This window comes from Vanessa cardui, chromosome 22, assembly GCF_905220365.1.
Source record: "Vanessa cardui chromosome 22, ilVanCard2.1, whole genome shotgun sequence".
Lineage (NCBI taxonomy): Eukaryota > Metazoa > Arthropoda > Insecta > Lepidoptera > Nymphalidae > Vanessa > Vanessa cardui.
This window is the reverse complement of record NC_061144.1, coordinates 11373928-11441571: the sequence shown is the minus strand read 5'-3', so window position 1 is coordinate 11441571 and position 67644 is coordinate 11373928. Positions and strand designations below refer to the sequence as shown.

At 33.9% G+C, this 67644-nt stretch overlaps 3 protein-coding genes across 4 annotated transcripts in view; all 3 read right to left on the bottom strand.

Moving 5' to 3' along the window:
- Positions 1–10212: 10212 nt before the first annotated feature.
- LOC124539235 (actin, muscle) lies at positions 10213–11751 on the bottom strand. Its single transcript, XM_047116536.1, has one exon. It carries the CDS (start codon positions 11672–11674, stop codon positions 10544–10546), a length of 1131 nt encoding a protein of 376 aa, XP_046972492.1. The 5' UTR covers positions 11675–11751; the 3' UTR covers positions 10213–10543.
- Positions 11752–44843: 33092 nt separating this feature from the next.
- On the bottom strand, positions 44844–48143 carry LOC124539473. The gene is made up of 4 exons (XM_047116871.1): positions 48011–48143; positions 46987–47083; positions 45789–45997; positions 44844–45026 (listed from the first exon to the last, which is right to left on the bottom strand). Exons 1-4 carry the CDS (start codon positions 48066–48068, stop codon positions 44860–44862), a joined length of 531 nt encoding a protein of 176 aa, XP_046972827.1. The 5' UTR covers positions 48069–48143; the 3' UTR covers positions 44844–44859.
- A 17508-nt stretch (positions 48144–65651) lies between these two features.
- LOC124539423 (retinal homeobox protein Rx-like) overlaps positions 65652–67644 on the bottom strand; it is a 20179-nt gene continuing 18186 nt past the window's right edge. For both annotated transcript variants that reach the window (XM_047116816.1, XM_047116818.1), the window contains exons 5-6: positions 66583–66721; positions 65652–65897 (exon numbers count right to left, since the gene is read on the bottom strand). In XM_047116816.1, coding sequence (XP_046972772.1) covers positions 65738–65897; positions 66583–66721 — 299 coding nt within the window. In that variant the 3' untranslated portion in view covers positions 65652–65737. The remainder of the gene's footprint in view (positions 65898–66582; positions 66722–67644) is intronic.

Below are 67644 nucleotides of genomic sequence, written 5' to 3'. Positions count from 1 at the left end.
ATAAGTACTACTTTAAGTTGTATCTCATTAAATGACAACTCGAAGTGCTTACGAACCCAAATGTAGGTTGGGTTTGTTTGTTTGGATATATAATTATATTCTTACAATGAATACGAGTAAAAATATTTTAGTTTACGACGAAATTTGGAAGAACTAGTACGAGGTATCATCAAGACGATCTAGTTTCGATAGGACGCGTTGGACGCGAGCCAACGCGTTTTTACATTTTACAGCGGCTCCGCTGGCTAACGCCCGTCTCACTAATAGAATTAAAGTTTTAATTTAAGAATTTGCTTGATATTCGTAACGCTGTACTGTCGATACTACGTTATCTATGCATTAACAGTATTATAGAAGATAAAAATAACAATACTACAGGCTTAGGTTTTTGCTATCCGTAAAAGTTACGATAAAGGATACATAGTACTTAATACTTGATACCTGATGTGTAAGTGGTCACCACCGCCCATAGACAATGGCGCTGTAAGATACCTTGGGAACTAAGATGCCACTTCCCTTGTGTCTGTAGTTACACTGGCTTACATCCATCAAACCGAAACAAACCAATACAATATATTTCTATTTAACTTATTGTTTATAATTCAACTCGTATTCGGTGTATAAGGAAATATCGTCAAAATCAAAATAAACTTCATTCAGGCTAGGTTCAGGTAGGCTTTTACGAGCACTTTTGAATCGTCATTTAACAATTAAGTAAATCTACCACCGGTTCGGAAAGTAGATTGTACCGAGAAGAACCGTCAAGAAAGTCAGTAGTTTTTCGATCAGCAATCCCGGATATATCATTGATGAAAACTTTCACATATGTGTCTAACAATCCATATTAGCATGATGGAATAGTCTCCGCGCCTCTTCAGGTCTTAGTTCGCAACCGTGGGACATAGTCACTGTCAGCAGATTTGATTTATTTTTTTACAAAATAATGAGCACTGCTCCACGACAAGGGGACCAGAGGGCAATAATAGTTTTTCAATTGTCAAGTTAACAAATCCAACAAACGGATAAAAGTAAACGTTTATTTAATCCGCTGACAACAGACAGACTGTCAGCGTTTCAATTACACAATGTTTTGTTTTCGAAAAAACAAATCCGAACAAAAAAAACAGCAAAACAAATTCAACTCTACTCCATTTGGAATAAGAGTCATATATTAATAATATCACTAAGCCTCAGAAGGGTAATGTCAAAGCATATTATTAGGGTCCTTAAACTAATACGCAGTCGACTTCTCAGTTTTAAATTGCAATAAAATTGTATAACTTTTATAAGAGTACATTCAAATTTAATTTGATATGCAAATCGATATTTATTTAAAGGCATTAAATGCAACAATACTGTAATTAAGTTAGGTCTGTCGAATGATAGCGTGATTACGCTTATCAGTTTCCTTAATTTTACGAAGTAGTGTTAGTAGTAGTCGCCCGTAGCTTTTCTCGTGATTTACGGTGTTGGTTATCAAAAAAAATTAAAATCAAAATAAGCATTATTCAAGTGGGCTTTTACAAGCACTTTTGAATCGTCATTTAACAATTAAGTGAAGCTACCACCGGTTCGGAAAGTAGATTCTACCGAGAAGAATCGGCAAAAAACTCAGTAGTTACTCTTTTTCAACATTTAAAAAAATACAGTCATGTTAGTTAATACAATTATTTAAATTAATATATCCTGCCTGGAAGTCAACAGGTATTAATTCCACGCCTTTTTATCATCTGCAAAATCTTGTATCGAATAATACGCCTTTTTTACCAATGTATTTTTTATAATAGATTTGAATTTACGAGAAGGCAAAGTTAATCATGTGTCAGGCAAAAAACTAGCCTAAATTATTTCTTGGAATTCAAGTTTGCTTCATACCAAATTACATCAAATTCGGTCCAGCGGTTTGGTCGTGAAAGAGAGTTATTTTCTCATTTATAATATTAATATAGATAAAATTTAGGACGTTTTAACTAGCAAGCATATTTAATTATAGAAATATTATTCAATTAAAGCAATTTTGACGTGTAATATATTATAGACACAAATTAAGCATGGTATAATTTAGTGCCGATTGCCAAAATCTTGAGCTGAGAGCAACGCTTTCTAGCCTCTACATAATTTAATAAACGAAATCTTAAAAACTATTTAACTTAAAGGCTAAATTAGTTACATAATCACATTAAAACATTTGATAAATATATCATGCGGAAAGTTAACGGGATATAAAAATTGTTGACACAATAGAATGTATTTTTATTAATACATTTATTCTCAGGCCCGGCATTTTTCGCATCGAGTGTAGATTATTGAACGTCAATAAATAAAAAAAGTAAAGTAACAGCCTGTAAATTTCCCACTGCTGGGCTAATGGCCTCCTCTCCCATTAAGGAGAGGGCTTGGAACATATTTCACCACGCTGTTCCAATGCCGGTTGGTGGAATGCACATGTGGCTGAATTTCAATGAAATTAGACACATGCAGGTTACCTCACGATGTTTTCCTTCATCGCCGAGCATATATATAGTGATGCTTGCCTGGGTTTGGACCCGCAATCATCGGTTAAGATGCACGTGTTCTAACCACTGGACCATTTCGGCTCGATCTCGGGTCAATTAATAGACAATATATATTACAAAATTGGGAGGTATGATGTCATGTCCCCTGTTCCTGTAGTTACACTGACTAACTAAATCTTCAAACCGGAACACAAACATACCGAGTATTGCCTTTCTCGATTAAAACTTTGTATTTGAACTATATTAAAATTATGTGCATGTAGAAAGTAAATGTAGACGACACAAAGAAAAAAAAACAAGAATAAAGGCAGCAAAGGTAGATTGCGCTTCTAGAAGGACCAGTTCCAACATCAGCAAAATCTGCTGATGTTTTGTAAATAAGGAATATTGTTAACCACCACACCTAAGACTAAAATTGGGACAGGACGTAGACGAAATAAAAAAAAAATCCTTTCGGTTTTACCAGAAATTGTTCTGAGAAACAGTCGCTACTTTTCAAAAGGCGACTACTTAAACGGCTTACAGCGAGAGAGAATCTTAATACGGAGCTACTCATTCTTCTGTTGTATTTATTTGGACAATCGTTTATAATTAGTCTTTTAAATACTTTTCGTATACACCTCATTCAGTAGTTATGTAATACGGGTAGCTTTAAATGATTATTTTAATCCTCAGCTATTATAACTTAGGAGATGTCGTTGAGCGAAAATGAAAGTTATTTAAGTTAGGTTTGTGTCAGCTCCGAAACCTTTCTTTTTTAAGAAATAAATATAAAATAAATAAATAGAAATCCTTTTGTTGATTTAATATATATAACATACGATTTTATAGAATAGTATATCTAACACAAGTTAGTGCTCACTAGTGACTAACAAAGTTTAAATATACTATTTATAGTGTACTATGGTATAGAACAAACTTTGTATTTTTTACGAACTAAATACTCACTGAGCTCTAAGTGAAAATATTACAAGCAACATTGATTTTTTTTTATTAAATCTTTATTTAAGATTTGATAGCTGACCGAGTAATAGGCCTGCGGAAGGGAAGCTGATGACTGCCCATAAAGATTGTCACTAGGAAATATTTCGACGACCTCTGTGGTCGAGTGGTATGTTTTCATGGGTACGACACTCCGAGGTCCCGGGTTCGATTCCCGGCCGAGTCGATGTAGATTACCATTAGTTTTCTATGTTGTCTTGGGTTGAGTGTTTGTGGTACCGTCTTTACTTCTGATTTTCCATAACACAAGTGCTTTAGCTACTTACATTGGGATCAGAGTAATGTATGTGATTTCGTCTCACACTTTTTTTTAAGCATCCATAAGTAGTAGCATTAATGTCAAGACCCCCACATTCAACAAACATTAGGAACTAAGATTGAAAACTATTACGTCTCTACTGTCTGTGGACTGAGTCACTTGCTCCACACAAAAACAACAATACTCGGTAATACTTAGTTGTTGTGTTTTTGGTACCTGTTTATTTGGCAGATACCAGTTATTAATTAAGTACACATCTCTAGGCACATTCATAAGCAGTAACAAGTCACAAGTTTTATAAATTTCTACTATGTTCATACAAAACGTGTAATAACTCAATTGAATATTTAATTAAAAAAAAAATATTTGAATCATGTAGGCTTTCACTTTTAAATCGTCATTTTACAAAACTGTATTAGGTTTTACTACTGTCGATTTGGAATTTAGATTCTATGTAGAAGAACCGGCAAGAAAGTCACTGGTTAATCTTATCCTACGTAAAAACATTTTATTAGACTTTTAAGCTATTGTTTGTATCATTTTAGGTCGCCTCTCGCAAGCTATCAACGTTGAAACTTTAAGAGTTTACTGTAGTAATCGTTATTAGTAGTGTAGTTTGTAAAGTTGTTTATGTTGCTATGTGGAGCATAATAATAATATATTATTATTACTTGGCGCCAAATTCGACAGTATTGTACATATAAAACCTATTTTAAACCGGTATCGTTTGCTTACATTAATTTAAATAATTGTATTTAATTAACATGACGTTGTATTTTTTTAAATGTTAAAAAAGAGTAACTACTGAGTTTTTTGCCGGTTCTTCTCGGTAGAATCTACTTTCCGAACCGGTGGAAGCTTCACTTAATTGTAAAATGACGGACTCAAAAGTGCTTATAAAAGCCTACTTGAATAAAGTTTATTTTGATTTTGATTTTTTTGATTTTTAAATAAAGACTTTTTACTAAGCAATTATATATACTAGAAATAATTAGAGGTCATGAGAGGTGTGTCGAGATAGACAGAGGTAGGTGATTAAGTCTCAAACGAGTATCGATCGGAATTTATAATTAAATGTTAATATTCACGGAATAGACACAAATTTGAAATACATTTGTAGCACGTGTAGCGTAAACATTCCTCGCGACGTATCCGATCATCGAATACGAACACAATATCAGCGCTCCATTGTGTAAAAATGACAATCCGCATTGAAATCGGATATCAGCGGAGGTTATTAAGGGCGAAATTAATAAAAAGCTCAAAGCGCCCTCCGGTTGAGCGCCTTCGAAAGAGCAACAACGCTGTCGGGGGATAAACGCCCTTATCGATTGCGCGACAATTAAATTCATCTATGCTTTGACTGGCATTCCTACAATGCTCTCTTTTATAAACCGCCCCCCTCGGCCCCCGCGCGCCCCCCTCCCGGCAGGTTAATAACGATGATTAATATAGTTTAGAGTCGTTAGGTCTAAATAAAGCAGCAACTTGTCTAATATCGTTGGCGCAAATAGTCGCGGTCGCAGTAGGGAGGCGCTCCGTGCGAAACGCGATCGCTCAGCATTATATCTTGTTTTTGATTTTAATAAACTGTTTCAGTTCGTACCCATTATGTTATTATGAGTTTCAAACACGAAAACTAAGTTAAAGTTAAAGTATTTAATTGAAACATGTATGTGTAGTTACGTTTATAATACTTTCGTCTATATCATAAACGTCATGTGTACATATGTATGTACCTATAGCTTATAATTATAATTACAAGAGCTAAAGCTTTATTACAGTATCTCGATGGTCTGTCGGTAATTAGACGATCAATTTAGAGGTACTGGGTTCAATACAGGGTCGGGACGATAAAATATAACTGGATTTGTCGATGAGAAATTGTCAAAAGTTTGGACTTTTAGCCAATAGCGGGCGTAAATTAAAATTTCACGCGATATGAAAGTTTTTAAATAGTGAAAGTCAAGTCGATACATTCAATGAATGAAACGCCGATACGACGCGTCGCGGTACATCCCTACGAGTTCACTTTACAGGCAATATTCAGTTTTGCAGTATCTCATTATTTCTCGCTCCGAAGACGCGAGTGAGTCGACGCCGCAAACCTTTGCGACTCGACTCTATTACTTGTGATGAAACTATAGTTTTAATTAACTACTATCTCGAAATTACGTCATAAAAATTCCTAACTATATTGTAATATTTAATTTATATTATTAGCTATCTGTTACGGTTGCTCAGTAATATTTTGTTGTCTATTATTGAACTGTGTGATTAATTAAACTCATCGAGTTAATACTTGTTCAGTACTTGTTAACTGAAAAATACGTGTCACAAATTCGTCACTAAATTATAATGTTTAATGTTTAAAATAATCATAAAACTAAAAAAAAGTTGATCAAAAATGCTAGAACATTGATGTATTTTCTTAATTTCACAAGAGCTTTTCTATAAAGCTTAAGGGTACCGACCTTATGTGTACTAACTATCACCGCGAAATACTACGAACTTTTTCTCACGATAATGTATCCATAACTTGGAAACTCCATAAGTTATAATGCACGTGTTCTGCCACTGGGCCGATACAACACATTGCTACATATGTTTCAAAAAACATGTGCTCTTAGTCAAATTGGAAAACATCACATACTCTGATCCCAATGTAAGTAGCTAAAGTACTTGTACTATGGAAATCAGAAGTAATGACGGTACCACAAACACCCAGACCCAAGACAACATAGAAAACTAATTAATATTCTACATCGACTCAGCTGAGAATTGAACCTCGGAGTGGCGTACTCATAAAAACCGATGTACACACTGCTCGACCACGGAGGTCGTCAAAGGTAGTCAATTATTTTATATTTACATATGTAAGTGTAAATATGGAAATTCTATGGGTATTCAATACACGAAACATCGGCCGCGCCGTATCCGTACGGACTCAGACTGTCAAAGGCGATCAAAGCCTTTATGTTTGTTCGATATGTCGGGGAATGTTCGTGGTCATCCTTCCTGAAACTATTCGATCCTTTCCGACTTTGATTACAGCTAGCAAGGTTCCGAGAACTATTCATAAACATTTTGTTTCATAATATTTGATTTTGTCAGTGAAAGCTTTCAGATATAATAAAAAATGCTGTTTTCTTCTTTTGAATTTGATATCAATATGTCGGAAAGGGACAAATCAAGATTCTTGTAGTCTTGATTTGTCAAATTAGTCAAAATTTTTAGGTCACAAATATACAATTAATTAACGATTTAATTTAAAATATACTCATTTATTTGTCAAAGTCTTTGGTAATCTTTACTTTTGTTGCCATCGACTATATCTTTAAAGTTATTTTTTAAAGTAACGGTAAAAATCAAAATATCGGCAAACTGATTTCTCAAGGTAACAGTCATAATCTTTGTTCAATATTCGTCGCACTTACTTATTTATTTCAAAAATCTAGAGAATACTTCAGACTTGAGAAAAACCAAAATGAAACCAATCATTTTAAACAACCGATGTCCTAGATAAAACATATATTAATACCCTGTACACTTCACTGCTGTCTAAGACCTCATCTCCTCTCTCCTTTCCTCTTTTCTCTTGTCTCTTGTAGGTCTGGTCCACACACTCGTCGTCATGCAGCAGATTTACTCAATCCTCATCTTATTTTGAAATGATCAGCTATAAGGGTTTCAACCACTGAGCCATCTCAATTGATATGAATAATGTGAAGTCAATTAGTCTGCTTTCGGCGGACAAAGCCTGCAGTAAAAGCTAGTTTCGCTATACAGAGACAGATCTAAAGGTTGTTGAAGACTTAATTACTTTTCTACTTTTGTTTCGTCCCGACCCCTATCGATTTGAATAGTGCACGCCCGCAACGAGCTTGTAATGAATGTTGTTACTGAAAGAGGAAACCGTTTTCATTCTTATTAACCGACTGCGACGATTCTTAGGAGGATACGCTAACATGTTTCGAACAAAATTTGTAAATGTTCACATTCTCTTAATAAAAATATATCTACGCATTCTCAGATTAGGGCATACTTTGTTGTCTATGTGTCTTTTATCAATAAAATATATTTTTAATTAAATTTGATGGTTGTTTATTTAAATTTAAATGAGGTTAAGTCACTACAATTACAATAGAAAGAAAACTATTGATACAATTAATTACTAAATGTTGATTTATAACTACAAAATAATTTGAATATGACTTGGCTTCTATGAGATCTCAAAACTTTTTACGGTGGAAAGATCGCATCGAGACACTTGGCATTTTTTTACATTTAATGTTTTTGGTGGGTTAATACTTACTTTATTTCATGTGGCCGCTTTGGCTCAGCTGTTAGATATCCACATACTTAAAGATTTGATTATACTTGTTAGATTGAAGTTATTCATATTTATTAATATCGCTATCCATCGCGTTTTTAGTGAAATGGACTCAAATATAATAACAAAAAAATCAAGCAAAATAGGCAGGCTAACGCTGTAAATAATAGTGTATACTACTCGTAGAATCGCAAATGTTATGACATTGATTTGGCACACATCAAATGTTAACCAATAATTTCATCGCCAATGCGCCACCAACCTTTGAAAGTACGATGGTATGTTCCTTGTCTCTGTAGTGACCCGTTCTCATTCACCCTTCTAACTGTAACACAACAATAATAAGTACGAGTATTGCTTGGCGATAGTGTATCTGATGAGTACACCACCTAACTAGACGATCAACCATCAGGTAATCCATTTGCTAATTTAGCAGCATCAAATATTCACAGTAAACTCTCAGTATTCATTTGCGCTTATTCAAGCCCGTCAGGTAGGTACCACCTACTCATCAGATATTCTACCGCCAAACAACAGTACTGAGTATTGTTGTGTTCCGGCTAGAAGGGTGAGTGAGACACTTACCCTCAGGTGGCTCATATGCTCATGCAAACCTATAGAATAAAAAATAATAATAATTTGTGCTTTTATGTTACTAAACTTTTGGTTAGGTACCCCAATTTCACATAAAATACGTGCGAAACCGGTACGGCGTCTACTACAGGTAAAGTTGCGGGAACCACGAGTGCTCATATATGAAAACGATATTCCGTGCGCGATGCTGGCCCCGGCTATAATAAAACGCTACGCTAATAACAATTACAGAGGCATTCGAAGAATATTTTTAACTCTGGACTTTTATAGTAGTGAGTAACTTGCCAGCGAGTTTCATCACTCAGCTGATTCGACTACAACAAACAAATTATAAGATACTCTCTCGTAGTACTTTGTATGATTCATAAAATGGAACATATTTGTCACTGAAATTCTAAATTTAAATGTGTAATTAGTACATGTAATTGAATCTTGCTAACTAGTTTAAATTAAGAATATCATCAAAAATCGATGTATGATCCCATCAAATACATTTCACAAGATTGAAGTGTATGTAAAGTCATAACCCGTTCTGATTATAGATGTATATAATAAAAACAACTATGGCTATGAATGAACAAGCGCTCGAGAAACTTAAGACGCTACGCATACGGCTTGTATGTCTGAAAATATGCTCTACTTCGTTGCTATATTTATAACATCACAGAAATTAAAGAGCTCAGACGTTCGACTCCAAATGTTTTATCTCTTTTAAAAAAAATGTGTCAACACTAAACAGAAAAATTGACTAAGAAAAAAAAGTCTATTAAGCTTTTATAATATGTTGCTTAAAGTGAAAACAAGGAAATAAAACCGACATAAATTGGTCTTTTTCCAATTGCCAAATAAAAAAAAAACATTCAAAAAGATTAATTAAATGTATCAAAACCTTTCCTTATCACTTATTAGGATGTAGTATGAGTATCTGTGAAGCATTGTTAGGTGTTTGTACGTCATATTGATGTCACGATACAGCTCCATCCGAGAGCCGTCCGGGAGACCGTGTATTAATAGACCGGCGCATGGTGCCTCATGAGCTCAACGTGCTATATTTACGGAAATAGTCAACCCAAGCGAATACCCCATCTAATACCGGAGCACTAGGCTCAAGTTCCTATAGCAACAGGCGCCTCCCGACTTCGATAAAATTAGAAAATGGTTTGAACGCGGGAGCTGTCTTGACTATTTATGGTAGTGCATGCGGCGGCTAATTCCGAACGTGTGGGGTTGCCTCTGCGTCTAATTATGGAAGCCGCCAGCGGACCCGAGTCTCGTCAGTGTGATTCTGAAGGAATGCCAAAATTTGACGAGCCCGCTTGGAGCGGCCGCCGTCTATGATCTTATGTTATGACTGACCCACTTTCGCACAAATGCGTTCTCTAGCTGGCAACATTTAGACAACCCGTCATGTGTTATATCGCAAGACGAATCAACAAATGCGCCGTTAATTAGTATTGTATTACAGGTGAAGGAACCAGGTATAAAGGAGCTCTAATTAAAAACCAAAGTCAACGACTGTATAAAAAGAAATGATGTAATTAAAATAAATAAATTAACCGTTTATTTATTAATTACATTTTGGCGTGAGATCCACAACGATCCCAAGTATAATAAAAATAAAAAAGAAAATTAAATTTATATAAATTTTACAATAAATTACATTACGATAGATGGCGTTACATTAGATGTTCAGTTCTGTCAGGTATCACTACGTACAACGTACAAAATGCTTGCGTTCCGAACTCCATAGAGCACGAGCACACACAGCACTCGCTCACGCCGCGGCTGCGACGCTAGCGCCGCTAGCCCGCGGCGGCGGCGCGAGGGTTAACGAGCTGCTTAGAAGCACTTGCGGTGGACGATTCCAGGGCCGGACTCGTCGTACTCCTCCTTGGAGATCCACATCTGCTGGAAGGTGGACAGGGAAGCCAGGATGGATCCTCCGATCCATACGGAGTACTTCCTTTCGGGGGGAGCGATGATCTTGATCTTGATGGTTGAGGGCGCGAGGGCGGTGATTTCCTTTTGCATCCTGTCGGCGATACCGGGGTACATGGTGGTACCACCGGACATGACAGTGTTGGCGTACAGGTCCTTACGGATGTCAACATCGCACTTCATGATGGAGTTGTAGACGGTCTCGTGGATACCGCAAGATTCCATACCCAAGAAGGAAGGCTGGAAGAGGGCTTCAGGGCAACGGAACCTTTCGTTTCCGATGGTGATGACCTGACCGTCGGGAAGTTCGTAGGACTTCTCGAGGGAGGTGGAGGCGGCAGCGGTGGCCATTTCCTGCTCGAAGTCCAGGGCGACATAGCAGAGCTTTTCCTTGATGTCACGCACGATTTCCCTCTCAGCGGTGGTGGTGAATGAGTAACCCCTCTCGGTGAGGATCTTCATGAGGTAGTCGGTCAAGTCACGACCAGCCAAGTCCAGACGGAGGATGGCGTGGGGAAGGGCGTAACCTTCGTAGATGGGGACGGTGTGGGAGACACCATCTCCAGAGTCCAAGACGATACCGGTGGTACGACCGGAAGCGTACAGGGAGAGCACAGCCTGGATGGCAACGTACATGGCCGGGGAGTTGAAGGTCTCAAACATGATCTGGGTCATCTTTTCCCTGTTGGCCTTAGGGTTGAGGGGTGCCTCAGTGAGCAGGACTGGGTGCTCCTCGGGGGCGACGCGCAGCTCGTTGTAGAAGGTGTGGTGCCAGATCTTCTCCATGTCATCCCAGTTGGTGATGATGCCGTGCTCGATGGGGTACTTCAGGGTGAGGATACCTCTCTTGCTCTGGGCCTCGTCACCGACGTAGGAGTCTTTCTGGCCCATACCGACCATCACACCCTGGTGACGGGGGCGACCCACGATGGATGGGAAGACGGCACGGGGCGCGTCATCACCGGCGAAACCGGCTTTGCACATACCGGAGCCATTGTCGACTACGAGCGCAGCAACATCGTCGTCGCACATTTTGAAGTTTGTGTTTGTGTGTTGGGACGCGCTGGAAGTTGACTCTACGGCAGCGAGACTGCGAGTGCGGTGGAGAGCGGCTCGGGACGCTTATATAGCGGCCGCCGCGGCGCGCGTCGCGCTCCATACAAGGCGCGCGCGCCTCTCGCCCTCAGCCGGCCGCGGCTCGCTCCCACTTCGCTAACATACAACTAAAACTTTCATCTTTCCACCCCTTGCATTCTCACCTTTCTCTTTGTCCTGTTTCAGGCTTCGAAGGCTTCGAATCGAGTGGGTTACAATCTAAAACGGGCGCCCCGAGCGATCGCGCCTTGAACCATTTCAGGCGATGCCGCCCGCGCACCGCGTCGGCCGTATTCTCATGTTTTTAATTAAATTTCTGATAACAATATCAGATTAATCTTTTGAAAATTATTTTACGTTTATTTACATATCAAAATAAGAAAAAAGATATTATAAATTAATAAGATATACGGTAATTAAACTAGCCTAAGTAGGTAGACTAATTAAATAGGTCTACATTAACTAGTACTAGCAATAAAAGTACAAAACACAATATCATTAACGCTAAATGATAAAAGTTTGACCTACTTTGAAAACTTAAACTTTAAATATAATATTTGATTTATAATTAAATGGATTTACGAAGTTAACGTCGACTTCGAATACTCAAAGACATGATTCTTATTCGTAGAGTAATATATTTTATGATTGTTAAACACTTTATTACAAATATAATTAATTATTTGTTTGAAAATTTCTTGTAGTCAAGTAACAGAGTTAAAGTATACGCTGTAATATTCCCTTTGCTCAAAACTGGGATTATTACATTTCATATAATATAGAACTAGTGCTGAGTGTTTACTATGCATTCATTACTTCTTAGATTGTTTATATGCAATTTGATTGAGCGAGTGTACGACCAGGATTTCTTTAGAAAAATCTAAGTTTTTGACCACTCTATCGTTATAATATTCCTCGTTTTTATTATTAAAAAAATCATGTAACAAAATAATATAGTAAAGTATAGTATCAGCCTGTAAATTACCCACTGCAGGGCTCAGGCCTCCTCTTCCATTTAGGAGCGGGTAAATTAACAAAATAATACGTAACTATTATTAATACATACTTGAGTTCTTTTAATTTTACAGTATATTAAAATCGTTAAGCTACAAATTATAAAGTTAATAATGTTTTTATAAAATCTAATCTACAAACAATATCAAGATATTACTTTGAAATGTGCTCTTAAATGATTGAATGTAATACTATATGTTACCTAGTGCAGGTTATTGCGAGTAGAACCGGAAATATATTCAGTTTATACTCTTTTCAGCAATCAACACCTATACACATAATAATCATTATGTTACATACATTATATTTTATTATCATGTATGAAAATCAAACACAACCACCAAATCTAACTCCAAACGGATTTATTGTTTTATAAGACTTTACTGTTGCGAATTATTCGTTAATATTAAACAAATTATAATATTCGAGTTTAAAAATAATGTATTAATAAATATAAAACTGCCTCTAGAATTATATTTAATTAACGAGTATTTTAAATATTTAATGAAACAATTTTCATACTATTGGCAATTAAATTTATGTTAATATAAATTATTTACGAAGCTTGTTAAGGGATTCTGGGGATACCAATTGTAGTGTTTCGGTTTAAAAGGTAAGAGTGCTAGTGAAACTAGAGACACAAGCACCATAACTTCAGTTCCTCAGTTTTGTATGTATGATCTTACAGTCAATATCTATCCTAGTTGTGACCATTTACTATCAAGTAAATCACTTATATTATAAAAAAAATATAATATGTTATAGTAGGTATTCCTGTGTGACATTATTACCCTTATACATATATTATAAAAAGTATATATTAATAGTAGGTATTCTTGTGTGATATCAAAGCCAGGCAGCTAAGCCATTTGAGTTTAACACACCACATTTATAAAACACGAGCTGTTACCAAATATACTTTGAATGGAAAAGAGGGTTTCCTTGCGGATTAACCTATAAATATCGTATACTACTATTGAACTATACTTATAATTATATTAATTAACGAATATTTTTTTATTTTATAGCGTTAGTCTTACTTATTGGAAGGAAGTACTAGACCGGATAAAACAGACCTAAGAAAGAATGAATCAAAGACTGAATGATAATTTTCATATTTGTTAGCAGTTTCCAATATAAGTAGCAAGGCTTGGATCACTATCACATTTCCAAAGTATTTCATATTAAATGTATTTTTATTAGTATTGACATTTATATTTTTCTATCTTTTATATCTTATTAAATCTATTGATAACAAGACGTTGATTCAGATTCTTAATGTTGTATTTAAAAGTAATATAAGCATAAGTTTTAATTGATAGACGTACATGGTCTAGTCGGGCAAATAACGAGTTTATTAAATGTATTTATAAATATAATTCATCTCATGATCGGATGACAGAAAACTGCACATGTCGGAAATTCTGCAACATGTACCGATGTAACGGCGTAATGAAATATTGTTTCTTTGAGGAGGCCTAATGGGATATTAACGCAGTCGTTATCGATATTAAATATATGTATGTCACATTCAGTCATTTATTCAAATTTATAAAGTATTTTATCCAACAGCCCACATAGTAAATCATTTAAATATTGTAGCAGTATTATTCAAAGTCAAAATCAAAATAAACTTTATTCAAGTAGGCTTTTACAAGCACTTTTGAATCGTCATTTTCAAGTTAAAACTCCAACCACAGGCCTACGCTACTTCTTATACCTAATGCCTGATAAATAAACGCGAGTGAAGCCGCGAGCTTACTAGTTTCATATGAAAGTTTATCGTACTTGTTATACAAAAACGGTTTCCTTATGCTTTAACAAGAATTTAAAGGTATTATTACTATATTTTGTATTTAAATTAATAAATGTAATAAAAACATAAAATAATACGTCTTAAAACAACTGAAAATACAAAATATATAAAGACAATACAAAATATTATTATAAACAGACACATTGCTTGGTTTATAAATCGTTTAAATATTGTTAAAATATTATATCAAATGTAATATAATAATGTTATTAATATAATGGTAATAAAAAAATTAGCAAATCACATTAAATTTAATGTCAAATTGATAAAATAATCAAACATTCATTGATAAATAATAATCGCATACAGATCACTACCGAGACACTTCATCTCTAGCCATCGTGCCACTAATATGGACGAATACGATTTCCATTGCTGGAAATATTTTTTTATTTAGTTGTCATTGTTATTTGAAACTAGCGATGGATGTTTAACTTTATTTGAAGTCGAAAGTGTGCAGTGCATAAGAGTGCATTCATGAGTGCATTGGCCTATTCTATTTGTAGTGACAGGTGTACCGTGATACGTTTATTTGGTAATTCTCGATGACTTTAAAGTGGAGTTCACGTTTACAGGAACAGCGGAAGATTACGAAAGAGAAGTGGGAACTATCGGTACTAAAATTCTACGAATCAGTATAATTATATAAGTAATAAAATTCAAATTACACGCAAGTAGCGTTTCATAATATTCGTGCAACATCAATCAATGAGTTAAAAGATCATTGTATCCATTCTTTATTTTATAATATATTAATGGTTAATTGTTAAACATTTACTTAAAAGATTAGTGCAATATATAAACTCTTTTTATATTTATCTTAAAATATGCACCAAATGTAGTAGCAATAAATCAAATTTTATCAATTATGTCTATTTTATTTTGTATACAGTAGTATTTCTAATGGACCATTATGATCGAAATTTTAAGAATTAATATCATAGAATACTTGACTCTACGTGAAATATCCTCCTGACCAAATCCAGCTACGCGCAAACAAATGGACACTCTCTCAATCTAATGTATTTACTTGGCGGTAAGACTTTTGTGAGCCCGTCTGTACAACGCATTCAACAGAACATCTACCACCATACAACTGTAACAACAGTAGGGTGAGTGGACCAATAGTAGTAGTAACTACGTAGTAGTAATGCGAGGATGGTTATTTTTTTTTACAGCGCTATACAGTCGTTGGGCGGTGGTAACGACTTACCATCAGGCTCATTTGCTCGTTCGCCTACCTATATTATAATAAAACAATGTCTTAATTCGGGAGGGAGCAAATCGTATACATCTGGGAAAAATTCAGACTTAGATCCAAAGTCTGACATTAGCACAGGAGTGTTAAAAGTACAAACTTTCAGATTCCGAGCTTTCGACAAAACATTAAGTTTTAAGCCCGATCAAGGGCAATAAACCTAAGACCCTCAAACTCGCGACATTATAAGCAAGCCTTTAAATGAGCAGGTTAAATGAAACCCTACAAAAATATTACATATAATATAATAATATAAATCTTTTATTTATCATTAAAAATATACTCCTATTATGAGCTCGGTACGAACATTCTTAGCGCTCATCTTTATTCAATTCTATTCAAATTTCATACAGTTTTCAGCACTCGTGTGTGTCTGAAATTACGTATTAACTTACAACAGATAGCAAATCATGAATAATTAATAATAAAAAAATACCTTTATATTAAATGTATAAAGTCATTGTAATGCATTCTTCGAACGGTTGCCAGTTAACAAGAAAATCATAATAAACGTCAAATTGATATGTTATCGAACATACATACGCAGGAATTCAACAGGGCGTTGTTTTATCGTCTTATATTTGATAATATTTTGGCATGAAAGTACGTGTTATTAGTCAGTGGGCACTGCATGAATGAATGCCATATTTGGTGGTGTGAGTCACGAGCTATTCTTTTCAGATGTAGGAATGGACATAAATCGTGCGTGCAGCCTTGGCGACGAGGTGCGGTGACTGCCAATACAACAGCTGAAGCCGTTACACAATAATAATAATGTGCATATTTCTATATTAATTTATTATATAAATTGTCGTGAGCTTTTGTGTTCCAATTATAATGCTCCTCAGTTAGCCAACCGCCGTTATCAGTCGAATCTTATGTTTGGAGACATGGATGGTGTGAGGAGGGGTTTGTATTTCTTACCATTTTTCCTGAATTCAAATCGTTTGTAAAAAATACATTGGTAAAAAGACATATTATTCGATACAAGATTTTGTAGATGATAAAAAAAGCATGGAGTTAATAATACCTGTTGACCAAGCAGGATATATTACATAATTTAAATAATTGTATTTAACTAACATTACTTTGTATTTTTTAAATGTTGAAAAAGCGTAACCACTGAGTTTCTTGCCGGTTCTTCTCGGTAGAATCTACTTTCCGAACCGGTGGTAGCTTCAGTTAATTGTAAAATGACGATTCAAAAGTGCTTGTAAAAGCCTACTTGAATAATATTTGTTTTGATTTTGATTTTACCATGTTAGTATCTGGGAGAAGGTGAGGTGAAAAGTGACTCACAACCTCTGCTTCCTTTCTGTTCTGTCCACAATTATAATAATATAATATCGTATAGTTTTTATACCAGTTGTAGGGTCAAACTTAAACTAAAATTCAAACTCTTTTGTTCAATATAGAAGCATTACACTTACTTATTGTCATATTAATATAATTATCTTTATAGCATACTGGATTGGCAAAGGGGCCCCTTGATAGTAAATATTCATCCCTGGCTATAGACATTGGTACCATGAGAAATGTTAACGATTCCTTTCATCTCCAATCACAAACCTTACGCAGTTCCCGAAGTATGTAATGCATTGGATATGATCTTGTGTTTTTTACTAACTTATCATATACATTTATTTGATACTTATATTATTTAAATATAAGATATAAATAAGTACATATATAGACATGCCATGAACAACGTTATTGAGATTTAATGATGTAGTCCTAATATCTGTAATATATAGATTTTTCATTTTTTAAACCCCAACTTACTAGCGTTACATTAAAACATACAAACACGATTAGTGCTTAGTGTAACACACTTTAAACTTCATTAAAAGAATTGCAAATAGTTTTCTTATGTCACTATTTATTACTTCATAACTTTCAACGCCAGCTTTTATAATTACTACATAGAAAACAATTAAATTTAATAAATGTAAATTATGTAATAATCATTTATATAATTTCAAGCTTGCTGAAATAATAATAGAATATATTTAAGAAAAAACAAACAACAAATAAGTTTAAAGTTTAAAATTTGTTTTATTTTAAATTAATAGTAAACAAAAGAAGGTAATTTGATATCGATACATATTATATAAAATTGACGATGCATTTAGTTAATTCCTATTTATTCAGTAATGACAGTTGAGTCAGTTTCAGCGCCCATTGAATTTGTATCTCAATATATCTTAATAACCTCTCTTTAAAAACTTTCACCTTTCATCAATCCAAGTGCAGCCGAGTACTTATCGTCGCATCTATATAAAACATCGAGTATATAAGCTACTACATAATCAAATACGATTATAAGTGTTATGACCCAGTGGTTACAATACGTGAATCTAATGGATTATTTCGAGTTCAAGCCCGCGCCAGCACTTCTGAATTACAATGGGATCCATTTGTAATAATAATTCGTCTCCCACTCAGCGGTAAGGATCGAAAGGAAACCTGCATATATAACTGATGAAAGTCTTTCAATCAAACGACGCCTAAAGAAGAGGATTTCTCAAAGGAACTTCATTATGAAATTATTGTTTTATTTACATGTAGGTGCAGATATACTAGTGTGCAGCTCTGAGGCATTGCATATAAATAGAACGCAAGTTCACTGCCGGCTGACGCGACTCGTGAGGCCACGAAACCAGCGAATGTTGATCATGTATGGCTCCCCTGCCAATCCACATCTACTTACTAAAACGACACGAAACTTCTTATCTTTGGTTGAAAGATTTTTATTTAAACTCAGCTATTATCAATGTTTAGTTTTTGTAAGTTAGTTAACGTTACATGTTTTCATTTTAAGTTTGGCGCTACTTGTAACTTTTAAAAGTGTGTCCAAGCAACTGAAGGTAAAAAATAAATGGCTAAAACAAATTTCTACCTGTATTTTTTAAATCTTGAATCAAAATCCTTACAATACAGTAAAACATTAGGAACTAAATATCCATTTCAGAGTTGTGCTAATTGAGAAAAATAATCATACCAAAAAATATTTATTTTATAGGAAAATCAATTGAATATTACTAAGCATCGAATAACTAATTATTAGTTATATTAAATGGAACATTAGAACGAGCTTGTTTACAATAGTAGCCAATACCAATTAGTTTTTTTTTATATCTTATTTTTTTTAAATTGTAATGAGATTAAGATTGTCGAGCATACCGAAAAATGTTGTTAGGAAACTTATTTAAAACAAATTCCTAAGGATGTCTGCAAGAGATAGACCTTCATATCTAAGCAATAAACAAGTTTCAAATCAACTATTTAAGAGCCGAATATAATGCATATTTTGTACGACTTAAAACCTTAACAAAACTAATAAAAACAATGATAATAGCTAATTTTAATCATAATAAATTTATTTTAATATTCCCTGTATAAACTATATTCAAATATTACGATAACAATATGTATAGATACATTTGAATCAATTTTAATACCATAGTCATTACTAAAACACAATTTTCTCATATTCATAAAAATTAAATATACTTTTATATATTTTTAAATTAAATCGCTTCTTTCGCGGCCACACTAGTCCGTCGCTTGATCTCTGAATTACAGCGCAGTACGGACACACCGCAAACACACTGACGCATCGTTTGTGTAAACTCGTGTTCGGAACCCAAAACTTAAGCTAATACACGCTATGTACGTAATATATTGAGATTAATCCTCGGTCAAATACTGATGACTGTTAATTAATCTCAAAGATATATTACAGACAGGTATAGAGACCGGGCCGAGGTGGCCCAGTGGTTAGAATGCGTGCATCTTAACCGACGATTACAGGTTCAAACCACTGGCAAAACTACTGAATATTCATTTGCTTAATTTGTGTTTATAAATTCATTTCATATAAATTTTGCCACATGTGTATTCCATCGCATTGGAACAGCGTGGTGGAATATGTTCCAAACCTTCTCCTTACAAGAAGAGGAGGAAATTCACAGGCTGTTTTTATTGTTGCATAGAGAAATTTGAGTCACTCAATCTAGTATGTAAACTAAAGACTAATTAAAACTTTTCACGTTATTTATTATGTTACATAATTTGTGGTTTTCGATACCAGATACCGCAATTAATATTGCATTTGAAATAAAAGAACATACCTTTCTCTCTCTTTTATTCTTTACAAACGCAATAAGTTTTGAATGAGAAGTCACCTATTATGAAAACAATTTTTGTCGTTATCCTTGCGTCCATTCGCTTAACCACTCGCCGGGTCGAAGGAATGTTACCTTGAGTAATCTAGAGATGTTAAATATCATAAGCTTAAATCTGGATAAATAAATCTAAACTGAATATTTTAATTTATATAGCATCTTGTTTAAAAGATGAGCTGAGATGGCCCAGTGGTTAGAACGCGTGCATTTTAACCTATGATTGCGAGTTCAAATCCAGGCAAGCACCACTATATATGTGCTTAATTTGTGTTTATAATTCATCTCGTGCTCGGCGGTGGAGGAAAACATCGTGAGGAAACCTGCATGTGACTAATTTCATCGAAATTCTGCCACATGTGCATTCCACCAACCCGCATTGGAACAGCTTACAGCCGGAATATGTTCCAAACCCTCTCCTTAATGGCAGAGGAGGCCTAAACCCAGAATACAAAAATTTACAGGCTGTTACTTTACTACTGGCTTACTTGTTGAATATGAAACAGATATTCAGCAACGTGGCAGAAAAAACTTTGTGATTCTCTCCTTAACAGAAGTTTTTTCCCAACAAGGTGAAATAGTAATAATTTTCCAATTTAAAATAATATTATTACTCATCTTATAGTTTAAACAAATTAAGACTGTGAGGAGACTGGCGCTTCTGGTTAAAAGAAGCATTCCCCTGTAATATTTCACTCTAGATGCACCAAATTCAGGATATATAATTTATAGGATACGCATATCAAAATACTGTATAACCGTAGGTCGATGTCAACTTTTCACGAGTGAGATTCGAAGTGACTTCGTACAGAATCGCACTGCTAATTTAAGTAATTATAATCTTACGAGCAAACGTTTTTTAGTTAATGTTTAATTTAACATATTTTCTCTCTTTCTGTCAACAGTAACTTGACATTTAAACAAACAACAGTGTTGTTTAATCACACATTAAACAACAATTAAAATTAACATATTCCTTAGTCAGAGGTAATAATTATAGTTAAACATTTAATTAATCCTCAAATAAAATCGAACATGTTCAGTGATTTAAGTATTCGCCACGAAATATAATTTGACATTATCACACACGTAAAAACACGAACATATTTCGAATAAATGGCCGGCTTATTACCAATTGAAGTGTACTATTTTTATCATTAATTGATCTCCCGATCTCGTTGAGCCACGAAATTAATATGACTGCTGTAATACGCGGACTAATTGGCGTAAATCGACACAAGAGTAATCCGCCCTCGTATCTGATCTTTGGACGCGTGTCGAATTTTCCCGCGAGTTTAATGGACCCACGTTTATACAATACGCACGACGAATACGCACTTATTGTGTACAGTATAGAGTCGCTTTTTGAATGTCTTATTTATTTATAAAGGATATTTTAAAATAGGAACGTATGCATTTTTATTGAGTTAGCCTTATCTGTGCAATATGAACTCGCTACATTGCGTGGGGAAGTAACAAATTGATATATTTTTTATTCCCACAACGCTTACTTTATAGAACAATATAATGATATATTGATCTAATTGACGATATAAATATTATTTATTTTACCGGTGGTTGACAGCTATAACCATTCTTGTTACAGATGGAATTGGATTCATTAATTCTATATGGAAACAGTAATTTTACTTATTGATTGTGGCTATGAAAAATCTACCTCTCGTTCGGAAAAGAAAATATGTCTGTTACGCTTAGTTCTGAATGTCGACCGAGAAAAACAAACAAATTTGAAGAGGTATAGAGACGAGATGTCCCAGTTCAATCCAATTTTTTTAAAAGACAGTTAGGTGGACCTACAAATGGACCGCCTGATAGTAAGTGTTCACCACCAGTCTTTACATCGAGTGTGTATTCTTTTTTTTATGGTATAGGTTGGTGGACGAGCCTATGGGCCACCTGATGGTAAGTGATCACCCATAGACAATAACGCTGTAAGAAATATTAATTATTCCTTCCATCGTTAATGTGCCACCAACCTTGGGACCTAAGATGTTATGTCCCTTGTGCCTGTAGTTACACTGGCTCACTCACCCTTCAAATCGGAACACAACAATACTGAGTACTGTTATTTGGCGGTAGAATTTCTGATGAGTGGGTGGTACCTACCCAGACTGGCTTGCACAAAGCCCCTACCACCAAGTAAACTATTCTAACTTTGGAAACTAAAATTTCTTATTATACCTTGTCTCAAATTATATTTAGTCTTGGAGCTGCACTGCGGCACTCACCCATACAATATAGAGAAAAATAATACGTTAAATTGCAATCATATTTCACAGTTCACGATAATTTCGACAGATTATAATCTGTCTCGTCAGATTGTAATCTAACTAATATTGTAATCTTACGGTGACATATACATATATGTTACTTCGTCCAAGATGGTCCAGAAAAGAACCTATATATCACGTCTTTCTCACACAATAATCATTAGGTTGACCAGGTCCTCCTCTCCCTTTGAGGAGAAATAGAAGGTTTGGAACATATTCCACCACGCTGTTCCAATGCGGGTTGGTGGAATACACATGTGGCTGAATTTCTATGAAATTTGTCACATGCAGCTTTCCTTCACCGCTTAGCACGAGATGAATTATAAAGACAAATTAAACACATGAATCAGCGCTGCTTGCCTGGGTTTGAACCCGCAATCATCGGTTGAGATGCACGCGTTCTAACCACTGGGCCATCTCCAACCTTCTCCTCAAAGGGAGAGGAGGCCTTTAGCCCAGCAGTGGGAATTTACAGGCTGTTGTTGTATGCTTGTATGACCAGGTCACTAAAATTAAGACTAATTATTATTAAAATATGAACAAACACAGAAAAACAAGTTACGAAGATATTTTGTAATGATTATAAATCAATTAGAAATCAAATTGATGCAATAAAAGGCGCACAGCCTCCCGGGACCCGTGCGAGGGACAATTAAGCTGGCAAATTAAATCAGCCGAGATTCGAGACACAGATTATACACGCGAACAGACGAGGCAGAATGTTATAGCAGTAAGATAACTGCTTTAAAAGTATAAATATAAATTCTCATAAAAAGAGAATAATAATATATTTATAAATTCTATATTGAACATAAAGCACTCTTTTGATCAAGTTACTTTGTTTCTGCGTCAAAAATATCTGATTCTGTTCCTGGGCTTTGGACGTCTGCTCAGATTTTTTATTATGGCGTATACATTAATTTTGGATATATAATAAAAACGTAAAAAGCACTCCAGTGATATGTACATTGATAATTGTACAACTTTTTAACGATTATTAAAAAGTGTATATTCTTTTTTAATATGAACACTCTTTTCTAATTATAGTTGTAACTATTCCTGTAAAGCTTTAATAGATATACTAATTTTAGTGAAGTGTGTATAAATGGTATAAAGTAAGCTTAAGGTCCAAGAAAGGACAAAATATACTTAAAGATCTATATATTATTAAGACTGCTTAATTGTTATTTTTGTTACCAATATTCTCGCAGATTCTTGACCGTACAATATTACGTACCTCTTGAACATTAGCTTCCATATGTGATGTGTGTTTTGTTGGTGACCATTTAAATAAATGATAGTATAGGAGAATTTATTTCATTCGTACTAATTGATATTATACATATTAGGCAGTAATGGTTAAATCCTTTGGCGTATCTTTCGATGGCATAGTCTATAGCGTTCGGGCGGTGTGTGTCCGACGCGGGCGCGCCACGTGGCCGCCGCGTGCGCGCCGCAATCGCAGCACTAATTGACAACCTGCCGCTTAGTGTACACTAAAGACTCAATTAACTATAACGCTACGTAACAAACATGTTCCATGCGACTTCAAATATATGTATATACATTAAAATCATTTATTAATTTGTTTGAAATAAACGATGCCAAATTTATTGTGGCTCAATAATTACACAATTATTGATACGATACGCTTTAAAATATATTCGTCAAATTGAAGCTTTTTAGTGTACTGAGACCATTGACAGCATTGTACTTGGATACAAAAAATTCACGATTTAAATTTATAAAAAAAGTAAATGCAAAAAATATAATCATTAAAATTATAACGATTTTTAAAAATAGATTCCTATAACTTCGTCTAATATATATAATGTGCAAAAAATTAGTAGACTATATGTATTATTTACATATTAAAAACGACTTGATTTCTTGTTGGGTGTTCCCCTTTTAATTCACCCAGTTGTACCGAACGCGTCTCATACATAGAGTGATCCGCTCGGCTGTATACTTAATTTGTCCTTTTATTGTATTTCTGTCCCAGTCCCAGTACGAGCGTGATAATATCGTTCGTGGTTCGTTTGCCCCATTAATTGGCCATTGTTGGCCGTTTTGGTCATTGTTGGTCGTTTCTGGCTATTGTTGACGATTGTTGCTCTTTTGGGACGCGCCACGTGGCTTCAGCAATCAGTCGACGGATTGATTTTATTAGCTTTAGCGGGGTTGACGTCGAATTTGTTAATTTTCTCAACCAATAGCTCATGAATGGAAAAGCGAAATATTTAATGTATTTAATGATTTTTTTTATAATGGACTCGTAATTAATTCTCTTATATTATCACCTCTGGGCCATCTAGGCTCTGGATATGGTGGTTGGTTATAAAGGACATGTACCTTATTAGTTACTCCATTAGATCCACCATTAATCCCATAGATTTTTGTGAAATCTTACTTGGCCCAGTGTAAAAAATTCTTAGTATAACTTGTTCCAATCGTCGTAGCTGTGCCTGTGAAAAATTAAAAAATATGTTCTTATACGATACAAACCTTTCAAATGTATCCGTCATTGAGAGCCAAAGAATCTGAGATGGATTATCTTAGTGGATGACAAAACAAACTGTTACCTATTATTATTGTTTAATATTGTTTCAATGTTGTTTACACCTATAAAGATGTATCACCTCGAATGTCACCCATATTAAATATTCTTTTTTTTTTAATTGTTTAGTAATAAGTCGATCAGTGAGGATATACATTGACTTTTATATTTATAGATTTCTAATCAAAAGCATTTGTTTAACACAAATTATTATTAGTCTTATTAGTCTTTAGGCTCTATTTTCTATATTAAACAAAAAAGTTATGAAGATTCCATCGAAATATCTTAAGATGCAGAGCTAAATAAGTTTAGTTCGTGACGAATAAGAGTGAATCCTCTCTAACAGCCAAGCCGTACTGTCTAAAAAGACCAAAACTAACGGTGTATCAAAGATAATCTTGATTTTTCAAGGTTATTGTTAACTAATTAATAATAATTATTACTTTTCCGTGTGATGATAGGTATTTTATTTTCGCCAAGTTTATCTTGTGATAAAGGGTATTATTCATCTGTACATGATATATGTAAGAAAAACAAAAGGCTATTTTCAGAGCCATAGAATTTCGTATGTGCAAATAAAATGCGTGCGAAATTCATTGTCGTTTACCCCCTTTGTGACAATGTTTACCAAAATTAACAATTCTGCCAATTTCGTCTGCGTGTGTCGTCCTTAGTTATTACAGTAAATAAACCGACGCGTTGTGCTGGAGCCATCGTGGGAACGCGTGGGCAGTGGCAGCTTACTCCAAAAGAATTCTGCAATACGATCATGCTTATGAATCATATAACGTGAACTATTTTAGCATATAGAAGTACTCGTTAATTACTTCACAGCATATTTATGATAATAACATATTTATTCGGAAAAATATTCTATAAAAGCAACGCAGGCCCTGCTTACCACGAGATACTGCATAGAGAACGCTTTTGGATAATGGTATACGCATGTATAATAAGATACCAGAACATATAAACAATTAGCCATTTAAATATTTCAGTTTTTTTTAAAGAATAATTCATTAATAAATCTTACTATTTATTAAATGCTTTTAAGATAAAGAGGCCTGGATTTAGGTTCGATTTCCAACACAAGTAAACTATAATTATTAATACTAGTACCGTAGTAAATGTAGTTGCTTAAAAGAGCGCTTATACGAATTTCTTACCGTGTCTTCTCGTTGGAGGCTGCTTTCCGAAACGGTAGTAATTGTAAAGTTTACTTGAATAAAATTAAAAAACATTAAATGCTTAAATATATTCAAAATGAATGTATAAATAATAATGTGCTTAAATATATATATAATGAATTAATTAAAAATATTAATAACTAATAATTTAGTTACTGTTAGATAATATAACTTGAACTATTATATTGAGATAGCGTGAGATTTGATTTGACTTAATTAATAGTCATGTATCCGCTTCCAGTATTTCATCAGTCAATACATATGTATCTTGTAAGTTGTATGAAACGGGGATTACATTCTTCAAATGTCCACAGATAGGTAGAAGTTTGTCTTCTATTGCGTGAAAGAATTAGAACTTATACCACCATTCTATTCTAACTCAAATTCGTTTATTCAATATAGAAGCATTACACTTACTTATTGATTATCAAATAAACACTACCACCGGTTCGGAAAAAGGAACACCCTGACCTGAGAAGAACCGTCTTTTTTCTGTTATTTTTTTTTTTTTGTCAAATTAATAAGTTACATAGTAGTATATGATTAGAAATAGCCAGGAGGCGATCGTTTCATTCCCAAGGTGTGCTATCAAACCTATTATTACCTATTATTATTACTATTCTATTCTAATGGATACATGAGTCAAGTCAAATGATATGATGTTATGATACACATACAGGTTTCCTCAAGATGTTTTCCTTCGCCGAAATCTTCTAGTAAGTATTAGTGTCAATCAAACGAGCTGTGATGTTCATGGAAAACTTTGCTCTCCCCCAATTAATTTTTATTCAATTAAATATAATAATAAATCAAGATGTAATACCCTTGATATATCTGTTTGATTCACCAATCTGCCGCACTATCTACTCAACTATATCTAAGTCTGTAATGTCTACTTGTTGAGTCCCTAGAACTTACTCTTGCAAACTTTTCAATCAATTTTGACAAGCAACACATATTCAAATGCCATCTCCATCTATTTTAATGTTTTTCTTGGAAAAACAGACGAGAAAGTAGGTTAATCGACGGTAATAATCGCATTCGTCCTTGAAGACCACCTAAATATTAGTATGAGGATTTCTGAAGCCATAAATGTGCTGACCATGTGATCAAGATTTGAAGTATGATATGCCTGTTATTACCGTGGCTTACCAATCTTCCAAAATGGTAACCAATAATCGTACGTTGATGATTATTTAAAGAGTTTCTTACTTATTAAACCTGATTAACCGTAATTGGTAACGTTGACTAATTCTTAGTAATTTATTTAAAAAAAAAAAACTAAAAAAAAATAATATTTAAATCTGTAGAATGATTTCCCACGCCAGCAGCGTAGGCGTCGACTCACTGACACACTGATCGCGTTATATTCGTCCGCTAAATATAATCCTGTAACTAACTCGACGGTTAATACAGGGTTAAACTTTTATTACGAATTAATATTACAAAATTTTAATAAATCATTTTTAATCACACAAGCCAAAGGTCAAGTAATAAAAAAAGAGTAACATCATTATTTATTATTAATGAAATATAAAAAAAATTGTGGTGTGACTTTGTTACTAAAAACAAAAATAATTATTTTAATAAATTACATTAGTAGTTAAATAACATATAATGTTCAATTAAAATTCATTAAATAACATATTGTTTTTAAATACAGTATAATGAGTCATTAGTTTTTAATTTATCACGATTGGACATAGGCCTACCCTAGTTGACGCCATCTCTGTTTCCTGCTGTCTGTTAGATGCAGCAACATACATAGCAATTTAATTGGGTACAATATGTTCATACATACCGAAGGACTTCCCGAATATAAGAGAATTTACTTAGTTTAAAAATATTCTTCCTTTATAATAGAAATATTACAAATTTTATTTATTGCATAAATCCTAAATCATTATTAGTAATTCGAGTAATGACGTAAGACCATAATATGTGACCATACTATATTTTAAAATAGAAGTTATCAAAATAGCTGATCCCGTGGGATAATTATAAAAGTTCAAACTAATCTCTATCTCCTATTTTACCCCCTCGAGAAGAGAATACGCCATTCCAAATTTAATCTAAATCGGTTCAGCGGTTTAAACTTGAAGAGGTAACAGAAAAAATTACCTTCGAATTTATATTATCAGTAGGTATTTAGATTTGACTAAATTCAATATTTTCAACGTCACACGTCTCAATTAATAATACTAATATAACTGTCATTCTCTTGCCCTCGTTCAATGTATTGGGGTTGATAGAGTCAATGCATTAAACAAGGAGATTTGACTCGTAAGACTCTGATGCCAATACTCATTTTAAAATGCTTTTCTGGTCAGCTAGGTCTCCAACATTATACTGCTAATTAGGTTTAAAGAAGTTATTATCAACAAAGACACACATTGTCACTGATGTGATAACAATAAATTAATGTAATGTTCACTTACAGTCCATCGTCGTATCCATTATATTTAACATATATATATATATAATTGTATACCGAACAAAATATACTAGCAACAAACAAAACAATAATCATGTATAATTTATACGTTTAACTTGGTCCCACCTCAAACACTCAAATTAAATAGCTAGCTAAGTTAATTAGTTAGCTAAGTCACCAAAAACCGGTGGTCTTTTTACATAGGCAATTAAGTTGGTATTAGTAGTTATGATGTCGTGCCCACCATCGGCCACGGACATTGGCGCTATAAGTAATGTTAACCATTTCTTAAATCACCTATAACGCTGTTATGTGTACGCGCGTGCTGGCTCAATCACTTGTAGAACCGAAACAAGATCACTAAGTATTGCTTGTTTGGCGGAAGAATTAGTGATGATTCCGTGATACCATCCCAAAGCTGTACCAGCACGTATTGCAATTCATCAACCTTGATTAGCGTGATAGTTTTACATTTAATACGATTCTGTATAATGACGATTTGAACGCATTTGTATAGGTAAGCTCAGCTATTTGATAAAGTTTATTTTGATTTGGATACTTTAATTTGTAGATTATTATCATCATCCCGTCCGTATCCCTAATTTTATTTAGGGTCCGCGTAGCATGTCTTCTTCTTCTTCTATACTTCTCTGTCTGACGTCATCTCAAAAGTAATATTCTTTCCAGTCAATCCATCCATCGTTTCCTTATCTTTTCAATTGTACATTCACTACAAGATGTATAAAAAATTGTGGGTTCCATCCGGTGCGAACACCACAGTTTTGTGTGTTTAATGATTATAAATCATCATTTGCTCAGTGTTGACGACAAACATCGTAAAAATCTTCATATAATAGGGATAACTGCAACATTGGGACAGCGTATTGGAATATGCTTTTTTGTGAAAGTAGTACAAGAGAAGGACATTTACAGACAACTATTACACTACAAATCTCAAAGTAAATTAAACTAATCTATACTTCTATACTAATATTATAAATGTAAAAGTAAGTCTATCTATCTGCCGCTCTTTCACTACCAAACCGCTGAACTGAATTTGATGAAAATTGGTATGAAGCAAATTTCCATTCTAACGAACGGAAAAAGCGTGCGAAGCCTTATCATATTTAAAAATAATACGCGGGCAACTTTAATCAAATAAGGAGTAAAAGGGCCTCAGTCACACATATATTATACATACGTGTATATGATTAAAAAAATCGAGAGTTTTCTATACACCAATAATTACCATTAACACTGTATGCTTATTTGTAAGGCAATACATAAAAAAAGAAGTGAGGCATGCTGTAAAATATAACAGCTTAGTATGAGTGATTTCATTTACATATTTTTACAAGCTCGTGTAAAGTCCGGCTTTAAGACGTACTCTATAAATACGTATACAAGATCCATTCATAACATCCAATAGTCGGTGATTTACTTAACATAGCCTTTAAGTTGATTTCAGATAATCTTACTAATTATTTAATTATATTAAAAAATCTGTATATAAAAATTTACATATATATTTATATTATAAATGTGAAAGTAACTCTGTCTGTTAGTGGCTCTTTCACGACAAAATGCTGAACCGAATTTGATGAAATTTGGTATGAAGCAAACTTGACTTCCAAGAAAGAACATAGTCGTTAGATAGTTGTTAGTCTAACACTTGACAACCAACATCCTGAAATGAAGCGAAGGCGCAGGCGACCACTAGTATAAATATATATTGCTCTTTGACAACATTGTTCTTGGGTATTTTTTTAAATACTTAGATAATAATAATAATCTAACTAAATGAACATATATTAATAGGTAGCTTAGACTTTTATTTCAGAAGCATTACATAAACATTGTGAGATAAAAATAGGTTTAATTTTAAGTGCCCATTAATCTATTTTTAAGTTTTTCGTTCGAGCATTGCCCCTTTTAAGGGAATCGTCGTATTACGCGTAGCGACGTAACGCGTAGGCGAGCGACGATGTAAACACGGACGCGGCCCATGCTCGCGTGTTTAGCCCGCACGTGCCGAAGCATTTAGCTAGAGGGAGACAGCTGATGACATTAATTCATTCCCTCGTACCTGAAACAAGGACGGAGCGATTGCAGCGCGACACCATTTCAGGCGAAACTCGTAGCAATGCAATTTTTCAACTGTCTTATGTCATCGATTACTTACAAATAAAAATAAACCCTGTCCACAGAGAGTAGGGTTTGTTTTTGATTGTTCGTCTTGTGTTTAGTTATTTCTGGATTTACACAGCGTGGAACAAATTTCATTTCAACCGCTAAAAGTTTAAAGTGCAATTTAAATATTGTGGGCGCAGCGGGGGCCGACTGTATTCACAATTTCCCGCTCCCAACTTTAGGCAGAGTGCGCGGCTCAATCTCAAACACAGAGAGACACGCAAATAAAGCATTGCAGTAAATTGAAATGGAACGCTGACACGGTGCCGCATTCCTGGTTCAGTTGGAAAACGCCCAAAGTCCTATGAGATACAATTTATAATAACTGGGCAGGTAGAATACAAGAATTGACTAATTAACGCTATGTATTTTGAACTCTGTTACTTAGTGAGCAAGGTGTGGATTCACATAGCAGGCTGTGTTTATAAGATATTAATAGAATGTTGCAGAATGCGCACCGGGACTGACTTATTTGGTGAGAGCGCTGTTATGGCTCGCGGTGTAGTACCGTGCAGGCGATAACTAGGAACTAGGACTAGAACAGCCATGTCTGTTACATCTCTGCTAGGCAAAGACCTCAACTTCTTTTGAGGCGAAGTTCCGGAGTTTATTCCCGTGATCATTCCGTTTCAATACGAGTAAAGATCGACCCTGGATATGTTTTCATGATTTTTTTACTCCACAGAGCACGAGATGAATTATAAATAAAAAGTACATAAAAAATCATTTAAGTTCAGTAATTACTTCTTTTAATTTGCAATATCACTTATCTTATATTTGTAAATGGCCATCATAATGATAATGATAAAAAGGTCAGTTGATATTTGCCTGTATAATCGGATTTGGTATTCAACGTACTATTCATACGACCATTCCAGGCGGTCATGACTTGGTGAATTACTTTTGCTTTGGCTTTATTATAATTTAATTTCATGCTACTACCATGAGATCATCGAATAAGGAAAATGCAAGTTATGTTCATAATTATTTTATTACAAAACTTTTTTTATGTTGTAAAGAATACTAGTATGATTTGATTTTTTTTAATTCCGCAAATTTTAATCGTTTATTGTTAATCGTCAATAAGAGTTGTAACTTCACTCTACGACCTAAAAATCATATCCAAAATATACTTCGAGTACGTTATTATGAAACCTTTGAATCGGCCCTTTTTTCAAAGAAAATAAATCTGCATTATAAATATTTTCGAAAGAGCAACTATGCGTGTTTCATTCTGTTTCTTCTCGCAGAAGAATATCTTGTTCACGCTGGAAAAACGCATTCCCCGCGCTTCCCCCACGTGATGGAAAGTGGGGGGGATGTGGTACTCTCAGGGGTCGTGGACGCCGAGTGCGCCCAAGTACGTGGGGTTTACCCTCTAAGAAACCAGCGGTACCATCTCCGCCTTTCGGCAGACGCCACGGGATCGCTTATAGCGCATGCTACCGTGACGCCCTGACGGTCAGCCTGCCTATGCGGGCCTACAACACCTCGGGGGGATTCCCGGGGTACTGGGACGCCCCTGGTCCCTGCGGCGCCTATTGAAGCGTAGCGCCTTTTCCTCCTCCCCGGTCGTCTTCGGCGGAGCGATTTAGCGTACGTGCCTGGTAAGTACCTTTCTCGCAGAAGGCTGCTTTCCGAATCGGTATAAAAATATCGACGATTCAAAAAAGCTACACCGTAAGTTTACTTGAATAAAATTGATTTGATTTGAAAATTATAATGTCCATTATAAATCTATCAATCAAATATTATAAACTGCGACGTTACGATTTCGATTCGAATTTGTTTTCGATCCAAGAATAACTAAAAGCAATCATAGCACTAAATAAACTATCTAAAATATGCAAAATACAGTAGAAATATATGTAAAAATAATTCAGCATGCAACCACACCGCGAGCCTGCGCTGTCGACCACTCTAAATAAGGTGCGTGCGTAGTTACATCAACATGCCTGATGCTACTTCTTAACATGTTGATTTTATTACTTACCGAGTATTAACTAGCTGTGATGTGACCGAAATTAAAAAATAAAAAACATCTAATTTCTTTATAGCCCAAGAAATTATCAACCATAAGGCTATAATAATTCAATAAAAACTGTGATTGAAAGTACAAATCAATAATAATATTTATGTCGTCCAGGCTGAATCTACTACGGATGTTCAAAGGACTGGCTATCTACGCAGGAGATATCTACATCTGTAGCTAATCCCTTACTCTTATAGTCCGGTGTGACCATGAAAGGGCGTAGTACGAATAGCTTTGCTTTGGGCTATTGTGATTATTTTATCGGGAAAGTCCCAATAATAATATCTTGACTCTACACCTATGGTTCTAGATATTTATTTTATTAAAAGATTTTGTAGAAATTATATAAACAATAAATTCTACATTCAAAAAATTTAAACGGCAGTCAAAAAGTGTGATGTGAATATAATTGCAGAGTAGACTAAAAAAAATGTGTGTGTAAAGAATTTACGTTTACTTAGGCGTAGTAAATTGTAGTTGTAGGGTACGTCTTATTGGAATCCAAGAATTCTGAATTTATAAACTTCAAACTCGAGAACGCTAAGACAGTTTCTATGATTTAAGTGCTCTACAGCTATATTGTTACGGTATAGTCATCAATTTAAATTCTGTAGCTATTTTTCTTGTCTTGTCTTCATAGTAACTTTTCTCAAACGTTTGTAGTTTTATAATTTGAAAATCGATTAGTTGGGAGTTTTGAATGGACATACCGGCTTAATTTAAAATTGAGTTCCGGCTCGATGGGTTACTTAGCCAGTGTAATTACATATAACATATCTTAGTTTGAGTCGAGATGGCCCAGTGGTTAGAACGCGTGCATCTTAACCGATGATTGCGGGATCAAACCCAGGCAAGCACCGCTGATTCATGTGCTTAATTTGTCTTTATAATTCATCTCGTACTCGGCGGTGAAGGAAAACATCGTGAGGAAACCTGCATGGCAGCATTTCATAGATATTTTGCCACATGTGTATTCCACCAACCCACATTGGAACAGCGTGGTGGAATATTTTCCAAAAACTTCTCCAAGGGAGAGGAGGCCTTTAGCCCAGCAGTGGGAATTTACAGGCTGTCGTTGTTGTTGTTTGTTGTATCTTAGTTTGATATTTGTTGGTACATTTATAAGGAATGGCTTATATTATAGGAAATATAAACTATCCCTTATTTATGTCTTTTAGTAATAACTGAGTATGTGGTCACTGCTACAGTGACCACATACTACTTGAGCCTATTAATTGCCAGCCAGCCATGCCATATTACACATTGAAGAAAAGCTACTGAACTGTTTCCTATGAAACTTTTTGTTATTAAAAGAATATAATCAAACTTGTGTTTTATTTCACTGTCATATAAAAACAATGAACACAATTTATGAAAAAACTTACTTTTGATACGAAATGCATATAGGCACTTTCTTGGGGGTAGGGCTTTGTGCAAGCCCGTCTGGGTAAGTACCACCGATTCATCAGATATTCTACCGCCAAACAACAGTATTGTTGTGTTCAGGTTTGAAGGGTGAGAGAGCCAGTGTAACTACAGGCACTAGAGACATGATATATTAATTCCGAGGTTGGTGGCGTATTGGAGATGTAAGAAATGGTCAATGTTTCTTACAGCGCCACTGTAGTGACCACTTACAATCAGGTGACCCATATGCTAGTATTAATTAAGATAAGAATTTTAATTCCAATTTTACATTCAAATTAAGATCGAGTTTTCATTTTGTCTGTTTATTTGTTCTTTCATAAGTCAGTAATTCGGTATATATGTGCTGCACAAGCAATACCAAGATATCATAAAGATATTACATATTTCACGTAAGCCAGTTCCAACATTGGGACGATTTCGTGTGTGGTGTCTATTACGTTCGCGTGGGCAGGCGACGCGAAACTGCTTGAGCTCAGTTCTACTACCAGTCAGAGTGCGTTAATCTGTAGTTTAAATACTTTAGTATAATTTAGGACAATTCTTAAAGTAACATAAAAATATAGTATATGTCCTGTTGCTGTGCATACATCTAATTCTAATGGAGAGGATAGTATAGGGATTAGTGAAACCACTTGAACAATGTGACAGCACTTCTGTTGTCATAGAGCATGCAAATGTGATGAGTAATAAACACAAATTAAGCACATGAAAATTCAGTGGAGCTCGAAAGCAGGGGATTGGAACTTGAACTCATCGGCTGAAATACACGACTTCTAAACACTGGACCATATGGGTTTATAATGGGCATCGGCCAAGAAATAAAGAAAAATATTCATACAATCGATGTATGAATTTTATTATTTCCTTGGCTATCCATATATAAAGTTTGTATTATGCAAAAATTTAAATGATTTGGCCTATAAATATATCTTAATTTATGTTAACAAATAAATGTTGAAATTTTTCGCTATCTTTACTATCATAGCTTACCATAGAGGTGAAACTGTAGTTAAACTGTATTTTTGTAAATAAACGTCAAGTCAAATGAGAGGCAATTTTCATAATAAAACATGAATAATATCTTTTATGTTGTATTAAATATTTAAATTGATATCTATATTAATATTATAAGTGTGAAACTAACTCTGCTTGTCTGACTGACGCTCTTTCACAACTAAACCGCTGAATTTCATGAAAATTGGTATGAAGCAAATATGAACGCCGAGAAAGGACATACTACTTTTTTGCCTGACACATGATAACCAACACCCTAAAACGCGAGCGAAACTACTGGCGACTAGTATTTAATATGTTTTTAGTTGTACTACGAAATCAAATCGCAGTTTAAGCTATTCGGTAGAACTGGGCCCGTGACGTGTCAAAGCGACTCCCGCGCAGATTTCAGCATCAGCTGTTTCAGTTACATTCCTGTTTTCAGACACACAACACGTTATCCCGTCTAGTTACATTAACGATCGCGTTTATTATTTTAAGACGTTCAATTTAATCGTCCATGTCCATAACATATTATATATTTATAGTTTTTGTATAACATTATTAATATTAGTTAAATTAGTGATTATTATTATTAAACAATTTGTGTTAAAGATTCCAATATTTAACATAACTTTTCAAAGGTTACCGTTGATGCTTTAATTATAAATAGATACATAGATAACGTTAATAGATATCATATAACAGTTTCAAGGGAGTGTCTTGAAGATGTGAAGTATTTCGTTGAAACTTAAAAATGTTACGAATATAATTTTCAACGTGATAGTGTTCCTATTAATGTGACACAAATATTAGGTATTAAATAATATAGGCTTGTATTATAAAATTCCAAATTTGAATCGGTGAATCTCATTGGAATTCGATTTAGAGTTGAATAGCCCGTTTATTGAAGAAGGCTATAGACTACCTATAGTACTTGTATATGCTGCGATTGTGGGAGTAAACAGTACTTATGCGAACAAAACCACATGGAGCAGATAGTTAATGTTATAAAACTTAGGAATTTATAAAAGCTTTAGTTTGATTTGAATAGTTACTTTGGATTAGATAGCCCAATTAATGATGGTTTATAACGTAAATCTTCAAGCTAATGAAGCGGCAAAGTAAATAACCGTATATGGCTCGCAATCGGGTACGTATTCATCATACTGTCTATATATAAATCAAACTTGACCCCGTTATATCTCCTTAATATATAAAAGCTTATAAAAATGATAATCATTTGGTTCTTTCGTCGTTTCGGCTCTAGGTCAATGCCAACTGTTAACTGCTAAAACTATAAATGAGAAAAGTAATACGGATGTTTTATTAATTAAAATTGCTTTGACTATGATGTAAGTACATTTATAATGTAACATTCGAATGCGAAGTGAACTACACGACACATTTACGACGGAAGTTTCGAAGTTGCGAAGTTTTACTTCTGTTACGTTCATTAACTTGTTCCTATTATATTAATATGTATTCCTCACTCGAATACTGCTTTACGTATTTATTACAAGGGCGCAAAAATAACTTATTAATATCGTCGGTTTCTGTTAGATATAATCTGCAACCCTATTTTATTTAATCTGTATTTATCATTTTTATTGGAACTTAACGCTGTGTCTATAATATTTATTATCTAAAGTGTAAGAGTTTCCCGGAGAGAACTTTTACGCAAACAAAGTGCGCAGCGATTTATATTCGTAGTAAAGATATGCTGTAATTTTATACAAAATTAAAACAAAACTGTCAATTATATAAACTGATGACTTTTATAAAACATAGTAACATTTAGTTATGTATAAGATAAAGTGTTTTGTTATGTTGCTATACGACCTTAATTCATTGTTATTATAAATGACACTTGATAGATAAATCATTTACAGTTCTAATGAATTATATTTAATTTTTGGTAAGGTTAAGACAGATATTCGATATTAAATAAAAAAAAAACAAGGAAATGTCAAAAACACACGTTATTGGTGTTTAAGCTTGACATAGCGAAACGAAAAGCCGAAATTAAACATATATTTTACTATGATATATTTTATTTAGAACAAAGTATTTTTAAGATGTACGACACCTATTTATTACTTTTGCTTCTTTATAAAATATAACTATGCCAAACTATACAACTGCACTATACTATTAGGGTCGTAATATGAGTACTTTTAAACTACATCTTTTTGTTATATATTAATAAATATAAAAATATAAATAGAACCAAATCAAGTATTTGACCCTACTCCATTAAAAAAGTATGTAAATCTTAACTCAATATTTTAGAATATAACGTATTATATTAATAGTTAAAATTTTACCACCGATTCAGTAACAAATCCCCTTAGTCTTGAACCGGAGGGATTATTGTTTGCAATAATTGTATCTATATCATTTACTAAAGGGCGATCATTTATTTCCTAAGGCGTACATCTATATCGGCGACTCGGAGATTTTGACATTTTGAGAAGCATTACACTTCTTTCAGTAGTATTTCTAGTAAATATTGCTATTGTGGTGATATTTACTATGTAGTAACAATACTTGTTAAGACATCCAACAGCGCTTAATGTATTAGATAGTATTAAATTAAATCTTATTTAAAAACTGATATTTCGCGTCGCATCCACGTGATTTTTTACGTTATTCAATACGTGAAAGGTATCGAGTCTGAGATACTTTGAACACAGTGATTATTCACGTTTCTATTTTAAAACATCTGCAAAGAGCTCGGTGTGGTTCCCAAACAAAGAAATAAATCGATAATCGAGTGTTGAATTGACATTTATTTATTAAATTAAATTTAAAGGAATCTTCCTTTAAATTTAAAGATACAAGAATAATCTTAAATACACACAAACTTTAATCAAAGTCGGTCAAACCGTAGGAGGAACTTTGTTTCTGCTCCTGTTTCCTGTTCATTATCCTAGAACAGGAGTATAATATTCATCCGATGAAAAGTGAATCTTTAATTTTCTATGAGCACCGCTCATAGAAAATTAAAGATATTTTTTTTATCTCTAAAGAAATTTTAATTAAACTATGTACTGATCAAAGAATTAATAATAAAGTCTATAATATGTTTAATAAAATAAACATGAAAATTAAAACCAAAAAAAAAATATTTAATTTATCATTTCACTGAGGATCTCTAAAGTGACGATACCCATTGACTATTCTCAGCGGGCGTCAGTTCTGTACCACTTTTGTGTATTTTCTTACAAAATCCGTGCGAATTTGGTTTTTGGGTCATTTTTTTCCTCAAAAACCTTACAATTAGGCGTATCTCTATCAAAAATAGTTCAGGCGTGAGTTAATATATGCTGTTCTATTATATCACGAATGTAATTGAAATACACACCATTGTGACGAAGATATCAGAATGCTCCTTTCTCGGTCATTTGTCACTCTAGTGTGTTATATAAGTCCTTTGTAGCTGCGTTTTTTATTTGTATGGGAATATTAGATTCGGTTTTATTGATAGATGTCGGTTGGAGAGCCTTAAATTTTTTCCATAGAGACATATCTATATACATTTATAAGAATTAAAATACTATTACAGTTTTTTCCGCTCCTATAATAAAATTACGCAGACATTTTTAACTTTGTCGTTTAGTAAATTCAAATCGTTTGTAAAAAAATACATTGGTAGAAAAAGCATATTATTCAATACAAGATTTTATAGATGATAAAAAAGCATGGAGCTAATATCTGTTGACTTCCACGCAGGATATATTAATTTAAATAATTGTTTTTAACTAACATGACTTTGTATTTTTAAATGTTAAAAAAGAGTAACTACTGAGTTTCTTGCTGGTTCTTCTGGGTTGAATCTACTTTCCGAACCGGTTGTAGCTTCACTTAACTGTAAAATGACGATTCAAAAGTGCTTGTAAAAGCCCACTTGAATAAAGTTTATTTTGATTTGATTTGAAGTTACACTTTTTCAGCGGTTTATAAAAACATGATAAGAGTGAATATTTTTGACTAGCGACTAGCCCTAACATTACCCAATGTTAGGGCTAGTAAGTACTAAATATGCTACAGAATTTGTTTATTTACGACATCATAACAGAAACTTTTAAATTATCAATATTTTTTACTATATTTTCCATGTATTATTATATACAAAAAACCTTCCTCTCGAATCACTCTATCCCGCATCAAAATCCGTTGCATAAGTTTAAAGATTTAAGCATACATAGGGACAGACAGCTGTAAGCGACTTTGTTTTATACTATGTAATAAATATGATGATATATGTATGTTTAAATACAGATAAATTAACGTGGGATCCAACGCCGTTCGCAGTTAAAAGAAATCCTCGATTCATTTAAGTACTCCATCCTTATAAAAATGATTGAGAAGCAACAAAAAAATAAACAATTTTTTTATAACATTTTATAAATATGAAATTGGAGTATATAATTAAACTCTTACATCACCTAATGGGTAATCTCTAAAGCATAAACATTGTTACAAAGCGCTGGAACAAAGCTAATCCTTCCCCACAGGAGCCGGTGTTGATATTTATTTTTCGGTTATTATATTTATTGTGGTTATTACAGCGGCTAATAACTGCGCGTACGCACAAAGACGCCGCGGGCGGTCCGCATTGACGAGCTCCTACAAAAGCTGCGGTCTCATTGTGCTTGCTATACCATAACTTTATGTTCGTTTAGTTGTTGCTATTTATTATTTTTATATTAATAGACAAGATTTCGTAATTTTTTCTGAAATATAATATATATTGTATTTGGAATAACCAACAACAGCATATACAACAACAGCAAATACGCATACATTCCATTATAGAACCCAATATGTGTGATATGCCATATTATAAATTTTGAATTGTAAATTAATTATATAGCAATACTTATATTGAAAACTTCGAATTTATCTTAACATAAATAAATCACCAAATCATACATATTACTAAGGTTGTAAGCTCAATTGATTAAGAAGACTACTGACTCGGTTCAGCTTATAAGTCTAAAATAAAACACAATGGATATTTAAAAAAAAAACAAGTCACCTTACAGTCCGCGTGTAAACAGAAAAATTATGGGCGGTTTAATTCAGTTTTTCTTTTGTTCTGGCCTGTTGTATGTTGTAAAAAGGAATTTTTTTTTCCAAAATTAGTATAGTCTATAATATATCAATTTCAATATAAAGTATTAGTACCTACTTTAATTAATAATATAATATCATTAAATACATATTTGTATAACTATCATTATTATCAGCATAAGTTGATGGTACATTGCGTAGTAATGATACTATTACAATTTAGACTAAACTTACAATACTAAAAAACTCCTATTAAGAACTCACAGATCTGTTCCATAAAGCCATTTGTGCAGCCTTTAAAAAAATATCGCTCAATATATATATAGCATCGCTGTCAAACGCTAGTATTAATTTAAATATAAGTTCTCAGTTGTATAGTTAACGTCACTTTTTCAGCAGTTCCTCACAATTGGGCTGCGCATGAGCACACATAACGCGTTTCCGGCGCACTCGTCGCCTTACACACAGAATTGTCACACAATAAAACCACATTTTAATACACATGTTTTACTCCATTATATTGTCGCTAAAGGCAAAGATTTTAATGAACAAGCTAATTTGAACTTTAAGTTGACATTTATTGAGTCTATTTTTATACGTAACGGCTTAATTTATGAAAATATTTGCAGATACGAGATTGTGTTTTATATTTAGGAAGTTAAGGTTTAATTTGCTTTGGTTAGATTTTGTACGTAGGTGTAATTGTCTTTTCACCAACGATCGCCTGCGTCTATGTAATTGATACATTTCTATTGTAATTTTTTTTGTAGCGTTGACAGTTTGTCGGCTCATACAAGTTACTTAAATATCAATTAAAAGTTTTGGTTTAAAGTTCCGATTCAAACGGAAACTTATTCTGTAGATCGTATTGTTATATTTTTAGTGTTATTTTTGAGAACGCCGACTGGGTTATCAGGTCACTGTATAGAGTTGTATAGTATGGGAAACATGTGTTTGTGTGTATTTTTGCAACAACACTGAACACTTCTATACTATTATACTAATTATAGATTGTACTGTAACATATATTTTTAATAATATGTTGAACGAAACATGACCCTTTATTGTGTTAATAATAGGCTTCTTTATTATTTTTAAAAATACATTTTATGTTACTTAGTAGAGGTTAAGGCACCCAGTTTAAGTTGTTTTTTTTATAACTAGTATATATTTGCCGAAACATATCAAATTAACTATTCTATATTTAAATAGCGCGCGAAAACGATACTTGGACAATACGGCGCTGCAATGGGGTCGGTGACGTCACTTGCCTGTACTGTAATCTTTAGTACGTAGTATAATCCACATGCAGTAGGCAAACGAGGTTAACAAGCAAATCAGGAGTGTTTTGTGTCATGTGACAAACGTTTAAAAAATGCATTTTTATTTGTGGATTTTTGAATAAATTAACTATTATTTTCAAATTTCTTTTATCAATAATCATTTTACAACTCAGTATACTTTATTTATCGCATTGTCAAATAGCCTATTGCAGTATACTATTCATTTATTACATCTTATTGTTGCAAGTAGAATACGCGAGAAGTAGCATGAAAGAGCCAGTTTACTAAACGGATCAAAAAGTATCGTTTTAATTGAAAAAGAGTTGACTTTTTGTTTCAGTTATTAATATTTTTTTAAGAACTATATTTAATACGAAAATACCGCAAATACTATGGAAAAATTAACGAAATATTCATTAACAAAAAACATTGTCTTCAGGCACTTTCATAACATATCGGTATTGAAAGAGTTAAAAGCTATGAAAGAGCCAGTCTGTTTTAAAGCATAATTGTAAGAATACTGCAAAATGATAATTATTACACAGTTAGCAAAAACATATTTACTTTATAATATAATATAAATTTCGCCGTTATTTTTTGTATGTTTAATTACTTTATACTATTGACTTTGCAACAAGTCGCCACTAGATGGCTCTGCAGCATCTATTTTATAGCGTTCAATCATGTAATTGACGTTTGCGCATTTGAGCTCGGAGAAGATTGAAATCAAATAAAATTATAATTTATTGAAGTAGGTTATCATGAGCACTTTTGAATCGTCATTTTACAATTAAGTGAAGCTACCACCGGTTCGGAAAGTAGATTCTACCGAGAAGAACTGGCAAGAAACTCAGTAGTTACTCTTTTTTAACATTTAAAAATACATAGTCATGTTAGTTAAATACAATTATTTAAATTAATATATCCTGCTTGAAAGTCAACAGGTATTGACTCCACGCTTTTTTATCATCAATAAAATCATGTATCGAATAATATGCTTGATTTAAATCAAATCAAATTATAATTTATTGAAGTAGGCCTTTGATCACTTATGATTTGTCATTTTACAGATTTATATTAAATGTAAACCTATCACCGCTTAGGAATTTAGATTCGACTGAGAAGAAACGACCAGAAACTGAGTAGTTTCAAAAAAGACAAAAATTCAATTAAAAAAAAGTTCAAAAGTTTTGTCAATTTAAATTATATATACATTATACAGTTCATATGGTCTCCGTTGAATTGTTCAATTTTAACCAACTTTTATAATAATATATTAATGATCTTATATAACAATTGCTGTTATACACATTGGCAGTACAACATTTTGCATTATATTATAAAAATATAATAAACATTTACATATTACATTAAACTATACATTATAATGAAAATGGTGTATCTGTTTGTACTATTAAAATAATCGCTTTTTACTAAATACATGTGTATTTTAATTTTTCACACACTTCGTAAAATATATTGTTATTCTAATAGAAGTACAATATAAATATCAATTCATTCAATAAACGTGCTTACAGGTTATTGTTACAAGGATTACTATCGTTTGAAAGCAATATTGTAATTTTACAGCGTATAACAATGTGCTACCGAATTTCTCTAATTGATACAAATATTTACTCAATGCGAGTCAACTGAGCGTTCATCCGTGTATCCTTATTTTCAGCACACTTATTGCTATGGGATTAAGGTTGGTTTTCGAATGTAAATATAGCATTTGTCCAGGGTGGGTGGGCGAGATTATCTTGTAGGTAATACTTTCCCACTAATTATTTTCTACCGCGTTAACTTAATCTCGGATGTTCCGCACAAAAGTGTATTTAAAACTATTGTGTGTACGTTTCCATTACGCTTAGCACTTGTTGTGTAAGATAAAAAATAATTTGAATTCACTTGTAGTGAATTGTATCTTAAATTTTGTAGTTTATGGAATTTAATTTAATTTAAACTATCTATGCCCGCGACTTCGTGGGCTCATGGGCGGATGACTTTATCAAAAAAAGTTATTGTTATAGTCTAATTTACTCCTTATTATATCAGCTTTCTGTCAGTGAAAGTCCTGTCAAAATCGGTCCAGCCGCTCCAGAGATTATCCGGAACAAACAGACATACAAAAATTTTATAAAAATGTTCTTTAGGTATAAGCGCCGTGTATACATTTGGTAAAGAGCGTTTATTTTAATATTACAAAGACACACTCCAATTATATTATATTTATAGATGGTTAAGAATGTTAATAATTCTCAGGTCACTTTCAAATTTCATCCCATCAACGTTAAACACAGTTGAGAGTTATCAGTATTAAAAGGGAAACATGTTCCTTAATCTCCGACGAAGCGTAAACCAAGCTATACACGGAGTGGAACAATGAAAAGCTATTTATTATATTGAGATTTGAGTGTTCTTTCTTTTTAGTCTTTTAAAAAGGGTGCAAACCTTTTCACTTGCGAATACTACAAAAGGATATTTATTAAATAGCTGATTAAATACTTATAACTCTTTGTGGATGTTAAGATAAGTGAGACTACTTTTGTTCGAACTCAAATCGTTTCAAAAATTACATAATAAATTGAGTTTGGTGAATTTAAGAAGCATAAAATAGAAACCAGATTTTGTTTCTCTTTGAGATTTGAATGATATAAGTGTAAGCAATTATTAAAATTAATGCAAATATTACAAATTCATAGGTAAGCATTTACGTATATAAAGATTTATTACTTTTTTTATTAAATTTAATAATAAATATGTGTTTTTAAAGTATTTCATCTATATTATATAATAAATTTGAAAATAATTCTATCTTTCTCTCTCTGTCGCTCTTTAACTACTAAACCAATGAACTATTTTTTATGAAATTTGCTATAAAGCAACCCTTAACACCGAGAAAGGACATAGGCTACTTTCTTGCCTAACACGTGACAAATAATCCTCAAAAACGCAAGCGAAGCCGCGGACGGCGACTCGTACTGAATGTATTCAAATTATTATCTATATGTATATAAATAAGGTAGTATGTAGTTTGGCAGTTAGTCAATTTGTTAAAATGCTTGCAATTAAAATCGCCTGCAAAATTTAAATAAAACTAATTATAACGGATGAATCGCGTATATTAATTATTTTTAAACATCCCGACGTTTCGAGCACTTTGCAGTGTTCGTGGTCACGGGTAGACTTAGCACTTAGCACTTGTTAGACTTAATATACGCGATTCATCCGTTATAATTAGTTTTATTTAAATGTGTAATAATCGCGAAAATTTAAGACAACATTACGCCTGCAAAATGTTATCATCATCAGACATGATATCGCTTAGAGAATTTTGATTAGAGAAATAAAAAACAATGCAAATATAAAAACTTTAATAGAACTCTCCGTCAGATAGCTTCAGTGCGTAGAGATGCAGGGAGCGGAATTCGCAGTATTGGTTCGTGCACCAGCCGCCGTGGCCGTCCGTGCAGCGGCAGGAGTCGCACTCATCCATGTACTTCTCCCCGGGGATGCATTTGAAGAACGGGTTCTTTATCACTGCGGATTTTTATTTTATTTATTATTATTTTTATGTAAAAATTGTACTGTTATTGTTCGGCTATAGAACCTGAACCAATTCAATACTTAGAAGCACTGTACTGTTGTTTGTACTATCGTGAGAAAAGCAAAGGTTTCGAGTAATTTTTTTGTTTTTAAAATAATCGAGACAAAAATAATAATACCATGATCGTAGAAAACTAGAACAGTCGCCTGACTTGGAGTATGGACGTGACCACAACGCTACAGGTGAAAATCGGATAAAAAAAGTACGATCGCGGTTAAAACCAGAACATTGTATATTAAATTAATATTCACGCATCACGAATCATCACGAATGATCACAGTCAATAAGTCTACCTTAAAAATTAACTATTTTCAATCCATTTACCTAAAACGCTATGATGAGAATAATGATGGTTTTCGAAACGGCAGATATACGCAATGCAGTTAATGCTCTGGACATGTTATAGTGCTCAAATATCTACGTAAACTTAGGTTATGTCTCTATTCTCTCAGAGAGTTTAATGGAACTACAATCTTCCATACTACGGAAGGATATTCATAAAGTCAACAAATAAAAGCTTACATGGTTTAGGATTGCTAACGGTGTTGATAACCAAACTTCTGGGAATACCCTATCAAAAACCTAATAGCATTTTATTGGTAAGATCTGGGCCTAGATGATGACTAGATTAATGAGGTACTGAATTACCTACGTAGGTATCGAATAAGCTATCCATAGGTATCTCAGAATCGAACCTGTGCATCGCAAGCACGGAGTACTCCTCTCACAGAGCGCAGTGACAGTCGGCTCGCAGTAAACACACGAGGGCATTGCCCGACACGCCCCCGAGTCCTGCGTCTCACAGAGCAGGCAGTTCCGGTTTTCCGGGACCAGAGACTGTGATGTTTCCTCTTCCCAATATTGGTGCGGTGGTTTTGGTTTGACGAATTGTGAAACCACATATCTGTGTAACATATACGACTTTAACAGCCATTGTCAAGTCATTCAAACACTCTGAGCCAAGAATGTCCAGTGGTTAGAACGCCTGCATATTAACCGATGATTGCGAATTCGAACCCAGGCAATCACCACAAAATATTAATGTGCTTCATTTGTGTTTATAATTCATCTCGTGCTCGGCGGTGAAGAAAAACATCGTGAGGAAACCTGCATGTGTCTAATTTCATAAAAATTCTGCCTCATGTGTATTCGACCAACCCGCAACCCGAACAGTATGGTGGAAAATTTTCCAAAACGCGTCCTCTATCTTTGAGGAAAAGTCCTCAAAGATAGAGGACGCGTTAGCCTAACAGTGGGATATTTACAGGCTTTTGTTGTAAGTTATTCAAGAGTACTCCATTAACTATCAATATTTTACATTATTGTGTGACAGTTAAGAAGGTCAGCCAGTTGGAGTTACATTGTTTATAATTAATTATTGTTATTTTAATTTATTTTAGCTAAGACAAAGTAGCAACACATCATGTGCTGCCTACTGAGTTTCTTAAAACAATTATTCAACCAGTAGTTGTCGCCCCCGGCTTCGCTCAAGTTATAGGGGATTGTTTATCATGTACCTATTAGCCAAGAGGTACCCTATGTATTTTCTTGTAGTTCAAATTTGCTTCATACCAAATTTCATCAAATTCGATTAATTGGTTTGGTCGTGAAAAAGCGACAGGCAGACAGACAGAGTTACAGACTAGTCACATTTGTAATATTATTATAGATTAAACAAATTCATTATCATGTGGAATAACCTAGACAAAGCAGATATCTGTATAAAACCCAACAACACAGAAAACTTAACAATAAATGTTAAACCAATAATTTTCCGTGAAACAATCGTATTAGTGACTCAACCATATAAAATAATGATGGACTTAATTACTCGATAGTCTGTTAATTACTGTATGGATAACTGCGGTTAGATGGTTCACGGTTAATACGCACGCCTGCGAGCCGGGCCGGTAGATGGGCGGCGCGTGCTCCCCGCCCCCGCCCACGGAGCTCAGCGTCCCGGAGAGTGGCGTGCCTCGGCGAGCCTCGCCTGAATTACAGACATTATACAAATCAACTTCAAATCCACATACATTTCACCACATACATCTTGAATGATAAAGATCTGCAGTGTTGTATGAAACGGTAATCTTTAACCTTCTAACGGTGGTATGAAATTTTGTTGCGAGTATCCTTAAAATGTTATTACTATAATTGACCAAATCGTATACCAATTTCTGATATTTCATATTATCTTGACGGTAGATTGTTTCTTACATAATACTCTATAGTATTGGAATTAATAATTATATTATTGTTATTGTTGCGCGACATTGAACATAAGTCTATACCAACATAATAAGCCATTTCTGGAGCAAAGATGTGTCAAATATATTGGTTATTTATGCAAAAATATTTGGAAAAACAAAAAACCTCTGGGGTTACTACTTATATAAATTTAATGAATAATAAAATAATATAAACAAACTTTACTTTTTTATCTAATACGTTATATACCTCGTACCTGTAGTTATATTGGCTCACTCACCGTCAATCCGGAACTACACAAAATATTGCTGTTTGACGTTATCCAATGTACGTTAGTGGTTGGTACCTACCTATAATCCTCAACAGTGCAATTTTTAAGACATTTTCTACCTCGCACAACCGTCTGTGGAACCAGCTTTCACCGGCGGTTTTTCCAAACTGATACGACTTGATAACCTTCGAAAAAAACGGCGTACTCCTTCCTTAAAGGCCAGCAATGCACCTGCAAACCCCTGGTGTTGCAGATGTCCATTGGCGGTGGTAATCACTTTCCATTAGGTGAGCCTCCTGCTCGTTTGCTCATAATAACATAAAAAACTTAATCGAGCCTCCACAAAGTCCTACGACCAAATAGGACTTATACTTACACATATTAATTTGACAATGTATATGAGCCGAAAGAGAGATGCTAGTTATAAAATAAGAGTACCTCCCTCTCCATACGCGTAGATCGTATGGAAGCAACACAAAGCGAGGACAGCAATCATCCTAGTTAGTGATAAGTCGCTTTTAAAGTTATTTTTACGATTTTCCAGTTCAGAAATAATCTTCAGTCGGCAAAGCGTAGAACGGACTAATTGATCGCTCGCACCAATTATAGCGGGATTGGCTTAACCGACACGCGACGTACAGGGTGGCCGAAGTTTTATACATTAACGAATGGCTCAGCCATTCGCTCGAATGTTACTATGAAGTTTTTATCTAATTTAAAATCTATTACACATCTACGGATTAGAGTAATAATTAACATTCCCTTTATTCCTAAATACTTGTTTAATTATAAGCTTAATTATCTTCAGATCATATCACTGAATGCAAAAACAGTCTGTATACGACCCGTTGCTGATCTAAAACCTATGTTTTCTATGAGAAGCATCGGGGTTAATTCCAGCACGCTTCCCCAAAGCAGGTAGGTGGGTACTTCTCACTGTCATGCAAATACCTTGAATAATAAAAGTGAAAGTAACTCTGTCTCCCTGTGTGTCGCTCTTTCACAACCAATCCAATAAACCGAATTTGATAAAATTTGGTATTAAGCAAATAATAACTCAAAGAAAGGACGTAGGCTACTTTCTTCCCCTAACAAATGACATCCGCCGTATAACGCGGTCGAAGTCGCAGGCAACTACTAGTTTAAATATACTTCTAGGAAAAATAACGACCTGAAAACATTAAAATTATGAACTATTTTGTTAGTTTAAGTCACTATTTCATTATATCTTGTAAATTATTCAAAAGCGTTTTTTTTCAGCACGCTGTGTAGTGTGTAGGTGGGTTCAATTAGCGCGGCTGTATCGCACTCGTTAACATTTCGGACTTGTTAGAAATATCATATCGATATGTTCCAGTTTATTTTTTCAGCAAAAGGCTCCATTAAAGTAGGTAACATATTCCTCTTATTAATCATAATCTTATTACCTAACTTGTGACTATGGATTCTTAGATAGTGGGTTCAATTATCAATAAACCCAATAATAATTACATTACTAAAGTTATTAATTTCGGGATACTTACCATGTTTTTTATTTCTCGATGTTTCGACAATATCTATGAATGTCTTGTTCACGAGCTCCACGTAACAAAAACTAACAACATGGTGCATATCCCGAAATTAATAACTTTAATAGTAAATATAGCCATGTTAATTTAAAATAATTACATGTATTACAAAACGGGCTTCAAAAATCCTTTGTTAAAATAAATGGCAAATAAAACAGGAGCCCATAAAACAATTTATCAGGGATTTTATATTATATTTTAATAAAATTCAAAAGAGATCAACCGGGAAGTAACTCTAACAAGAAAAAAATCCAAATCAGTTCGTAAAGAACTGTGTTTAGCGATAACAAACATAAAAACATACAACCGGTTTGATACACGCGTCCGAGTCACCTCAGCTCTTACATGATTCGAGAACTTGGTATGAGGTTAACAAAATAACCAGCCATCATTAACCTGAGCCATATGTAACAACAACAACATCAGCACGGAAATTTCCCACTGCTGGGCCAAAGCATCCAGGTTTCCTGGGTTTGAACCCGCAATCATCGTAAGTTGCCCATGTTCTAACCACTGGGCCATCTCGTCTCATATATAAAAGAACTAGTATTAAATGTCTGTCATTTTTACAAATTATTATCTGTAATCCATAAGCCCGTAATGATCGATTATCTGAAGGATTTGTTTAGCGAACATTAATTACCTTTTTATCGCAATCAAAAACCAATAAGTGTCGATAACCCGACATCGTTTATGTTCAGAGGGCCATGTGAGGGGTAATTCAATAAACTGCTTCACCTATACATTACAACGTAACGAGATTTGTCTGTATGTCTTATTACAAAATATCATTAAAGTTACATTCACTGCGAGGAAAGTAAAACATTCCTTATATTAATAGCCTGTTTCTCTTACTCGAGTCGAAACACAGGAATCACAATTGATATTGTGCTATAATGGAGTTATAACTGGCAGTTTTTCTAAGGCCTGATTGATAAGCTAATAAAGTAAATTCCTGTGAAGTAAAATGCGAGTTATAGTGTCGAGAAATTTTCAATATCAACGCAGACTTTATAGTTGACTATGTTACAACTAACACACTTGTAAAATATGAGCAAACATCACATACACTACTCTGATCCCAATGTAAGTAGCTAAACCACTTGTGTTATGGAACATCAGAAGTAACGACGGCACCACAAACACCCAGATCCAAGACAACATAGAAAACTAATGATAATCTACATTGTCTTGGCCGGGAATCGAACCCGGGACTTCAGAATGGCGTACCCATGAAAACCAGTGTACACACCACGGAGGTCATCAAAAGCACACACAAGGAGAAATATTGACCTATAAGATCGTGATCGTTAGTGCACAGGAGCATATTCTGTGAAGTTGACTTGTCACTATTAAAAATAGTCACCATAACTGGAACCTGTCATAAGGACATCATTACAGAATTAATAATCTCATTTAATATCAATTTCAAATTACACATTATCTAAACATTATTAGCTTTTATAATAAAACAACGCAAATAAAGTTGGGTTTTATAACTCGTAGATAATGAAAGTTTATTAAATAACTACGGGAACCGCCAGCTGTTTCGTTATCAGCTTATCAAACGACACCTGTAATATTAATGGCACGTACGATCCATCGTCTAAATCAGGGCACTTTAGATCTACTATAAGTCTGTAATTCGATTAATATTTAAAACACCTATAATATTAAAATTAGCCTAATTACACGCTTCATATAACTGAAACGATATAACAATATTAATTAACAACCAATGACTCTGAAAATAAAACTTGAATTAAAATTTACAAAATCTTCGATTACAAATTATAATGAGCACAGACTATCGATAGACATAGACAGACATATCTCCTATAAGTAGGTAAAGAGTCGGGTATCAGCTGACAGCAGATGACGCTGCAACAACCTTACATTGTTATTCTAGTATCATTGATCTCAGGATACTTAATTCAAATCGACCATATCAGGACTTGCTCATATTACTAGAGCTGAGATGGCCCAGTAATCTCTCAAACCCAGGCAAGCACCACTATATATATGTATATGTGCTTAATTTGTGTTTATAATTCATCTCATGCTCGGTGGTGTAAGAAAACATCGTGAGGAGACCTGCATGTGTCTAATTTCATTGAAATTCTACCACATGTGCATTCCACCAACCAGCATTGGAACAGCGTGGTGGAATAAGTTCCAAACCCTCTCCTTAATGGAATATGAGGCCTTAGCCCAGCTGTGGGTAATTTACAGTAATTTACTTTACTTTACTCATATTACTTCATCAATTAAAAGGACTGGTGAATAAACACTATCAATAAAGTTACCTTAAAAATAAAAACTACAACAAAATCAGTTCATTCGTTTAACTACGATATCAAAGACGGATAAACGCACACTTAAATCTACTGAAGGAATTCCATCTTCATCTCAAAAGAAGGTAAAGACTCTGCTATGTCAGTATATTAAAATGGAAAGCACTTTTCTAATATTAAAACGAATACTCGTCAATAGTGGTTTACGATTTCCAAATAATTGATAATTATCTTGAATAATACAACACAGGTGCGCTGAGGGTCGCTGTGAGTGGTAACAGGATACGCACGTGTCATTGTTTGCATAATTTATTTGATTACGAGCTAATGCTAACATGCACTACAATGAAACAATATTAATCAAATTCACGGCCTTCGATGACAAAAATCGTCAAAGTCAAAGTCATAAATCTTTATTCAAAATAGATTACACTTTCTTATTGATAGTCAAAAATCTGCCACCAGTTCGGAATTTAGCGCCTCAGACCTGAGGAGAACCGGCGGAAGAAACTCAGCGGGATCCATTTTTTTTAATATCATGCTACATATACGACAAGACACAATTACACTTACAATCACTTGTAACTGTTAGTAATGATTGTTACATGTTTGTGATTATATTTGTTGCCTGATATTAATATATATATGAAACGCGACATTAGCTATCAAGGAGGATTTGCTATTCAATTATTAATAACATTTATTTTTAACGTAAGGAATACCGCACTACAAGACTTGAAGGAGGCTGTGTATGTGAAATCAATAAATAATCTAATTTAATATATGAGTATATTATAATGTATCGAAAATATATATGTTATAATTACTACATCTTGAAAGAGTTACTGTTATTATTAAAAAAGTACGTTATTATTTTTTCTGTATCTCCTCAGTTATTTAATTAATTGAATAATATTCATATTTATTCACTAAATTTTTATGTTAACATATTTTCGGTTTCAATAAAACTCTGAATAAACCTTTTCATTACATTATCCAATTCATAATTTATTTAAATATTAATAAATTAATAAATCAATTATTGATTTTGTACATTTATAATAATTCCCTAACAAGAGTCTTTTAAATAATTATTTTAATTAATTCTGAATTAATTCTCATCGAACCCTTTAAGGGTTTGTTTAATAAAAGCCAATACGAAGTTAATCAAATGAAGCATTGAATACAAAACACATAATTTAGTGCGCTTCCCACGGCATGTTTGCGCACATTATTTCGAAACCAGTGAGTTTCGCGAGAAAAATTTATGAATGTGCGAGACCGAAGTGCGCTTACTTGTCAGTGATTACAAACAAAGAGTTTAATTGTAAGAAATATAGTTGTATAGTAAATATTTTACTTGGTCCGGTAGTGTGCGGCTGTCCAATTAGACAATACCGCCTGATATTTCTTGTCATTATTTTTGGGTTTTACATTACCTACTCTAAAAGCATTAAGACATGATTAAAAATTCATACGGTGCCAATAATTATGAGCAGTGGTGACCGCTTACCATACTCATTGTCAGGTGGTCGAGTAAATCACCGCATTGCAATTGATGTTTCAATAAAAATCGTTTTAATGGGGTTCAATTCTAGTAATTTGGCCTGAATCCTGCCAAAAGTGAAACTGAAATTAGTTATAATTAAGAAAATAGAAATTAAAGAGTACAGTAAAACAGAGCTTGAAGCCTTTGTATATTTGTGTCCAGCAGTGGATGAGAAGCTGATGATATACAGACCAACATTGAAGTAGCATGGTGCTATATCTATAGAAGGATCGGGGAGGTCTGCTTGATCCTAATCCTCCAGTTGAGAGGCGGCCTATGACCAGCAGTGGGACTAGTCTACAGAAGGTATACATTATTTAACTTACAATATTATTTTTTGTATTAGTTTGTTTCGGTTAAATCTGCAAAATGAATCACAACCACTCCCTATGAACCTATAGATCTGAAACTTTAATATATCTATAGATATTCTACCGCTAAGCAACAGTACGCAGTATTGTTGTGTTCCGGTTTGAAGGGTGAGTATGCCAGTGTAACTACAGGCACAAGGGACGTAACATCTTAGTTCCCAAGGTTGGTTGACGATGTAAGGAATAGTTAATATTTCTTACAGCGTCATTGTCTTTGGGTGATGGTGACCACTTACCATCAGGTGGCCCATGCTCGTCCACCAACCTATTCTATAAAAAAGGCAACACGATGTTTGCTGGTTTAGTTTCGACGGTAAGGTCTTTTTTGGTAAGCATGATTTGATACTACACCCAATACTCTGAATTGGTGCCCGACAAACCAAGTAAAACTCATAACACGGGATATGGCAAAGTTATAAATTATAGAATCGAAACATTACTGAATTAAGGATAAATCAAGCTACTTACTACTAAACAGAAACTTGGTGTTTTTTTATTGATATATTTTTTATTGTAAACTGTTATCACTGCTGAAAGACATCACTGATGTTCCACCAACCTTGGGACAACAACAAATAAAATTACCACTCCTGGACTAAAGCCTCCTCTCCCTTTGACGACGCCATAATATGTTCCACCACGCTGTTCCAATGCGGGTTGGTGGGATACACATGTGGCAGATTTTTTATGAAATTAGAGACATTCAAGTTCCCTTACGACGTATTCCTTCAACGCCGAACCAAGATAAATTATAAAGACTAATTAAGGAAATGAATAAGGAGTGCTTGACTTTGAACCCTCAATCATCGGTTAAGATGCACGCGTTCTAACCACCGGGCCACCTCGACCCAACAACCATGGGAACTAAGTCGTTACGTCTCAAGCCAGTCATCACCCTTCAAATGTACACACAACAGTACTATGTACTACCCAAACGGGTTCATACAAAGTGCTACCAATAATTATATATAAGTGACTAGAACTAAAGAAACGTGTAGGATTTCGAGGTGTAAATTAATCACCAATATCGTTTAGAGGAGCGCTAAGCGGAGAGCTCTGGTGATCTGTGTCTGTCGCTTCTGGACCACTGATGGTGTGACTTACACTGCGTTGAAACAACACGCTTCTTGACATGTTTTGTTTAACGAGATTTAATTATAATTTAAGATTAATTGTACCACTTTCTATGTTGGAATAATGCTTTTTACGAAAAATTATCGAAGTTCAATATATAGAAAATAATGTGTGAAATTGATCTTTAATTTCCGTTTTATATTATTTATGTGATTGTGTTTTGATTCGATTAAATTCCAATTGATTATAATTTATTCCAAATTTTGTTTCACCCTAATAATATTAAAGTAGCCAAAAATTTAATACAATATGTTTATAAAACAAAATAGAAATCTTTGACTTTGCTTCCGTCTAAATTAACTACTAGAAATGAGTGCCTACCAACTTTATTGATTTTTTAAAATTACTGTTTAAAAATAAAAAGTAAACAGTCTTAAACTATATATAATTCTTATAAGAAAAACATTTATCATAATTTAATTTATCGTAGTATACGTTGCGCCTTTCGACCGGTGTAAAGAAGGGTACAAATCGCTGTATAAACTTAATATCGGGCAAATTGCCGGCGCCGGGGAGCGGGCGTGTACGGGGCCCCGGGCGGGAGCTGGGGGCCCGGGGACGAGGGGGTCGACAAACATCTGGAGCTTTTATTGCGATGATCGTATATTGATTCCACTCATAAGCGGCTGTCGCAAGATAATTTCATCTGTGGGCGAGCGGCGACCGGGTTCGACATTTATTAGTTTATTCAGAGCGATTTGTGAGCTTATTGTACGTCATACACCTACTCGCATACGGCCTGCGTGCGCCTAATGCCCTTACACTTAGGGGTCGTTTTGCAATGGCAGCTCGGGGCTCGCTGTATCATTCCGTGTGGATACAGCAGGGACAGAGATGAGGTTTATTAAAAGGGTAGAAAAACTCTGGTTGTTTGCGAACGAGCTCCGAAAACAAATTAGTTTTATGAGAGCGTGATTATCCGCATTAGAGGACTGTTTAAAATATTTTATGAAGGTTTTTCTTGTAAATAAAGATCGAATTGATTTATGTATCTATTGATGTGTTAAATACATATCAATTGGTTGCTGGGTGAGAATAAATATTGAGTTTCTTCGTTTCGAATCGGTGGTAGCTTAATAAATAGCATATAAGGCAACCTTATTATAATCTATTTAAAAAAAAAAAAATCTTACATCTCATGAGCATATTATATTACTTCAAATGTGAGTTTTTTTATATTTAAGATTTGTAGAAAAGATGAACGTTAAATCTTTGTGTTATAATTCGTTGTATAATTGTTATCCTACTTTGGAATACATTCTCATACAAGAAGACTACTCCTTACTATATATACATAACAAAAACAAATTAAAAGCAACATAACAACAACATCACATATAAATATGTAGGTATTTAGAACATCACACATTAGTAACAATAGCTATCTTATATAAAACATATTATGCATAATAAGAGTCGAGATGGAGCAGTGGTTAGAACGCGTGCATCTTAACCGATGATTGCGGGTTCAAACCCAGGCAAGCACCGCTGATTCATGTGCTTAATTTGTCTTTATAATTCATCTCGTGCTCAGCGGTGAAGGAAAACATCGTGAGGAAAACTGCATGTGACAAATTTCATAGAAATTCTGCCACATGTGCATTCCACCAACCCGCATTGGAACAGCGTGGTGGAATATGTGCCAAACCTTCTCCTCAAAGGGAGAGGAGGCCGTGGGAATACAGGCTGTTATTGTATGCACAATAAAAATGGTATTGATATTGATACCAGTTCTCTATCTCATCTTCGCTTTCGTTTAGGTTTTCAAATAAATTACTTTGATTCAATGATTTTACCGTGTAACAAGATAAACAGAGTCAGTTTCGTATTAATATCGACAAATCAATATGACTCAATATTTTCGTGTATGTTAATTCATTTTCAAAAGTCAAACTCACGTGGTAGAATTTGGTCAGATATACTTTAAAAATAGATAGATAGATAGATAGATTTGGATCACACCACATGAGTAAAAATAAGAAGTTTAAGTTAATTTATGATGTAGAAAGAAAAATAAATACCTAAAAATAAACAAAAAAATAACTAACAAAAATATTTACAAAAATATTAATATTTAAAAAATAGACTATACTTGCCCTTATTTATGTAAGGAATAGTTACTTGTAAACCCTTATGTACAATAAAAAAGTCAAGTATAATAAAAAGGTTATAAAAGTCAGTAAAATAAGAGTATGCATATGGAGTATGAAAATAGTAGACGGTGTCGTGTAATCAGACATTAAAAATACACCAAACCAATCGGGTGGTAAAAAGAACACGAGGACGGCCATCGGAGGCCAAGTTTAGTGTTAAAATAACACATAACCTAAAATTACTTCAGTTTCCGCGAACAAAAAAAACATAAATTTAATATTGTCTATTGAATTATTTGAATTTTCAAATTCGCTTAGCAATACCTTTTTTTTGTAATTAAGCTACAGTTAACACTCGCACATCAATGTTAGCACAGATTAAATATAACAAAAATACCCGAAACAGGCAAGACTGATAAAGGCGCGAAATTCAAATTATGATTTTAAAAAATATCGCAGCTATATAAACAACTGAATAATTAAACTATATGAAACATAAATCAAGGTCCAATATTAAAAATGTTTGGCAAACTTTGAAACTAACCGTATCAAAGTTCCACCCCACTGCGATATTTATCTTGTTAAATATATAATACTGTGTGTAATAATGCATCATTATGTTCATTGAATAGAACAACACTACATAGTATAAAACAAAGTCGCTTTCTCTGTCCCTATATCCCTATGTATGCTTAAATCTTTAAAACTGATCAACGGATTTTCATATAGTTTTTTTTTTAAAAAATAGAGCGATTCGAGAGGGAGATTTTTGTATAATACATGGTCAATATATCGTAAATAAACAAATTCTGTAGTAAATATACTTATTTACTTGTTTCATTACAAACGTATACTGATAGTATGGCACCCTTGCGAAGCCGGGCCGTGTCGCTAGTATTAAACAAAACACAAAGAGATTAATGTAAAGTATTTTGACGTAACCAAAGTTTATGTAAAGATTAAATTGTGTATGATACTAAAGTTATAAAAAAAATTTTTTTCGTTAATCTGTATTTACACAGAATATCCCAGGTTTTCAAATTTTTCAACATTTTGCACGGTTTACCAGCAAAAACATTAAAAAATAAATTCTTAACTACTAGTAGCTCGAATTTACATCTCAAAATTAAAAATTTCAGCTTTATTTCAGCTTGAAAAAAAAACCATTGCTTGACGGGACTTTCACTAGCACATGCAATAAGGAGTAACTTTTATTTTAGTATTATATGTATATAAACATTTCATGGCTTTTATACAATAACGCCTAATGACCAGTCTAATTCGAACGTAAAGGTCTAACAACATCCCAATCTACAACTGAAACGAATATAATATTGTATGATATTTTATACATGAAAATAATGTTAAGCGTTCATAACAAGTGTATTGTAAACTCAAGGGTAGAACGGATAATTTAACGAGATGATAGCAATATCTCGGTAATTAAGAGATGCAACAATGCTGATGTCACGGCCAGGCCGCGCCGCCCCCGGAGCGCACAGCCTCCCCGCGTAAGACCAACGCCACACGTGCTTACAAATAAGTAACATTTTATCATCATTATCAAGTAGCATTTTATCAGTTCCTGAGTCAAACTCTGCAAAACAATTGTATAAGATAGTTTACCAAGCTTTGATAGAACGATCATAAACTTATTACTACGAAATGTCGCTTTAGCGGCAAAGCTCTTAAAATAAAGAAAAAAAAAAAACTAGGTAAGTGTTACGTTATCGAACTGTTTAGTAATTATTAAAAAACATATTTCTTTATATTTGTAAGTCAAAGATACTAAGTATTAACTATTGATATAGGGACAAAGATATTATGTCATTCTTGCCTGTATTTACAATTCATTTAAATCCTTTAGTGACTGATGACAACCTAGCGAGATATGTAAATAAAAAGAATTATCTTAAAGTTACAGAATTTAAATCGATATAATTCATTTTGATATTGATGGTGCCACCCACTTATCAGTTACCTATTCTACCGCCAAATAACAGTACTCAGTTTTGTTGTGTTCCGGTTTTAAGGGTGAGTGAGCTAGTGTAACTACAGGCACAAGGGACATAACATCTTAGTTCCCAAGGTTGGTGGCTCATTGACGATGGAATAGTTATTATTTCTTACAACTTCATTGTCTATGGGTGATGGTGACCACTTACCATCAGGTGGCCCATATGCTCGTCCGCCAACCTATACCATAAAAAAATCTTTCTAATTATCAACTTTGGTCCAATGACTAACACTCGTGAGATGACTGGAGTAATGTGTATATAATAACTACAAAGAATAAATCATCGATAATAATAATCAAATCATAAATCCTGCCGTTGACATATCAATACTCTACACAACATGTCTCATTATCAAGCTCCATATCAAAATGTCCGTAAGTGTAACCGCAGCATTATCTAGATCTACTTAGCGCTGTAATTACATTTTTCTGGCTGATGAGGCGTGCGTTTGACTCGGATTGCTATCAACAATAACTGGAAGGCAGATTCGTCCTGTCGCCATTCTTCACAGCCTCATTGTTGAATGCTACAATTTAAAATTTTCAATATTATAAAATTAAAACCATAGTACCTATACGTTTTGGATTTTCTTCTAAATAGGTTCATAGTAACTGTTCAAAGTTTTCTTTATGATATGGACTTGACCATTCCTTAAATGACCCCACCAAGCAAATTGGGACTAATATGTTATATTTCTTGTGTCTGTTACACTGGCTCACTTACCCACACCGGAAAATCTAAACATCTGATAAGTGTTAGCTATCCAGACAGGCTTGAATAAAGATGATGAAAACGCTTTATTTTAAGTTTAAAAGACTATCTAAGTAAATTAAAACATATTCGTTAAGTAGGTCCATCTGGCAACAACTTGCTTACATATATTTAGCGTTAAAAACAAAACAATGTATACTATACGTTGTAAGTTCCGGTTTTAAGGTAATTAAGCCAAAGTAATTGCAGGCACACGGAATCGTCGTAGACGCCAACTGTGCCAGTAATGATTTAAGAATATTCTATGTCTGGCTTGTGGCATATTCACGTCGGTAGAGATGGTTATTTCTTTGAGTACTACACTGACTGTTCGAAATAAAGTCTAGCAACACTGTGATTTTTGCATTTCATATATCTATATAAATATAGTGAACAATTCGTGGAAAATCTTGATTAATACTAGACTTATAAACGCTATAGATCTACTATAGGCGAAGACAGTAACGCGTTCATTACCTACAAGCGCAGAATTGATATAGCCTTACAAAGATACAGACAGTACAAAACTTTATTGATAAATTTGACGTATCTAATTCTCAATATATCTGTACCTAAAATGCTTATACATTATTTACAATACAAAAGTGTAGGTATTGTCAGTGCACGAATGTGTAGTAGAATTTTGCACATTAGAATGTGTTGTATTAAATTAATAAAGAAAACGAATTTTTGTTCATCCTCCGAAGGAATATTATTAATCTTATGAGTCATGTAAAAAAAACATCTCGTGTCAAACTATGTAGTGTTATATACCGGCTAATCCATTTTTCTTATCGCAGTTATCGCTGAAATAACTGACAATTGTAATTTAAGACGCAATCGTGTTTGCAATGAGTGACGATCGAGTTTCGACTAATGTGTACATACAATTTCGACTAATGAGTACTTAGATAATCTGAAAGTATCGCAGACATTTTTAACTTTGCCGTTTCGTAAATTCAAATCGTTTATAAAAAAAACATTGGTAGAAATGCATAATATTCGATACAAGATTTTGTAGATGATAAAAAAGCTTGGAATTAATACCTGTTGACTTCCAGGCAAGATTCATTATATACATATATAATTGTATTTAACTTATATGATTGTATTTTTTAAATGTTGAAAAAGAGTAACTACTAAGTTTCTTGCCGGTTCTTCTCGATAGTTTCCGAACCGGTGGTAGCTTCACTTTATTGTAAAATTACAATCCAAAAGTGCTTGTAAAAGCCTATTTGAATAAAGTTTTTTTTGATATGTTTATAAAAAATAATTTCATTTAATTAAGACTGCTCTGTATTAAAAGATAAATCTGCTGTTACAAACCAAAAATATATAAGCAATTTTTTTTTGGTCGTTTTTATTTTAATTTCAATGTTTATATTTGTTTTAGGGAGACATATTTGACGCATACATTTGAAACCTCTTCACTAAACACGGGACAATACATATACTTTATAGAGGGTACTATATTTATGATTTTATAAAACAATATCAGCTTCAGTAGTAATTCAGTTAACCGGCTTCAAATACCTGCCGATTAATTTTAACTAGCGCTGTAATAGTTTAATATTTAATTTCGAAAACATTTCTCGTCGCTTGTTTGAAGTTATGAATGTAATTTAATATCGGTAACCGCAATAACTCTAGTTAAATTAACTCCCTTGTTTACCAAACTGAGCGGGTCGTAATGCGGTGACTGCCCGCCAATTACACTACTCCCCAACTGGCCCCCACCACTCGCCGAGAGGGGGTAATAGCTTAAGAAGATTAGGTAAAGCGATCTGAGATTAAGATGCGGATAAACTTTCGTAATATATTTTGTAGATAACTTAATGTAAGTTTAATCTCCTATTATATGGAACAGCTTAAGTCATTAACAACTTGACTTAAAATATTCTCGATAAAATATTAAATATAAGGTATGCGATTCAAAAAGTTTCTAGGATTTTTTGGAAAATTCTCAGTAGCGACACGGAGTCTGGTGTTTGGGGAGTTTGAACTTTAGAAGTTTTTAGACTCCCAGACCACTGCAAGTCAAAGAATGGTGAGGAAATAGAATAGCACAGGTCTGTTTTTACCCACACACTTGTGCACGCTAAGGGCAGCCTCTCTTATGAATGGTCGCTGTGGTCACAAGCGATACATTTTATGCACACACTGTACACGCTGCAAGCAGCCTCTCTTAATGATCACTGTGGCCAAAATCGGAGATGCGGACATCATAATATACAGTTGTTGTTTGTATATATTAACAATCCACTGCTTGAGTACAGATTACACATATTCATGCAAATAATCTTCTAAGAAAATAAACTTCCTGTGTGTTGCGTTGATATACTCCTTAAGAAATATTGGTACTTTATTCTGTGCAAAGCCATAACGAGTAGCTGGTATATATATACTTCTATGCATTATAAAAATTATAAAATATGTATGTAACATATTTTAAATGTAAAAGATAATCTCCGAAACTGATGACCCAGTTTATTATATTCACTGGCAGAAATCTTTTTATCATATCATTTTCTTTACTAATTAATTGCATCCCTGAGAAGCTAGGACGAGACACTTGTTACAAATAAAAATACAATTTAATTTCTTAAGAGTGCATCATCATATAGAGAATACTTACCTGATGTTTGCTCACCAAAGACCGCAACAAATTACGAGAAATATGACTAATACTTATAATTAGTTTTGGAAGATTCTCAATTTTTTTATTTAAACGGAAACAAACTTGTGTTTATTTTCAAATCACGTGTCTTATGTATAATAATAATTTTCTCTCTTTTTTCGCTAACATTGAAGTGTTGAATGATTTTTTTGTTCGTAATATTTGGGTGTATATTATTTGTTCTTCCAATAAACGTCATAATATTTTGTTAGAAAATGAATCATTATGTAGCCAATTATAGTCCACTGCTGAAAATACCTCTGTTCCGAATGTATGCCAAAATAACGGGCTGCCTGCCATCTGCCACCGGGTCGGGTCTCACCAACGTCACCGTCACCACTTTTCAAGACATTGTTGACTGTTGTTGTTCCATCTGATTTTAGGGTATACTATTATTTCTTTTATTTTTTTTTATTTATAGAATATGTTGACGGATGAGCATATGTGCCACCTGATAGTAAGCAGTCACCACCCCTCACAGACAATGGTGCTGTAAGAAATATTAACCATTCCTTACATAGCCACTGCGCCACCAATCTTGGGAACTAACATGTTATGTCCCTTGTGCCTATAGTTACTATCAGAATATCTCATGAGTGGGTGGTACCTACCCAGGCTTGCACAAAGCCCTGACACCAAATAAATCAAGTATCTCCGATTATCCTTGAAAACGTACTATTCGCGTTTTCCACTCTAAGGCTTATTGACTCCAATAGCTTCAAACTCAACTTATTAATTATTCTCATATACCGTAGCTTTAAAAACATCGATGGGTTGACAAAGTCAGAATATTAATTCCTAAATTTGATAAAAAAATGATATATTTAATGGGTATATCTACTATTTTTTCCCCAAATCGAAATATTCCAGTGCGCTGCGAATGGGAAAAAAAGACCTGTACATATTTCAATAGTCATAAATGGGACTACAGACTGAGTCTATTCTTTGTACAGCCCATATCGAGCACTTTTAAAACACGCGAACGTATAGAAATCGTCACGTTGACTTTTGACTATATACCTCTACAGCATCTTGGTCCTTATGACCTCTGAAATAAGGGTCGATATCACGCGAATAGTATGGTAGATGTGGTGGAGGATACAACGGGTGGTAAGTGGGCTTAGCCCCGCGCCCAATTTTTCCCAAATTAATCTTTCTTCAAACACTCGCCTTCTTTGTTAAGAGACGCAAATTTAATCTTGTGCCGATCGCGAACATACTGGTGGGGGCGGGACGAAAGGGGGTCTTAAACAATGCTCTAGATTATAATGGACAGCGGTGAAGGAATCGATAGGGCTTCATGCGATTGTGCGACGCGTGTTGGCAAATAATGGACTTGAAGTGGCTTCTTGTACACTCATCTGATGGCGAGTTATGAATGTTTAGGGATTTTTTTTATGATTAACTAACCCGCGTATTTGTACGTTAATGTAATGTGGTATACACTACAGTAACGTGTGTGTTATAAACTTATAACCTTCCTCAACATATCGAGATCGGAGCGTTCAATGAAACAAAGAAAATAACTCATAATAAAAACACAGGATAGTCTCACTACGAGCCATGTTTAATGGCTGTTTGTATTGTAATTAAATAGATCATATTCTTTACTTTATTGTACCTTAAATGAATATATAATCTTTTTGCGTGTGAATTTGTTCAATATTTAATAGATTTTTTATTGTTAAGCGTTGAATAGGTTATAATTGTTTGGTGTGGAAATTATGTTTTGTGGAATATGAATACCTTCTCTATATGTTATGAAATACTTCAGAATCCTTAATATATCTACACAATTGTTTAACGTTTTGTGCCCATAATAGTATGTATTTCAATATGCTAAAACAATTTTATTCTTTAGAATTCAATAATAATTTGTTTAAATCTGTGACAGCAACATTTTGGCAATAATGATAATTAGTCGAGAAATCAAAGGTAGGGCGAAAAAATAATGCTGTAATTTGAGCCCCGTGTACGTGATGGAAGTTTATCTGTTTTCTTATAGCAACTAAGTTACCAAGAGCTAAGATGGCCCAGTGGTTAGAACACGTGCATCTTAACCGATGATTTCCGGTTCAAACCCAGGCAAGCACCAATATATACATATGTGCGTAATTTGTGTTTATAATTCATCTTGTGCTCGGCGGTGAAGGAAAACATCGTGAGGAAACCTGCATGTTGCTAATTTCATAGAAATTCTGCCACATGTGCATTGTGCATTCCACCATCACGCATTGGAATAGCAGGCCATTAGCCCAGCAATGGGAAATTTACAGGCTGTACTCTACTTTTTTAAGTTACTTATGTGATGGCTTTAGTTTCGTTTCTAAGACTCGCATGTATAGGTATCTTATCATATAAATCCAAAATGGTTGACATGACTTATCAAACAAAAGTTTAGTAAATAAATGGTTAACATTTAGATATATTTTAATTAAAAACAAAATATCCTTTATTCAAGTAGGCTCACAAAGGCACTTTTGAATCATCGTGTTAGTATTGAATAAATTGTAGAGGAAAGTACATATGTAAGTTTTAGCTTTCGTTAGACTAGTTTTGTAGGTATATTAAGTCAGGGTTCAGTCAATGAAAATCATATAAATTTCTCATCTAGTTTATTAACTACGGCGACAATATTGCAAACTCGCTACACTACATCTCGATAAATAGACTCTACGCGTACATACTTTACCCTAGTAGTTGTTTATCATTACTATACACACATCGACTGTCTTTCAGTTTCAAACGACTCTCTATATGGAATGTTTAGCCAATATCATCGATATTGGTGCTGTACAATATGCACTTTTTATCATAATTTCACGAACAAAACTATAAACAGTACTATTTTTTTGTGATTCTTAATAACATCTTTACAAATCACAATGACCACCAACCACCCCAGTGGTTAAAAAACGTGAAATAAGATACAAAATCGATATAAGTTTTCGTCTAGTCAGACGGAGAACACTGTGAGGAAACCTGCATTTTCATGAAATTCTAACACATGCACATTGGTCAAATCTACTCTTTAATGAGAGATAGCAACTACATACTGTTAATACATTAATCTTTAAATGAAATTCATAATTACTTTAACAATATACAATATTTACAATGTAACTTAATAACTAAACTTACACGATACTTTACACATATGTAACACTCGGTGTTTAAAACTAAAATTTTAATAAATGATTTTATAATTTATTTATAATAATTAATATTTACAATATCTAATTAATAATAATTACTTTGAGATCAGGGGAGATACTGAACAGAGTGCCTACAACACGACATCGAAAGGTAAGGCACACGAGCAGCTGTATCGAATCACACAATCAATGACACATAGACGATTGAACTAACATTTAACATTCTCAGAGACGACAACAATCTCAATAAAACAAGCTGTACCAAATCGACTCTCGAACGGCAAAAAAGTGTTATACAATACTTCTTTGTAGTAATGTACAATAAGTAAAACAAATAAATCGTATTTCGTCAAACATAGGAAATGGAGGATTAATTCCAATCACATCAAATTGTCCTTATTCTCCTCATGTTTTGATATATGTATTTGGAATTATTGTGTTTTTATAATCTGCTTAATTATGCTTAGTGTTCCTTCGACACAAGAATATACCGAATCTCCGAAGCGTTGAGAGGTACCAGGAGCACATAGCCTTACATGTAGTATATTACACCTGGTTACGTGTGCACTCGACTGTAGCGGTCGTGCAGCAGCCGCAGAGGCTCTGACGGCAGGGGGGCGGGCGCGGGGAGGGGCGCGGGGCGAGGCGAGCGCGCGGGCGACGGGGAGCGCGCGGCCGGCGACATCGGCGCTGGTGGCGGCAGAGCTAGGACATACCTGGCCAAAGAGATATTACATTAAGCTATGTACACCAATATTATATATGTAGATATATAGTACGCCAACAAACAGTGATAACAGACCGATCGTTTTTAACTAACATAGAACTTAAATAACTTCACTTAATATAAAAAATAAGTTTTTAAAAGTGCTTGTAAAACCCTACTTGAATAAAGTATAATTTGATTTTCACTTTTTTTTTAACTGGTTGCACCTTTAGCTATTACATAATTTTGAATAGACTATATAAGCGCATAAAGTAGGTTTATAGACATTTAATTTATTGACTAATATCGTATTTAAGAGCTTTCCTTAAAAAAGTTTATTTTCCTTTGTAAAATGTAGAATATGTATTTGTCTCAAAATAATCTTCTCATTTAAATTGATCGTCGAATTAATATAACGTCTTTTTAAATTATTGTCATTAACTATTTATAGATTCTAAAGAAATTACCAACTCAAGGGATATATATTACACAAGCAGCTCTTAAGTTGGTAACCTGGTATCATTATAGATATATATTTTATAAAATATACTCTATTCGAGTAGGCTCTCATTAAATAAAACTTAAAGCTAGCATTCGTTCGGAATGTAGAGTCTACCAAATAGAACTGGCAAGAAACTGAAAAGTACTAAGAAGTTTTTAAAGTTCTAATAATTCAGGATTGGTTATCGAATTACCTGTGCAGTAAAGCTCTGAAGGCAGCAGCTGGTGGTGCGTCATGCCACAGTGGTGCACCAAGTCCCAGCCACCACTCGCCAGCGCCAACGCCCACGCCACCCACACCGACACCCATGCTGGGACCCCATTCTCCAACACCTAGGTCAAAATTTATTTCATTAATACATGTTTTTTGTTTTATATACATAAATAAACAAAAATACTTTTTCAGATATATAAATAAATATTTTTAAAACATAAATAACTTCTTGCATCAAAAATGGATTCTGTGCTGTTTTAATAAAATAAAACTCAAATAAAATATTCGTTATTTGTATATACACTGGCAAAGCAGAGATGTCAAGCAAGAGAGAGAAAAAAGATCATGTTTTAGTTATTTTATAGTACGACCCACTAGCTATATAAAAATCAAATATGTAAAAAGCTATTTGGCAAAAAAAGTCTGATACTGATACTAATGTTATAAAAAAACGAAATAATTGACTTCGTAACTGAGTCATTAAATCAACGATATTTACGTAAATACAATTTACAGACGAAATAAAGTCAGTTATGATTGTTGATATGGTAATGTACCCCCGGGGCAGGTGACGACGACCGCCAGCGAGCGTTTGATAACAAAAGTTATCTACAGTAACAATACAAGCCTTGTACTTTACACCTGGCACGGTCTAAATGCAATTAAATATGTATACATTCGAAGTTATCATAGATCTTTAGTCTAAATCGTCGAAATACTTTAATAAAAAAAGATTAAACTTTTTATGTAATTTTAAAATGAGTTATCGCAAAATTAAAGACATCCTTTATCGATATTAATACATATTATAATAACAAAGTAACTCTCTCTGTCTGTATGTCGCTCTTTCACGACAAAACCGCTGGTCCCAATTTGATGAAATTTGATGTGAAGCAAATATGAACTCCAAGGATGGACAGAGGCTACTTTTTTGCCTCACACTTAACAACCAACCCTATAGCCTATAAGTTATAACGCGAGCGAAAATACGGATCACAACAAGTAATGCAGAACATACATAGCTATTGCATTATCGTTGTAA

Excerpts from the sequence above, each read along its gene's own strand:
- LOC124539235 (XM_047116536.1), bottom strand. The coding sequence starts at position 11,674 with ATGTGCGACGACGATGTTGCTGCGCTCGTAGTCGACAATGGCTCCGGT.
- LOC124539473 (XM_047116871.1), bottom strand. The coding sequence starts at position 48,068 with ATGATTGCTGTCCTCGCTTTGTGTTGCTTCCATACGATCTACGCGTAT. Across the intron at positions 47,084-48,010 it reads CTACGCGTATGGAGAGGGAG|GCGAGGCTCGCCGAGGCACG; the intron begins GTACTCTTATTT and ends TCTGTAATTCAG. Across the intron at positions 45,027-45,788 it reads TCCGTGCTTGCGATGCACAG|TGATAAAGAACCCGTTCTTC; the intron begins GTTCGATTCTGA and ends AAAAATCCGCAG.